Here is a 70,113-nt window from a genome sequence, read left to right as displayed (position 1 = left end):
ACATGCCATGCAGCAGGGCCAAATTTTTTTTTTTTTAATCTATTAGTAGGTTTTCTAATATTGATCTGTCTTTACGTTCCTAGGAAGAAGAACACCTGGATTATATTTCTTTTATTATATTTTTATTTCAATAAGTTGTGTATGTGTTGTGGGGAGCAGGGAGGGTGCTGGGCTTTTGCCCTCAACACTTGGCGGATCTTTCCCTGCCCTTCAGATCTCCCCTGCTGCTTATTTCTCACCACCCTCACCCAGCAGCCCAGCATGACAGAGCGTCCACCACCTAGAACATCGGGTGGCCAGACAGGAAGGGGCCGTGACAAACCCGGCACCAGCGCCTAAGGATCTCCAGCAGGAAGCCATGTGCCACCTGCACTCGCGTCTCATTGGCCAAAGCAAGCCACATGACTCTGCCCAATACGGGAGCTGGAAGGTAGATACTCCTCTCTTGTACCCAGAAGGAAGAGAATCAAATAGTGATGGAAATCAATGAATAGCCACTGACAAGTCCCCCCAAAGAGACAGTTTCGTTCTGGCGGGCAGGAGGTTTGGCAAGCTTGTTCTAATAAATAATTTTCTTTCTTTTTTTTTTTTTTGGTGTTGCGGGCCATAGAGTCTGTCCAGACCTCAATTTGGCTGTTATAGCTGAACAAATGGAAATAAATAGCTGCATTCCAATAAAATCTTGTTTACAGAAAGAAACCAGTGGGCTGGATTCAGCTTACAAAGGGCTGTGGTTTACCAACACCTGGTGTCAGGCATTACTCTGACTTCCCATCTTACCTCTTAGAGCAGTTAGGGACCTGGAGTTCCCCACCCCCTTTCTCCTCTCTCTGCTCTCTGCTTCTTCCCTCCCCACCCCAGTCTCTGCTGACAGCTGTCTGGCCCAGCTTCTACAGAGCATGCACTAAAAATACCCCAGCAGCAGCCTGAGCACCGGGGGCCCTGGAGCCCTGGCAGGAGCCAGATGTGTGACCCATGTGTGACCTTGTCCTGGGCACCCACTCTGGGTGCCACCTGCTCATCGGCAGCCCCTCCCCGATACTTGCCCAGAGCCTGAGCAACAACCACCCCCTGATTTCTTGGTGTTGCTCCAACGTCTGGATCACGCCTCCAGGCCTTTGCACCCAAGGTGTCCCCTCCCTGGAATGCCACCGTCCAGCCTTGCATCAGTCAACACATACTGGCTGCTGCCCTGTCGGGGAGCAGTGTCAAGTAGGGGAGCCAGACATATAGGAGGGGCCAACACCCCACGAGGCCGGGCATGTTGGGTGGCACTGGGTGCCAGAGGAGTCCACCACACCTGGGGGTGGGGAAAAACGAAGGATGCAAAGGATTAAGCCAGAATTAGGGGACGACCGAGAGCAAGGGTGGCAGCGGGACCCGCAGAAGCAGAGGCTTGGTCTTTTTGAGGAACCGAGAGGAGACATAAAATTGAAGCCTCAAGAACACTGGGAGGCTGGAGGTGGAGCCATCCCTACAGCTTCATGGACACCCCACTGAGCAGATGGAACTTGCCCTTCAAAGGCCCGGGTGTTGGAAGAGACCAGCTAAGCTGGGGAGCTGTGAGCACACCAGGATTGGCATGTAGAGTTGGCAGTCTTTCCAGAGGGGCTTGGGGCGGGGCCAAGGGGACCTGGTCCCTGGTGGGGCGTGGCCAGGGCACTTATCTGGAAAGATGTGGACTCTTGGAAGGCCAACATGGAGGGGGGAGGGGTAGCCTTTCTCCGAGAGAGCGACATAAAACCTCTCATCTTCCAAACCCACCACCTAGGGATCCTTCTCCAGGAAGCCCTCCCTGCTCTCTTTCTGGTCCCCACCCCCAGCCCAGGGCCTCCTCTGGCTGTTCCTGACCCACTCCCTTTTAAACGCCACCCTGGATTTCCCCGGCGCTCCAGTAGTTAAGAGTCTGTCTGCCAATGCAAGAGACATGGGTTCGATCCCTGGTCTGGGAAGATCCCACACGGCAAGGGGCAGCTAAGCCCAGGCCACAACTACTGGAGCCCTCTCTCTGCCCCAAGAGAAGCCACAGCAGTGAGAAACCCTCGCACCTCAACCAGAGAGAGCCCCCCCCTCGCCCGCTCACCTCAACCACAGAGAGCCCCCGCTCAGCTGCATCAGAGTGAGACCCCGCTCAGCTACATCAGAGAGAGCCCCCGCCCACCTCAACCAGAGAGAGAGCCCCCGCCCACCTCAACCAGAGAGAGAGCCCCCGCCCAGCTCAACGAGAGAGAGCCCGTGCACAGCAATGCAGAGCCAGCACGATCAAAACCAGATCACTTTAAAACACCACCCTGTCCACCAGCAAGTCACTCTTGTGCTGCCTTCTGGGCTGCAACCAGCGTTGCTGCTGGGACAGGACATGGCTGGCACCCTACCTGTATAGCATGTGCCTTTTCCCTTCCTGACTTACAGTAGGTGCTCGGGCAACGTTGGTTGTGTTCCAGCTTGGCGGCACTGGGGCTGTGGCCTGGGGAATATTACTTAAGCTCTCTGGACCCCACACCTTCATCCCACACCCAGTCACAGAAGATTGGCATGAACCTCCGGGTACCCTCGAACTGTATTGGTGGTGACCAGACACCTGAGATCCCTTCCCCATCCCCAGACAGGCCTGTTCTGCATCCTGTCCTCCCCATGCTCACAACATCTTCTGCGATCCAAGGTCAGGACCGGTGAGAGCTTAGGCCTCAGTGCACCTGGGCCAAGCCCTGCCTCTGACATGTCTTCGTGTGTGACTTCAGAGAGCGGCCTCTTGTCTCAGCCTTAGTCCCTGCACCTGTAATACAAGAATCAAAGCCCTCTCCCCACCTTGCCCCTGGCCCAGGCTTGAGGAAGCCACGTATGGGGGTATGAATGAAGTTCAGACACCACCTAGCTAGCGTGGGTGGTGCCAGAGCCCCCACGGACCTCCCAGCTTCTGATGGGGAGGGCGCCAAGCCTAACTGCCCCAGCCCTGAGGGGTTATCTCTGAGCTGAAAGAAAGCCAGACCAGAGCTACCATGCAGGAACTGAGAGCCAAGTTACCAGTCAGATGGGGAACTGAGAGAACTCCCGGAGGAGGGGACAGCAGAAGCAAAGGCTCTGAGGTGAGACCAACTTTGCGGAACTGCCATGAGAGGAGCAAGGCCAGACTGTGCGGGCCTGGAGGGCTTAGGAATGGGGAGGCCTGGGGTGTAGGGTCTTTACTGAGGGTCCTGGGCACTGGGGCAGGGTTTGGAGCTGGAGAGGCAGGTGATCACTTTCTATTTGAAACCTGCTCCCTGTGGGTACAAGTTAACATCCTGAGCCTCTATATCTGTAGCCCTGAATGGAATAATTCAGCAAATGGAGAGGGGATGGTAGGAGCCAGGTTTCTCCCTATTGGAGCGGGAGATTATAGACAGGCAAAGTAGAAGTTTAGGAGGATCAGTTTAGTAAAGGTAAAGGTATCTGTATGAATTCATGTTTAATTCCTATAGATACAGTTACGTATGGGAATATATATAGATCTGGGTATATATACAAGTTAATATACACACATATATGTCCTTGCTCTGTCCACTGAGAGGGCCTAGAAGCAACTATACTCCAGTAGTGATGAGCACACTTACTGCCCAAATGCTGGTTTTCTAAAAGTGTTTTCCAATGAAGGATACCAGGGCTGCTCCTTGGAGAAAGGCTGATTTTAGGACTAGGGGAGGAAGTATATCAGATGAGCTTGAAGCATGTTGTAGTGACAAAGAAAGGGAAGTGCTAAAAGAGAAAAAAAGACCAGACAAAAAATGCAAAAGACGGGGGTGTGCCAAAGCAACAAGAGAGTCAATTGAATGAGCTTCCAATGGCCAAAGCTGGAACAATTTGAACAAGAAAATCAATAAAGTAGTATTGGGTTATAACCCAAAGTATAGAATAAATATCCATGATGCCATACCGATATGGAAGAAGAAACTTATTTCCCATCAGAGGAATTCCAAGCAATTTTTTGCCCTTGAGGTAGGAGAGAGTGATTCCTTATCCCTTGGATGTGGACTGTAAATAGTGACTTCCTTCCTAAGGGTAGAGCTTGGAAAGGCGGCAGAGACTAACCTGATAATGGAAACCCCTGCCAGACTCTACCTTAGCTAGGCAATCTGAACATCACTGAAATTTCATGTTGAAGGCGTGTGCCCCGGACACAGTGTGATGAGGGGAGGTTTCACCTCTGTGATCTTCTAATCCATCACCCCAGTCAAACCCAGAGAAAAACATCAGGCAAATTTCAATTGTGGCAATCATATAACAGTATATAAACATATCAAATCAACATGTACGACACAGGAAATTCACACAATATTATATGTCAAACACAAATTAAAAAAAATTTTTTTAATCCCCATTGAGGGACATCCTACAAAATACCTAACCAGTTCTCAAAACTGTCAAGGTCATTCATATCAAAAATGTCTGAGAAACTGCTTAATTCAGAAAAGCCTAAGACATATGATGACTTTATTTCCCGGGGTCCTGGGACAGAAAAAGAAAATTAGGGAAAACTGAGGAAATCTGAATAATGTATGCATTTTAGTTAATAATAACAACTCATGTGATAAATGTACCATATTATGTCAAGTGTTAATATGGAGTGTTAACAGGAGAAATTGGGTGTGGGATATACAGGAACTCTCTGTAATATCTTCATAGGAATTCTGTAAATTGAAAACTGCTCTAAAATTTAAAATGTATTTTTAAAAACCTCTATAGGGTTTCTCCAGTGGTCCAGTGGTTAAGAATCTGCCTTGCAATGCAGGGGACACAGGTTCAATCCCTGGTCTGGGAAGAGCCTACATGCCACATGGCAACTAGACCTGTGTGCCACGACGACTGAGGCTACACACTGCAACCAGTGAAGCCTGTGCTCCAGAACAAGAGAAGCCACCGCAATGAGAAGCCCATGTGCCATCACTAGAGAGTAATCCCTGCTCGCTGCAACTAGAGAAAGGCTTTGTACAGCAACAAAGACCCAGAGCAGCCAAAAACAAGTTAAGTAAATCTTTGCTGGGGGGGAGCCCTATAGTTGCCATGTGGAACAGCGATTGTCAGGAGGAAGGCGTAAAGGCAAGAAGAGGCACACGTACCAATAGGGAGCCGAGGCAGCATCCAGGCTGCACCCTGGGCCCAGGCCACTGCAGGGTACAGGAAACGAGCAAACTGTGACCAGTGTGGATGATGAAGGGAAGAGAAGGATCTCAGAGACTCCCAGGCCTCTGGCCGGGTTCCTGGGCGGCCTTTCTAAGCTGGGGAGCCCGGTGGAGGAGTAGGCCTGGAGGCAAGCAGATCAGCCAGGAACAGAGATTTGAATCTCTGTGGGAGGACCCACAGGCGCTGTATGAATCTCATTTTAAGAGCACTCTCTTGAGGGCGACCGGAGCCTCTCAGGTTTATGACATGACAACATTCTGAAGGATGGCTCTCCCCAACCCCTGGGACCCGATCCTGAGGTTGCCTGCATCAGGCTGTAGACCTGCTGTGTAGCCTGCAGGGGCCTTCTCTGAGCCTCAGTTTTCCCATCTGTAAAATGAGAATCAATATGTGCCGCTCACAGGCTTGTAGGGGAGGAATCAGAAGAGTCCTTCTCAGTGCTTGTCACACATTTGGAGACTCTTCCCACCGAGTCTCAGGTAGAAGGAACCGGATCTATTGCTTTAAATTATGCAAATAAATGCGGGTAGCGGGGCGGGGAGATTAAAAAAAGGAGCCGCACCCCCAGACAATCAGCGCGCAGGGCTGGTGGAGCTGGCCGCCTAAATTGCCCAATGGCTGGCCGCGCGCACTCGCAGCCCGCCCCTGCCTCCCAGGCCGCCGCGGAGGTGGGGACTCTCCCGGCCACGCCCCGGAGGCGGGGCCATCCGGCGGCAGCGCCGCAGCCGCGGAGGGAGGGGAGGGGAGGGGAGGGGAGGGGAGGGGAGGGGCGGGGCGGAGCGGGGCGGGCTCGGGTATCAGCTACCGAGCCGCAGGTGGCGGCGGGCGCGGGGCTCGGCCCGAGCTCGGGAGGTGAGTGCTGTTCCCTGAAACACCCCGAACCCCCCTGGCCCGCGCAGCACCCCGTGCGCACCGCGCGTGGCAGCCCGGAGGCTCCAGGGTCGAAGGCGCGGCGGGATGTGAGGGACAGAGAACAGGGTGGGGGGCTGCGCGGTGGGTACCCGGTCCTTCCTCCTCCTCCCGCGTGATAACCGGGGATCCGCGGAGGGAGATAGAGACCCCTCCTAAATCCTCCATCTCCTGGCCTAGAACTGGAGCGTGCAGCGGGGCTGCTATGAATCGAGACCCCTCCCCAAAATCCCTTTATTCTAAGCCTGGATCTGGGTCTAGGTTCCAGAGCTGCAAAGATGAGCTTGTCGCTCTCCCTCGAGCCTGGGACCCAAGACAGATGAAATGGAGACCACCCCCAATTTCCCTCTTCCCAGCTCTGGCCTGTAGATCGCCCCACCCCACCCCACCCCCGGCCCTGAGACCAACATGAGGAACCCCTTCCTCTGTGAACCCCTCCTCTGTGAACCCCTATCTAGGCCTGGCTAAGGAGCTGGGGGTCCCCTGGTCCCTCCTCTAGAGTGTCTTTTTCTAGCTCCCTACCACAAGGATGGGATAATGGAGGGACATTTCACTGGCATCCTCTGCAGGGACCCCAAGATTGGAATTCTGGGGAGGGTCAGATGGAGTCCCTTGCCTGGCAGGGCCAGGCCAGGCCAGGCTTGGAAAGACCTGGAGCGTGGACTCAGTGGTGGTCCCTGCTTCAGTGGGAGATGGGCAGTGAGCATCTGTTCCCAGGGATTAAAATAAATCGAGGTAAATTAGGATCTTGCTGGAGGCTGACTGAAAGTGGGGTGCGGAGGAGGGTTGGGGGGTGGGCGGCCCCTCCATCTGCTTCAGATCCCGGAATTCGCCTGCCTCATCTGCAGTAGGTACCAGGAGGTAGCTTCGGATGGACCTGCCTCACTGGTGACCTTGGACAGATGACAGACCTCCCTGAGCCTGTATTATTATTATTATTTTTAATTTGAAAGTGGGATTGAGGCTTCAAAGCTTGTACTCTACTGATTCTGAAATCCACCCACTCCATCTTTTGCTAAATTGTGACTCCACCCTTTTGCTAAAGATGATGGTCAGAGGAGAGAGAGAGATAGGTTTGGAGATCCGTCCATATGCCTTGCTGGCCTCAGAGCCTCAGTTTACTGCACTGTAAAATGGGCTGATGGTCACACTCTGGCATTGCCAGAAGAGTTGCTTTGCCAGACAATAAAACGTATTACCAAGCTGCTATCATCAGAATAGGGGCTCCTCCACCCTTGTCACGCTGGCGGGACTGCCCGAGGCATATCCTGACCCACATACCTTCACCCACGCCAGGGGTAAGCCAGTACCTAGATAGGATCCTGGGCAGGACGAGGTGGGAGGTGCTGGGGCAGTCTATCCCCTGTCCCTTGGGGCTCTGTCCCTGTGGTGGGGGTGCAAGTCCAGAGTTCCCAGGTTCAAATCCAGCTTTCCTGTGAGTGGCTTTGCCCCTTTGCACCTTGGTGTGTCCCTCTATGAAATGGGTTGAATTCCCCTTGGAAGATCAGAGCAGACTGGCAGAACGGGAGTGCTGTAAATGCAGACATTGTAATACTATAGTCATTATTGTATTATAATCATTACCATATTGTAATTATAATACTGATTGCAATATTAGTGAGTATAAACAGGGTCAACAGCTGATTCAGGTCAGGGCAGGATAGGAAAGGAGGAAATCTGCAAGGGTATTGCCTGCTGTGTCTCCAGAGCTCAGTAGTCAGTTGGTGCTCAATAGGTGTTGGCCAAGGAAAGTGATGGAGAGAGAGGAGACAGCAGGGAAGACTGAAAAACTCCTGAGCAGAAGCTCAGAGGCTGTTCACCACCCAGTGACTGTATGACATGGGGCCACTGCCTCAGTTGCCTCACTGGGGGTGATGGCTGAGTCGAGACCCCGCCTCTAAGTGCCGCTGTGAGAATCAAGCCAGACTGTGTAAATCGGCACAACCCTGGTGGCCAGCCCTAGAGGGGAGCAAGTACATGACAGAGTTGGTCCTTGAAGCAGCATAGCCAAGAGGCCGGTCATAGGAAAAGAAGAAAAGGACCCCAAACTGGAGTCTGAGGGAGAGCAAAATGATAGATCCTGTTTTGCAGAAGCCTAGAGGCCCAGAGAGGTCAGGGGCAGCCCAAGGCCACCTACTGAGAGGTCAGGAGTTCCAGACAACCCGACAGGAACAGGAGCCCTGCCTTCTTTGCTGACTTGGTTCCTGTCTTGTTTTATCTGCTCCCGGACCTGCTCAAATGCTGAACTGGCGAGAAACCCCAGGGTTTTGGGAATTGATGCTGGGGAGGCTGGATCTCCAGGCAGCACCCAGAGCTTGTGTCAGCCATCTCTGGGAAGGACTCTGTTCCCCACTTCCAGCAGCCAGAGGATGGGGGCATCCAGGTCAGCTGACAGCCTGCTTTGTGACCTTGGGCAAGGACCTGTCCATCTCTGGGCTTTGCCCTGGCACTGAGGAGGCTGGGAGACCTGGGTTCACACAGGGCTGACTTCTCCATCAGACACAGTGACCACCATGTCTCAGGCACAACCTTGGAGTCCGTAAAGATGTTTTTAACTTCTTTTAAAATCAGAAGGGGGAAAAACCCCAGGCTTTGGGGTCAAAGAAAACATTTAATATATGGTATTAATATATTTGTCTCTATGTCAAATGTAGTTGTAAAAATAGGTTAAACTCTTTTTTTAGTGGAGGAAGGGACTCTGAAAGCAAAAGTGCCTCAGGCCCGTGGAAGGCCTCATGCCGCCCTGGGTTTGAGTCTTGGCGCTCCCATTCACAGGCTGTGCAACCTTGGGCACATCGACTCCCCTCTCTGAGTCTTGGGTTTCCCACCCCCACCCACTGAAGCAGGCATCACTGGCCCACCTAAGAATGGTGAGATGTGGAATGTTTCATCTACATGGTTGGTGCTCAAATTTGTGGGTACTATTATTTGACAGTTGTTATCAAGATTGTATTTGCTTGCTAATGATAGCCCCAAGGTGGGGGCCTCAGCTTTCCCACCCAGCACCTGCTCAGTTCTAGGGAGGTCCCAGGGGTGCTGGTCTGGCGGGGGAGGTGAGCTGGCGGTTGGGCCATGGGCGGGGCGGGGTGAGCTTCCTGTCCCCCAGGCACAGGGGCCTCAGCTAACGGAAGCGGCAGGGGCCACGTGGTTATCTCCTGGTACCCGCCTTGTCTCAGGGGCTCTGTTCCCACTCGCTGTCCGGTGAGTTTGAGCTCAGGCCAGGAGGCCCACATTGCTCTTCCTTTCCCGTCTCAGGGACAGAAGGGAGACCCTCCTACCTGGCCCGGGTTTTGAGAGAAACAGTAGGTGTCACTTCCTGGGCCTACGCAGGGTCACCCTTTGCTCTGCCACTGTGCTCCCCGACTTTACAACCCTGAGCGGCAGGATGGATGGCAGGGCGGTCGCGGAAATATGGCAAACCAGAGCCGCGTGTGGTAGTTTCGAACAGGGGTTCTTCAGCAGACAGGTCAGGGACAAAGCCATAGTGACCTGGGGACAGTCGGTGACCTCTCTGTGGTTCAGTTTCCTCATCTGTAAAGTTGATATTGAGCCCCATGTTGTGCTTGTGAAGGCTGAATGAGTGTGCCTTGCCTGAAAGGAGCTGGACGCAGTGTCGCACTCACACTCGTGTTCAGTGTATGTGTAACGGGGAGGGGCAATCTAATGGGAGCTGTAAAAACAGTAGCAAAGATTCTTGGTTTGGGGGGGAACTTAGGCCCTCTGGCTTCTAGGATCTTCTAGACCTGCTGTCTAGCAGGACTTCATCTGTGCTGTCTAGTACAGTGGCCACCAGCCTTGTGTGGCTACTGAGCCCTGGAAATGAGGCTGGCACAACTGAAGAAGTAGGAGGTTAATTGTATTTAATTTTATTTAGTTTAAAATTAAGTTGCCACATGGGGGCTAGTGGTTCCCATTATCAGTTAGCATAGCTCCAAGGGATTTGGAAATGCTCAGGGTCTAGGTCATGGCCAAAATCTAAGAAATGAGATGGGAATTTAGGGCTTTTCCCTCTTTGGATGTCAGCTTTCTATGTCCCCAGTTAGACTAGGTTTCCTTATGGGCTACACTGGGGGCTGGAGTTTCTCAGGGGTCCCAGCGCCACCCAACACAGGGTGGTGGTTGGGAATATTTGTTGAATAAAATAATTGTTTGCTTGGTGAACTCCTATTCATGCTTTAAAACCCCAACTCCCATGCCCTCTCCTTTAGTTCAAGTCCCCCAGCCGAATCATCTCATGGACCCTGGTATTGTCCTGGCCAGGTAGGCACATGGTGAGTGCTAGATGACTTATGGAAGTCATGTAACCGGAGGATAGCTGATAATGGGTCAAATTAAACTCAAGATTAGAAAACTGTGGCTTAGAGAAGAGCAGCCTTGCCCAAGGTCCTTGCTCAGTCCTTTCTAGTGAGGCCCAGGTAGCTTTCCCATCCCTGCGGTCATCAGCCCCGTCTCTGCTGCTACTGTGCCTCTTGGGCTCCCAGCTGCTGCTGAACTGCCCTCGGGGTCATGAATTATGGATGAGGCTTGTGGGCTCCAGTGACAAGCCCAACCTCGACAACATGCCAAGGACACCAAGTGTCCCTTCCTCGCCTGGTGGCTTGGCTCATCCCCTTCTCCTGGGAGGCCTGGGGTCCTCCAGTAAGATCCCTTCTAGGCATTTCCTCATGTTTTGCAGATGGGGAAACTGAGGCACGGAGCTGGACAGTGACTCAGATACCTACCAGGTGAACACACTGGCTTCCAGGGGGCAGGAGCAGGACTCATGGATGCACCAGTGTCAGCTGGGTCACCGTGGCGAGGGTTGAACTTTCCATCCCAGGAGTGTGCATGGCATGGGGACTGTTGTAAAGGGATTCAGGAGACCCTGAGGGAACCTTAGGGCCACTTGAAGGACCCCAACTCCCATGTGGCCAATCACAGTCCCAGTGTCCACCTCTTACCAGACAGGAGCTGGTAAGAGCTTACCTCTTCCGACAGGAGCTGCCCAGTGCGGAGCTGAGTGCTCTCAGGACTCAGCTGACCCAAGTACAAATCTGCTGTCATTTCCTGGCTTTGTTACCTTGGCAAGTAGCTTGAGGGGACTCAGTTTTTCTGTCTCTGAAATGGCCCAGAGCTTTTCTACCCATCCCCCGCCCTGAACTCCTCTTCATGCTTAAAAACCCCACCCCCATGCCCCTTCCTCTAGTCTAGGCTCCCCCAGCCCCTATCCCTTCATTTAGTTTAGCTCTGACCCCACAGGGCTGGGGGTATCTGTATCCAACTCTGTCCCCCTAGGCTGGGAGCTATTTGGGGACCATGCCCCAAGCTGAATCACTCCAGGGGCCCTGGCATACTCCCAACTTTGGGGCTTTTGGTTCCTCCTCCATCCTCTTTCTCCTTCCTCCACAAGGAGAGAAGTTGGAATTTCCCCTCCTTAGGCCCAAGCCGGCTGTGACTACAACTCAAATTTGCCTCTCTCTTTGTACAGGCACAAGATAGGAACCTTCAGGGGTCTCCACAGAGGCCATCAAAATGTCGTATTTTGGGGAGTATTTTTGGGTAAGTAAGATTCACTCTTATTTTGGTGGGGTGTCCTGGAAGGGCTGTGGGGGCTTTTATGGAGATGGAGAAACCTGGTGGCTTGTGGGCAGAGTCTTGGGCAGATGGACGGTTTGCAGGGGGTAGAAGTTAAAGTGGGAGGAGTCAGGCTGGGTTTGAATCTATAGCCACAGATGTCATAGGCCTTGTGGTCTTGGGCACATCACAGCTTGAACAGGGTGACTGAGGCCCAAAGTAGGAATCTCTTACCTGAAGTTGCCCAGTGAGAAAGTACAGAGTCAGATCTCAAACCCAGGGCCAGACCGAGCTTCCAGGATCATTCCAGCCAGGGAATTTCCACGTCTTCCCCATGCTGGAGAGTTGGGGGGTTTTCTTGACTTGACCCCCAGGGCCCTGCTCACCTGTCTGCTCTCCAGACGGGGGACCACATAGTGTGACTCAGGGAGCCAAGTGAGACAGATTTGTTTTTACTCGTTCACTCTCTTCCTCCCTGTCACCACCACCACCCACCCAGCCCACTCTGGGAGATGTTGGAGCCCCCAGGAGACTGCCTCCCAAACCTGACCCTGAGGAACCCTCAGTCTGGGGGACACAGAGCTAGTAAGACACCTCTAGTCCTACTGAGTCAGGACAGAGCCCAACCTTGGGTGTGCCAGAGAAGGAGCAGGATGCAGAGCTGTGTTTGCCATGGGCTTTGAAGGATGTCAGAAAGGCATTCTGGGCAGGGGGAGCCACCTGGGCAAAAATAAAGAGGTGTGACACGGGGTGGCCAGTGGAGGGCACAAGGACTCCTCTTGCAGAGCCAGGCTAATGGGGAGACACAGAGGAGATGTGAACAGGAGAATAGGGTAGGACCCAGGGCAGAAAGCCCCTTCCTTGGTTGCAGGCCCAGAGCTTGCAGAGAGGAAGCCCGTTGCTAGGCAACTAGTTACCCCTGGCAACAGGCCTTTCTCCCTCCCCAGCTGGGGCTCCTCTTACTAGCATTTGCTTTCTTAAAGGGGCAGCACCCCCTTGCCACCTGCGGGCGGTGGGTAGAGGGGTGGGAGGGATGGGAGGAGGGCTGGACCTCCGCCTTCTTTCCAAGGGTCACAATCCCTGGATTTGCCTTTGAATGGCTGTGTGACCTCATCCAAGGGCTGCCCCTCTCTGAGACCCCGGTGGCACTTTGTGTAAGGGGGTTTGACCTTTTGAGGATCAGTTGTTTCCCACATTTTGCAGTCCTGACAGGGGCATCTACATGTATTTTAAATTCTTTCTAATTGTGTGAGGCAGGCAAGTTCACAGCAGAAAATTCAGACTAGCAAAGAGAAAATAGTAGCCACCCCTAACCCCTCCCTCCAAAGATACCCTGGTACAGAGTGGATAAGAGCTTTGAGTTTGGGATTTGAATTGGGCTCTTCTGGGAGCGCTTGGGCAAGTGACTTTGCATCCTGAAGACTAAGTTTCTCCATCTGGGAAAGGGGAATGAAGCTCCTACTTCCCCAGGGCTCGGGGAGCACCCCAGAATGTCCGTTTCTCTTTTATTTGTTTATTTATTTATCTATTTATTGGCTGTGTCTGATCTTAGTTGCAGCATGTGGGATCTTTCACTGTGGCGCACGGCCTGTCTAGTTGTCGGCTCAGTAATTGCACTGCACAGGCTCCAGGGCGTGCAGGCTTTAGTAGTTGTGGCAGGCAGGCTTATTTGCTCAGACGCATGTGGGATCTTAGTTCCCTGCCCAGGAATCGAATCTGCGTCCCCCGCATTGCAAGGCAGATTCTTAACCACTGTGAGGGAAGTCCCCTGTCTATTTCTTTTACTTAATGTTTCTTTTAATCTATTGTTAGTATTGCTGGCTCTTTGCTGGATGATGCTGGGGCCCTGACTGATCTGAAGGAGGCTCCACTTGGGAGAGATCAAGCCAGACAAGGATGCCCCAGTCTTGTTGGGCCAAGGCAGGGCTGGAGGCATGGAGGGCACTCGGGGGAAGTTCTCCTGAAGGACATGATCAAGCTGTATTAGAAAGATCTCTTGGGTTTCCTTGGTGGCTCAGTGGTAAAGAATCCGCCTGCCAATACGGGAGACACACGTTTGATCCCTGATCCAGGAAAGGCCCACATACTGCAGAGCAACTAAGCCCGTGCACCACATCTATTGGGCCTGTGCTCCAGAGCCCGGGAGCTGCAACTACTGGGCCTGTGCTCCAGAGCCCGGGAGCCGCAACTGTTGAGACCATATGCTGCAACAGTCGGAGCCCTCACGCCCTAAAGCCCGTTCTTCCCGACAAGAGAAGCCGCTGCAGTGAGCAGCCTACACACTGCAACTAGCGAGGAGCTTGCACACCAACGATGCAGCACAGCCCGAAACAAACAAGTAAATCTAAAAAGAGAGAGAGAGAAACATCTCTCTGGGCCTGGCTGGAGAGCAAGACTGGTGTCCAGAGGTTCTGATAGGAGACATAGGCTCAAGACAGCCCCTCCCAGGACCCTCGGCTGCCAGCCCAGCCCGAGGGGGTCAGACACTGCTGGGGGTTTGCCAGGTCTGGGAAACAGGCCAGCAGTTGGCTCTGAGTCAGCTCCAGATGCTGGCCTGGGCAGCAGTGCCTGGTGCAGCCTCACCCGAGGATCCCCTGGGTGGGGTGGGCAGGGGGCTGCTGGGGTTGTTTGCTGAGGCCTCCCCACTGTACTTCCCAGGTGGCGCTAGGCGCAAGAGATGTGGGTTCGATCCCTGGGTCGGGAAGATCCCCTGGAGGAGGGCATGGCAACCCACTCCAGTATTCTTGCCTGGAGAATCCCATGGACAGAGGAGCCTGGTGGACTACAGTCCATGGGGTTGCAAAGAGTGGGACATGATAGTGACTAACCTAGTGACTTATTCGATGAGGAGCGCTGCCTTTGGAACTTTAGAGGACCATGATGTGGATCATTGCATATGAGAGGTAGATGACTCCCTGCCCCCATCTTAATGAGGAGCCACTGTAGGCTCGGCGAGAGACATGACTGGTCTGGATCACACAGTGTAGCCCTAGCCCCGCCTCAAACCGTGGTGACCCCAGAACTGGGAGAAAAGGGGTTCTGTGCAAGACATCAGCAGACACCAGGGTAGAGGCTCTGTCCCCACCAGCACCAGGCAACAGCAAAATAGCTTGTCCCTCTATTCAACAAACTCAAATGCCCTTTCTGCGCCCTGCCCTGCACTGCACATTGCCGGGTCCTGAGAGAGTATCAGGCCCACATCTTGCTTTGCGGAGTCCTCAGAGGGAATTTTCATGTTGAAGAGAACAGAAAATAAGGCTACGGCGACTTAAGCAACAGGGGTTGTATTAATTCATAAACTTGAAGAGTTGTGCAATAGTGTGGCTTTCAGGGTTGGTTTGGTCCAGCACCTCTCTGCTCAAGATGCTTTTTTTTTTAAAGACTTCATAACCAAGACCTTTGTTGCAGCACACAGGCTCCAGAGTGCCTGGGCTCTGTAGCTGTGGCTCGTGGGCTTCGTTTCGCCACAACATGTGGGATCTTAGGTCCCTGACCAGGGATCGAACCCTCATCCATTGCATTGGAAGGTGGATTCTTAACCATTGGACCCCCAGGAAAGTCTCTCAACACGCTTTTAATTCAGACCCTCAAGTTCAGCATCTTTCCAAAATTCATGGTTTCCATTTGGTTTCCAGGATCTCCTGTGACCACATAATCTCTCATTTATGGAAAGATACAAAGAGAAAAACAGAGGGGAGGAGACCAAAGAGAAAGGAGCAAACAGAGGTGGAGAGATACGTACACATTCGCACAGAAAGACAGAAAGATTGCGAGAGAGGAAGATAAGAGTGAATGAGACTGCCTCTCTCTCAGCTATGGGACAAGAATCCCGGCGTCTTTTCTAATTAGACCAAATTAAGGTCCATAAGCCAATCCTTAGGACCAGGGGAAATGCAACAGGTGACTGGCTCAGGCCAGAACCGACGCCTATGCCAAGAGTGTGGACTTCTGCCAGTTAGCTCTTCAGCCCAGGCCCCTGTTGCTAGGCATCCTTGACGTCCTCTCCATCCCCTTTCTCAATCTCCATCCTCACCCCCTGCAGGGAGAGAAAAACCATGGCTTTGAGGTCCTGTACCACAGCGTGAAGCAGGGGCCCATCTCCACCAAGGAGCTGGCAGACTTCATCCGGGAGAGGTGAGGTTCCCCAAGCCCTATCCATCCCCGTGGCCAGGACCTGAAGTCCGCACTGCCATGCCCATCTTGTACTTCCACCCAGGCTCTGCCCCCTTTTTCCCGTGCCCATCCCACCCTGACAGGGCACCACATTCTGCCAGAAAGGGTCCTGATCCCTGGGGTCTCCAGGAACCAAATGAGCTTGAAGATCCTCCTGACCGACAGTTCTCAACACTGTCAGCCCTATGCCCCATTTTAAACAATAATCACCAGACTTCTAAGGCCTCCTCTTGTAGAGATGATAATATGACCTACTTACAAGGAGAAATTTGAAAACTCAATCTCGGGCCCTGAGTACGATAAAAGAAAATACGTGTTCGATGAAATAATCTACATTTCAGCTTGTAAATGCTCCAACGTCCCAGAAAACACAATAAACTCAAATTGCAAGGCAATCTCTGCTCCCCAGCCCCTCAGCAGCTGAATGCCCGTTAAATCCGGGCAGAGAGTCCAGAGGATTATTAACCAGGTTTTTCCTCTCTGAGGCTGTCACACAGGAACTGTCACAGCCATGCTCCGTTTCATGAGGCTTCAGACCCTGGATCCATCCACTATTGTCTGTGGCACCCCATGGGTGCCTCTGTCAAAAAATACCCCAGTGGGTAACTAGTTTAAACTGGGCACATGGCTACCCCAAACAAAACTGAAATTCTATTAGGATGAAAATGTGAGTGGATATTAGGTAAGCATTTAGCAGTGTCTGTCTAGAGGGAATAAAGAAATCTGAGTTTATCTTCTGCAATTAAATGAGACAAAGCACATGAAACATACTATGTCCTCAAAATTTTGTTTACTTGCTCTTGCTGCTGCTGCTGCTGCTACTGCTGTTAGTAAAATTTTATTTAAGGAGGAAAACCTCTCCCGTGAATTTCCCAAACATCTTCCCCTGCCAGGGGGCTGTATCATTCTCCTGGAGGCCTCTGCTCAGATGTTTGAGATGGAGAAACTGAGGCCCAGGGGTATGGGGCCTGTCCCAAGGTGCCCAGGACCTTCCCCATCCTTTCCCTGTCCTCCTACCCAGGGCCACCATCGAGGAGACCTACTCGAAGGCGATGGCAAAACTTTCCAAGCTGGCCAGCAACGGGACCCCCATGGGGTGAGTGGGCTGTTGGTGAGGCAGGAGTCGCCAAGGGTGTGGGGGTCCCTGGGGGCCACAGGAGGCTGCCCTTGGCTGTACATCCCTTCACACTTTTGATATGTGGGGTGTGGAGTCATCCCCCTGCTTATGGGCTAATTGGACAGAGGAATATGAATGTATATATAGGTGGCTCAGTGATAAAGAGGCTTGCAGCTGCCACTAGTGGTAAAGAATCTGCCTGCAGTGCAGGAAACTTGGGTTCAGTCCCTGGGTGGGGAAGATCCCCTGAAGAAGGAAATGGCAACCCATTCCAGTATGCTTGCCTGGGAAATCCCATGGACAGAGGAGCCTGGTGGACTATAGTCTATGGGATCACAAGAGCTGGACACAACTGAGCCCACACGTACAGTGGTAAAGAACCTGCCTGCCGATGCAGGAGACACAGGTTTGATCCCTAGGTCAGGAAGATCCCCCGGAGAAGGGAATGGCTACCCACTGCAGTATTCTTGCCTGGGAAATCCCACGGACAGAGGAGCCTGGCGGGCTATAATTCATTCATTCATTCAGTGGATATTTACTGAGCCCATACAGTGTGCCAGACATTGTTCGAGGCACCAGGGAGCCCAGGGGCAATCAAAACAGATCAAGCCTCCAGCCACCTACATGCCCTGTTCGTAGGGTGTGCGTCTGGGATATGTGGCAGATATTAACCACAAACACGAACAAAGTCCTTTCCCAGAGAGAACAGTGCTAGGAAGGGGATGAAATAGGAGCATTAGAAAGTAGGCACTATATCTGGAGCTGAGATCTCAGTAATGAGAAAGAATCAGGCGTGGGGGTGTCCGAGGGACAGAGACCCAGGGAGGTGGCTCAGCTAGTGCAAAGGCCCTGAGGCAGCCGCACACTTGTGCATTTCAGGGAAGAGCAAAGAGGCAGGCGTGGCTGCAGGGCCTGGGCACAGTGGAGATGACGTGAGGGAAAGAGGTGGGAAGGGGAGTATCGGGCTGGGCCTGGAGTCCAGACAGAGGACGGCGGGCGTCAGCCTAGGTGGAAACTCCTGCTCCGACGTTCATTTGCTGAGGGGCCTTCGGTGAGGGACGGGGCCTCCCATGCCTCAGTTTCCCTGTCTGCTGCGGGCCTACCTTATGTGATTGCAATGGGGATTAAATGAGTTCATGTATGTTCATGTTTAGCAGGGCCCAGAACACATGAGGTGTCTGAGCCAAAGCTGGCCGTGCTGGGTGAGGGGTCCCTTGCTGAGGGGTTGGGGTTGGGCCTGCTGGGCCCTGGGTGTGACCCCCACGTCTCTGTTTCCAGGACCTTTGCCCCACTCTGGGAGGTCTTCCGAGTCTCCTCAGACAAGCTGGCGCTCTGCCACCTGGAGCTGACGCGGAAGCTTCAGGATCTCATCAAGGATGTGCTCCGCCACGGGGAGGAACAGCTCAAGGCACACAAGAAGGTCTCTGCCTTGGTTGCCGCTGGGCCGGTGGGTGGGGAACGGCTGTGGCTCCTAGGATCCCAGGACTTCTGGGGCCTTGGAACCCCAGCTCCTGGTGTGTGCCCCTGAGGGTTCTGTTAATTCCATGACATCAAACTCAGAATCTCACAGACCTGAGCATTGTTGAATTTCAGACTCTCAAAATTCTAAGAGCATGGGGTATGCAAACTACAGCCAGCAGGCGATGGCTAGACCATCACCTAGAGCTATGAGTAATTTTTCTACTTTTAAGGGATTGGGGAAAAAATTTTTTTAAAAAAAGGATATATTATGGTGTGTGACTATTACGGGACATTTACATTTTAATGCCAGTAAATAAAGTTGTGCTGGCCACAGCCATGCCCATTCACGTTCAGATCTCCTGCGGCTGGCTTATGAACTGCAGTGGCTGAGTTCAGTGTCAGATTTACCACCTAATTCTTCACAGCAAGTCTGCTGACCCCTGAGCTAGAGTGTTAGAAACTACATATCTTGTTATTTGACATTTCTAGACTCTTTTTTTTTTTTTGGCATAAACTTTATTCTTTAAATGAAGTTGTTTCAGATTTAAATTGGAGGGTAATTGCTTTGCAATGCCGTGTTGGTTTCTCCCATACAATAACATGGGGCTTCCCAGGTAGCTCAGATGGTAAAAAATCCACCTACAATGCAGGAGACTGGGTTCCATCCCTGGGTCAGGAAGATCCCCTGGAGAAGAGAATGGCTACCCACTCCAATATTCTCATCTGGAGAATTCCATGGACAGAGGACCCTAACTCCATGGGATCACAAAGAGTCAGACACAACTGAATGACTAACACACACATATATATTCCCTCCTTCTTGGACCTCCCTCCCTCACCCATCCCATCCCGCTCCTCTATGTCATCACAGAGTGCCAGGCTTCTAGACTCTTGACAAAACTAAAATCCTGGAAGAGCCAGACCTTAGACTCACAAGATTCCAAAATATTTGAAGCTTATCTAGAGTCATAGAGGGTTTGCATTTACAGAGCCCTAGAATCTGCAGTTTTTAACCCCCATTAAGGAAGAGAGTTGTAGTACTTCATACACTTAAAAATGGTTAAGGTGGCAAATTTTACGTTATGTGTATTTTACCACAACTTTCTTTAAAAAATTAAAGAACAAGGAAGTTTTCTCTGGACTGATATGGAACAATCTTGACAATGAATTATTAAGTGGAAAAAGCAGTCAGTTAAACAGTATGGCCTGTCACCATTTGTCATAAAAAATGGGCATATTCACTGATCTTCATGCCAGTTATTTCAGGGAATGTATCATGGTAATAATAGGAGGTTTGGGATTTCCTTGGTGGTCCAGTGGTTAAGACTGTTTCTAATGCAGGGGGTGTGGGTTCGATCCCTGGTCAGGGAACTAAGATCCCACATATCTGCCTTGCAGCGGGGCAAAAGGAAAAAAAAAAAAAAAAAAGACTTCATAGTAAAAAAAAAAGGTGGGGGGGGGGAGGTTTACCTGAGCTCACTCCTTAAAACTTTCTGAAATGTGAATTATGTGTAAATATTACCTACTTAAAGAGTTAAAATTTTTGAAATTCATAGAATTCTCAGGAAAAAAGTATTCTGTAGGACTTGGAACCCCACAGATTTGGGAGGCTGGGAATTTCATGGTGTGTACCAGGGTCTGCTCAGGTCCTGCACCCCAGCAGGGCCTTCAGGGGGTCCTCATGCTCTTCCCCACCCCCACAGTGCAAAGAGGAAGCGATGGGCACCCTAGATGCCATACAGGTCCTCACGGGGGTCAGCCAGCTCCTGCCCAAGTCTCGCGAGAACTACCTGAACCGTTGCATGGACCAGGAGCGGCTGCGGAGGGAGAGCACCAGCCAGAAGGAGATGGACAAGGTGGGCGCACAGCTGCAGGTCCCCAGCCACCACTGGCCCACACAGACCCGAGGGGTTTGCCGAGAGGTGGCGGGGCTGCCTGATGAGAGCGTGAAAGCATAGCACAGAGCCATGGTCGTTGAACCTGCATGACCACACCCTGGGCACCCCGGGAGTCTACGTGCTGGGGATGGGGCCAGGGAGAGTGCCCCGAGTGTCCCTTTCCCAACCCCGTCCCCTCCCTGTGTCTCCTAGGCGGAGACCAAGACCAGGAAGGCAGCAGAGAGCCTGCGGCGTTTGGTGGAGAAATACAACTCAGCCCGTTCTGACTTTGAGCAGAAAATGCTGGACTCAGCTCTGGTAGGAACTGGGCCTTGGAGACCTACACATTCCTGGGCCCAGGATGCTATGGGCCTCAGAAGTCCAGAGCCTTCCAAACCCTCGACTCCCAGAAGCCTTAGAATCACAGGCCAAAACTGTAAAATTCTAGAGCCAGTTAGCTCTTGTTGTTGTTGTTGATGTTATTATTATTTCAAAGACCAAATCAGTTCTGTGCCTTAATTTCACCATTTGTAAAATGGGGACAGTAATACTACCTGCCTCATAGACTTGTGAAGATTAAATGAGTCACCATATATGAAATTTTCAGACTACTACCAGGTGCATAGAAACCACTCTATATGATGTATTATTATTATTATTGATGAGGTTTTTCAACAACATGGGGCAGGATTTAGAAGCCAAGAGTCTCCTGACATGTCATGGTGACTGAAAAGCCTGGATTCCTGGTCTAGCCTCTGTCCATCACCAGCTGTGCAACCTTTGGCCAGGCACTGCACCTCTCTGGGTCTCTGTCTACTCAAAGGTTTAAAAAGCAGATTGGGAGCTCAGGATTAAGAATTAGATTTTTTTTTCCTTCGATTTTGCAGTGATAGAACGTTGCAAGCAATAGAAATCTTCGTTCAAACTGACAAGGAGACTTACAGGCTCAGGGAACTGAAAAGTTCAGAGTGGGGCAGAGCTTCAGGCCTGGCTGGATCCAGGTGCCCAAATGGTGTTGGCAGGAAGTTGTGCCTCTTTGCTTCTCAAATCTGTTTTTCTCCCTGAGGGCTTCATTCCCAGGCAGACATACCCTCCTCAGTGTCTCAGTGTGTGTGTGTGTGTGTGTGTGTGTGTGTGTGTGTGTGTGTGTAACAAAGTAGCCACCAGCAGCGGCCCCATTTATCTACCAGCTCATTGAGTCAGGATAAGTGTTTTTTCTATGATTCCAGCAAAAGTCCCAGAGCTCTTACCCAAATCAATCACTGAGGCCAGGGGGTTGGAACATTCTGATTGGTCAGGTGGGGTCACTAGCCACACCTTCCCATTTTGCTCCTCCCCTCCTGTCTCAGCGCTTCCAAGCCATGGAAGAGACCCACCTGCGGCAAATGAAGGCACTGATGGGCTCTTATGCCCACTCAGTGGAGGACACCCATGTGCAGATTGGGCAGGTGAGTGGGGCTGGGAGTGGGGAATGAGGTTGGGGTGCTGGGCAAGAAGGCCCTGCCTGGTTACAGACTCCGTCCTCCTGGCCCAGGTGCATGAGGAGTTTAAGCAGAATGTAGAAAACGTCAGTGTGGAGATGCTGCTGAGGAAGTTTGCAGAGAGCAAAGGCACAGGCCAGGAGAAACCTGGTGAGTCCGGGGCATCCATGGGAGTTGGGCTGTGGAGCCACAGCTATGGGGAAGGAACGGGATTCAAGAGCCTAGAGAATGAACCTCCCTGGGCTTCATTTTCCTCACCAGAAAAATGGGGTTAGAAAAAGGAAAAGCAAAATGGATGGATGAAACTTCCCTGGTGGTCCAGGGGTTGGCTTCTTCCCGTGCAGGGGATGCAGATTGAGTTCCTGGTCAGGGAACTCCCACATGCCTTGCAGCCAAAAAACCAAAACAGAAAACAGAGACAGTATTGTAACAAATTCAATAAAAGACTTTTAAAGTAGTCCACATTTTTAAAAATAATCTTTTTAAAAAACGGACTGAAGACAAATCTAACTCAGCAACCTACAGAGGAAGAGAACTTGATGCCTAATCTTACAGATAAATCTCTTGCCACTAGACACCAGAGAGGTCTTGAATGCCAGGGTCAGCCTTTCAACTGTTTCCCTGAGGGCTCAAGGGAGCCCGTGAGGATTATTGAGCAAAAGGCCCATTTGAAAATGTCCCAGATTACAGGGTCAAGGAAGAATTGAGAGCCCAAGTTTTAGGGTCACGTCTGGGTTTGCATCTTTCCCTTGTTACTCATTGTGTCGCCTTGGGCATCTGTCTCGCCTTCTCTGAGTCTTAGTTTCCTCTTCTGTAAAGTAGGGATGATAGCGCCCAACTAATGGTGTCGTGAAAGTTCACTGTTGCTGTTGTTCAGTCGCTAAGTTATGGCTGACTCTTTGCAACCCAATGAACTGCAGCACGCCAGGCTTCCCTGTCCTTCACTGAGTTTGCTCAAACTCAATGGACATCATTGAGTCAGAGATGCCATCCAACCATCTCATCCTCTGTTGGCTCCTTCGCTTGCCCTCAGTCTTTCCCAGCATCAGGGTCTATTCCAGTGGGTCAGCTCTTTGCATCACGTGGCCAAAGTATTGGAGCTTCAGCATCAGTCCTTCCAATGAATATTCAGCGTTCACTAATTTGATGCAAATAAAGGACAAAATGTGTGCTTGGCACACAGTAGGTACTTTAGTAAATGCTGTTTACATCCTTAGGTCTAGACAACCACTAGGGTCTGTCTTTTCTCCCTCCCGTCTCTATAGCTCAGCACCAGCTCAGGCTACCTCTCATTGTGTGAACCTCCATTCTTGTTTTTCACTGGCTCCAGATTTCTCATGCCCTGCTCCTGCTCACATAACCTCTGTGGTTTCCCATCACCCTTGGGAGAGAGTCCCAGGTCCTCATCCTGGGACTTAAGGCTCAGCCCACTGCACTGACATTTATGATCCATCCTCTGACCCACCCAAGTTCTACCCAGAAATTCTGGAAGTAGAAGTAACTCAGGCAGTCCCTCCAGTCCATCCCAAGGTGGCAGCCATCCAAGGCAAGACCAAGAACCCTTGGCCCATCCCACTCATGACTATCTCCGAGACTGGTTCAGCATCTTGGCTCATGTCTTGGACCCTGACTCACCTTAAGCTCAGACCCAGGTGCCATTGTGTGGCCAAAGGTACATTGCTACCCTTCCCAGGCCCAGTCCCCCTGCCTGGCTGAGTTTCTCAATTTTTTCTGTCCCAGGGCCTTTGGACTTTGAGGCGTACAGAGCGGCTACCCTGCAGGAAGGCAAGTACGTCTGGGCCTGGATGCCCAGGCTGGACCATGGGGATGAGGGAGGCAGATCTGAATGGGAAGGGGACCTCCACCCAGGGCTCATCTGCACCCCTTCATCTATTTTCAGCAATGAAACGTTTGCGTGGAGCCAAGGCCTTTCGCCTCCCAGGACTGAGCCGGCGGGAGCGGGAGCCACCTACAGCTGTGTGAGGAAGCTCCCCAGCCCCAGCCCTGGCCCAGGCTAACCCAGGATCCCTCCTCATTCCTAGGCTCTCCTGGAAGTCCTCTGCTTAGGGTAGCCCAAGAGAATTTCCATTCCAGGCTAGCCCAGGATCCCTTCTACCCAGGCGAGCCCAGAAGCACTTCTGTCCAGGCTAGCTCAGTATTACCAGTGCCCAAACTAGTCCAGGGGGCTACCCAGATGGTACTAGTGGCAAAGAACCCACCTGCCAATGCAGGAGACTTAAAAGATATGGGCTCAACCCCTGGGTGGGGAAGATCCCCTGGAGGAAGGCATGGCAACCCACTCTAGTATTCTTGCCTGGAGAATCCCATGGATAGAGGAGCCTGGCAGGCTATAGTCCATAGGGCCACACAGAGTTGGACACGAGCAGAGTGACTTAGCACACACACGAGGTCATCCAGAATTCTCCTTTTGCCAAGACTAGACCAGGGGCGGCCTGTTCCAGACCCATCCAGGATTACCCCTGCCCTGGCTGGCCTGGGATTTCTCCCTGGCTGGGCTAGACTTGCTGTTTCCCTTATCTCATCTAGCCTGGTAATTCTACCATTGTCAAGATAAGCCCAAGAGTCTCTCTGCCCAAACTAGTACCAAATTCTTCCCTATACCCGTGGTCTCCCTGGCTAGACCAGGGTTAGCCTTGCCCAGGCTAGCCCAGAATTCTTCTCTTTGCCCAGGCTGGCCCTGTTATTTCCCTGCCAAGGTGAGCCCTACATTCAGGCTGATTTCCAAGTCTCTCCCCTTCCAAGCTGTTTGAGAATGCCTCATACTCAGCTAACTCAGACTCACTGGCCCCAGCCCCAAGCTAGCCCCAAGGTTGCCCCACCTGCAGGGCTGGCCCAGGACCACAGAGCCACCCAGGGGACTGCCTGCAGGTTCTGCATCTGGTGTTGGGGGTGGAGGGGAGGGCCAGCGGAGGTGGCGGAGCAGACACTGACATCTGCTTCTCCATCCGCAGAGATTCCCTGGAACCTGATTTAGGGGTAAGTGCCACGGGAGGGGCCCAGTCCTGCCTTGCTCCGCACTCCCATGTCTGGAAACCACGCCTGGAGCACAAGGGGCTAGAGGTCACATGGCTTAGGGACCAGGTTCCAGTCCCGCATTGGCTGCAAACCCCCATGGATGATGTGGGAGGGACCAATATCCTCCTTTCGCTTCAATTTGCCCCTCAGGACAGGTAGTGGCATGTTCTCTTCCTTTAAGAACCTGCCCACACACCGCGGGAAGATAGTTATTGCCACTGGGGTTCTTTTTTGATCTGAGTCAGGGCCCAGAGGTGGGAGGCGGGCATGGCAGGGTGAGATGGGAGGTTTGGTACTGGAGAGCCTAACGCACTGCTTGCTTGTCCCTCCCCAGACTTGTCCAGAGGTGGATGAGGAAGGTTTCACCGTCAGGCCTGATGTCACCCAGAACAATATCCTCCTGGCGCCCTCTGGGGGCAGTTGTTGGCACAACAAGGACAAAGCTCCATCCACAGGGATCCACCCACCGTTAGCAACCCTCTCTGCCTGCATTCTTGGTGGAGCCTCCAGTTGTGAAGCAAGCCGATTCAAATACAGACACTCACCCTGAGGGGTCAGAGCTGAGCAACAGAGAGAGAGGAGGGCTTGGTTATCACAGGGCGGGGAGCAAAAGGGAAGAGGTGGTCATGTGTTGGGGTTTAGCAGCTGAATAGTTTACTGATTAGGTCAGGGAATGCTTATATAAGGGGCTTCCCAGGTGGCACTAGTGGTAAAGAAATGCGTGCCAATGGAGAAGACACGGGTTTGATCCCTGGATCAGGAAGGTCCCCTGGAGGAGAAATGGCTACCCACTCCAGTATTTTTACCTGGGAAATCCCATGGGCAGAGGAGCCTGTGGGCTACAGTCCATGGGGCTGTGAAGAGTCAGACACGACTGAGTGAGCATGCGCACATTCTGTATGAAGGCTTGTGGGGAGAGGAGCATGGTGGCAGATGCGTGGTGTCAAGGCGAGGGGGGCAAGTGATGAGAGCGGAGATGGGGCCGCACCCCAAAGGGGTATGAGCAGGAAGGGATGGGTGTGAGGGCTGGCTGGGGGGAGCCAGTGTTGGTGCCTTGACTGCAGTGCACGCACAGCAGAGTCCACCCACTTCTCATCCAGCGACTCCGATTTTGATGATGAGGAACCCCGCAAAATCTACGTGCACATCAAGCCTGCTTCAGCCCGGGCCCCACCCTGCAGTCCCAAGGCAGCTGCGGCCCAGCTCAAGGCCACAGCGGGCAGCCTCATTCTTCCTCCCGGCCCCGGGGTGAGGCGCCTGGCCCCGGGGTGAGGCATGGGGAGATGCCCTGCGTGGGGCGGGGGCTCCAGCCGAACGCCCCCCCAACCTGATGCCACCCTTTTGTCCGCAGGGCACCATGAAACGCCATTCTTCACGTGAGTAGTCTGTTGAGGGCTCTTCAGTTGACAAGAGGCCCGTGAAAGGGAGACTGGGCCTGGAATGTGGGTGTGGGTTTGAATGTCAGCTCTGCTGTGTGACTTGGGGCAAGCTGCTTGCCCACTCTGATCTCACTCTCCTTTAATGACGTGGGGTCATTCCTTATGAGAATTAAATGAGAGCCAAAAGGGATCACTGAGGCCGGGAGAGAAGCCAAAAGCTGGAGACAAGTTGGCTCAGGTTCAGATCGCTCTCGGCCTGATTTGCTGGTCACTTTCGGTGGCTGACTGGACAGCCCCAAGCCTCGGTCTCCTGGTCTGCGGAGTGGGAAGCCGTGCAGGCCTGGCGACGGGAAGGCTCAGGAGGTCCATCTCTCACAGGGGACGCTGTCGGGAGACCACAGAGGCCTCAATCTGCCCCAAGGGCCAGCAGGTGGGTTCCATGGGGGTGGGGCATTGGGCCCACATGAGTGGGCAGGTGGGCGGCCGGTCCCCGACACCACCTCTTCCTCCTCCTCCCCTGCTGCCTCCCCAAGTCTCTGACTCCCCTTCTTTCACCCTGGCAGGGAGTTAAGGACGTGCCATTTTTGAGGGACCACTTAGTCATTCATTTGATGAACATTTATTGAGTGCTTTGTGTGTACTCCTGCTGTTCTGGGTTCCAAAGATAAATGATCTAGATAGATCCTCCTTCTCAGAGTCACATTCTAGTGGCTTGGATTTGTTAGATAGTAAGTACATTAGAGCATATTTGATGCTTCTAAGTGCTGTGAAGAGATGAAAGCAGGGACCATGATGGAAAATAGGAGTGAGTGACTTTAGGTGGGGCCGTGGTGGAGGGGTCGCAGATGTGGGGAGGGCCTGGAGCTGACTCCAGAAGAGGAGCAGGACGTGGCCGTAGGGAGATTTGGGGGGAACAGAGCTCAAGACCAAAAACAGGGTATGCCAGGGTCCTGAAGTGGAAGGGAGGAAGAGTGGAAGTAATAGCACGCACCCCGCCTGTCCAATCCGTGTCCCCAGCTGTGCAGAGAAGCTGCAACCGGATGAGCAGGTTTCCAAGAACCTCTTTGGACCTACCCTAGAGTCCGCCTTGGACCACGAAGATTTTACAGGTGATGGGGGTGGGGCTTCGGGGTGTGGGCGTGGCTACAGGGGGTGGGTGGGGCCACTACCAGAGTAGGAGGCTCGGATAGGCTTTGTGGGTCAAAGTGAGGGTGGGCGAGGCCACAGCAGGAATGGGCGGAGCTGGAGAGAAGGTACGGCGTTTGTGGGAGTGGGATGACAATAGCGGGTGGGCGGGGCATCAGTAGAGATGGACAAGGCCTGCTGAGGAGGGCAAAACATTGAATGGGGGCGGGCCATCCTCAGCATGGGCGTGGCCTGTGAGAGGATTGACAGGACTCCGTATGAGTGGAGTCTGGAGCTGGCTGTCCCCCTTCCCTCCCCCAGGCTCTAGCAGCCTCGGCTTCACCTCTAGCCCCTCGCCTTTCTCCTCCTCGTCTCCCGAGAACGTGGAGGACTCCGGACTGGACTCACCATCCCACGCGGCACCGGGTCCCTCCCCGGATTCCTGGGTCCCACGCCCCGGCACCCCACAGAGCCCACCTACTTGTAGGGTGTCACCCCCGGAGTCAAGGGGCACACAGTCCCTGCTGCCATCAGACTCGCCACAGCCCATTGCAGCATCCCCGAGCCCCTGGGGGCCGGAGGCTGGGGCTGGAGGAGGTGAGTCCCTCTACCCCGGTCTGAGAATTTTCTGAGCCCTGGGCGATGAGAGAGTTCGTAATGTGGCCAGGGCCTGAACAGGGACACAGCTGGGACCCAGGCAGGCAGAAACCCTAATCCTTGCAGGGACATTAATAAGATGAATGTTTAACAAGGCAGGAGGTGACAGGTGCCTGGTGACGGCTCGGAAGCGTCCAAACTGAGATTTGATGGAGGTGAGGATGAAGCCATGTGGACTCCAGGAATGGAATTCTCAGCAGAGGAATGTGCAAAGGCCCTGGGGTAGAAGGGGGCTAGGCCCTTGAAGAACAACGAGCAAGGAGGCCAGCGTGACTGAAACAGAATAATGACAGGGAGAAGGAGGGAGTGGAGGGGGAGATGTCGACAGGGAGATGGGACCAGATGGGGCCCAGGGATCCCAGGGAGAAACGTGAGTTTTACCCCTAACAAGGTCAGCCACAGGAGGGAGGGGCTGTGAGCAGAGAGGGGTGAAACCTGCTAGGGTTACAGGCTCTCTGACCACTTGGTCGGTGAGGATGGGAGCTGGAGACCAGGGAAGTGAGTCCAGGTAAGTGGTGATGGGGTGACAGTGGGGAGAAGCCGCTGGTAGACATGGGGCCCAGAGAAAAGAGGAGTCAGAGCGGAGGGTCTGAGAGCAACTGAGAGGAGAGGGAGGGGCAGAAAGAGCAGGAAGGATGGGGCGGAAGAAGCTGGGGTGGGGGCGTGCAAGGCCGGGAGGGAGGAGGGGATTGGGTGTGGGCTGGCTTCTGGGGCCTGAGTTAGAGGGGCTGCAGGCTGTGGCCATGTGAGATCCCCAGCACTGGGGGCAGAGGGTACCATCCTTGGTGTAAAGAAAGAGCCTGGTTGGAACTGGTTCAAGGGAGGGCTCAGGGCTCAGAGGAGTGAGTGCAGAACACAAGTGTAGACAGATGAAGTTACCAGAGGTTTATCGTAGAATTAAGGTTCTCAACTGGGCCGGTTCTGCCCCTTTATTCTCCGGCACACTTGGCAACAGGATCACTGGTACTTGACTGTCACCACTTGGGGGCAGGGTACACCTGACGTTTGCAGAATGGAGGCCAGGGAGGAAGACGGCCCCACCACAGCAAGGGATCTGACCCGGTTGAGAACCTTGGGACAGACAGCATAGTGTGAGGTGTAGGTGGGCAAGTAAGCGTTTGTAGATGGAGCAAAGCAGGAATACTAGGGAAGCAGGAGAGCAAGGGGAACTGAGGTGTTAACACTGAGATTAGTTAAATTAGAAGGATGTGACTCGGACACTGGCCAGGGTGGGAGACCCTCTCAGAGAGGATGAAGGTCATAGAATTGCCAAATGTTGGATAAAAGGTCTCTGCCAAATCCGCCCCCCGCAACAGTGTGCCTGCCTTCTGAACATCCAGCCCTTGTTTGCGTACCTCCAGCGATCGGGAGCTCACCCCTTACTGAGCCGCCAGTCTAGTGTCTGGGAGACTCAAGGTTGCATGTGGTGTCTCCAGTCCTGTCCAGCACCTTCTCTGCAGCCCGAGGACTTCTGACCATCAGGGGGTTTCCCCCTGTGAGCCCGATTCTCGGATTGGGGCTGAATTCTTCCCCGAGAGGCCCAGACAGCAGCTGAGCCATGTCTGTGCTTACGCTTGTTCCCTAGACTTGATGCCTGTACCTGCTGACCTTGCAGTCAGGGAGGGTCTGGCAGCCCCATCCCGGAGACCGCGCTCCAGGAAGGCATCCTGTCCCCTCATGCGCAGCAATGGAGACCTGGTAGGGTCGGGGGCAGCAGGAGCTGGGCTGGGGGGGTCGCCTCCAGGATCAGCCTCGGGGCACTTCTGCCAGGGTGTTCACAGGCCGGCTTCTCCTCTTCTCTTCCAGTCTCGTTCCCTGAGCCCCTCCCCACTGGGCTCTTCAGCTCCCAGCTCTATCCCTGAACGGCCCAGCTTCGCATCCCAGACCGGACATGGTATGTGGATCCTCTCTGGGCTTCAGGGTCACCTTCTCCAGTCCGGGTGGGTGGCCAAGTGATACAACAGAGGCTTTGTCGCAGAGGGCGGGGGTTCGGGAGCCTGGGACCTGTGCTCACTCTGTCTGTCCCCCATTCCCTCCCTGCCACCCCCAGGAGTCTCTCGGGGTCCCAGCCCTGTGGTCCTGGGCTCCCAGGATGCCCTGCCCGTGGCCACTGCCTTCACTGAGTACATCCACGCCTACTTCCGTGGCCACAGCCCCAGGTACACAGTGGTGGGGCAGATGGTGACAAGCAAACAGGGCTTCCTGGGAGCTGTGCATCTGGGTTCCAGCAGGGCCAGCATTCAGGGGGGTTTCCTGATCTGCTTTACCATGGAATGGCCTCGGACATGGAGCTGAATGACTAGGCCCATCCTGAGAGCAATAGGAGCCATAGGGGGCATTTGAACAGGCTAAGGCAGTGATGTGGGCTTCCCAGGGGGCTAAGTGGCAGAGAATCTGCCTGCCACGCAGGAGATTCAGGTTCCCCGTGTCGGGAAGATCCCCTGGAGAAGGAAATGGCAGCTTGCTCCAGTATTCTTGCCTGGAAAATCCCATGAACAGAGGTGCCTGGCAGGCTACAGTCCATGGGGATGCAAAGAGTCAGACATGACTTAGTGACTGAGCGGGTGTGCACACATACACAGGCAGGCAGACAGGGCACTGATGTTTCCATGGTGGAGCGGAGCTCCTCCGAGGCTGCTGTGGGCATCACACTGCAGGAGCAAGACCAGAGGCCAGCCCACAGAGCGGGAAAGGGAAAGGTGACTCGAGGGACCAGGAATAATCTGGGGGCAGTGCCCAGCCGAAAGACACCGTAAGATAAAGCCACAAAGAGTATCAGACCCAAAACCCAAGCTGAGGACTGAATGGTTTGCTTTGAGCTTCCTGGTGGCCTAGGGGAAAAGAGAACTGGGGAAGGGAGTGTCCCTGTCTCCTTCAGCTCACTGTGGATTCTTCCTGGTGTCTAGATTGCTGTCCAGGCAGGGACACAAGGGGAGGTAGCTGGGGCTGGGATGCTGCCTGGGTCAGGGCCTTGCTGATTCTGATGGACCTGGTGAGCCACAGGCTACAGTGGAGCTAGTAGCGAGGGGAGGAAGAGGGGCTTGGTAGAGCCCTAAGCCAATGCCCAGTTTCTTCAACTCCCCCCACCAGCTGCCTGGCTCGAGTAACTGGGGAGCTGACCATGACCTTCCCTGCCGGCATCGTACGCGTGTTCAGCGGGACCCCACCCCCTCCCGTCCTCAGCTTCCGCCTCGTGCATACGGCCCCCATTGAGCACTTCCAGCCCAATGCTGACCTGCTCTTCAGGTACCATTAGAAGAAGGGGTGCACAGTTAGGTGGTACCAGGGGCTGGTGGAGGCCAGGCGCTCCCCGGCCCTGAATTTCTGTTCTGCCTCCTGGGATTTGCTGTGTGACCTTGGGCAAGTCACTCTCCTTCTCCGAAACTCACTTTCCTTCCCTCTTTTGCTTCCCACCACTCCCCTTTCCTGGGAGTTACACTTTCCTGGTCCCAGGGTTAGCCTGGGAATCTGCATCTTCAGGAGGCCTTTGGTGTAGGCATCTCCCAAGGGTTGGGGTGATTCTTCTTGGTCTCTGCAGTGACCCTTCCCAGAGTGACCCAGAGACCAAAGACTTCTGGCTCAACATGACGACTCTGACTGAGACTCTGCAGCGCCAGGCAGAGCAGAATCCAGCTGCCTCCTACTACAACGTAGTACTCCTGCGGTACCAGGTGGGCCGGGTGGATGGCGTGGGGCAGAGCGGGCATGGAGGATGGTGGGCAGGGGCAGGGTGAGCAGGCAGCTCTCACTGGGAAGAGCAATGGGAGTGGGGGGAGCTGTGGAAGGTAGGCAGGGTGGGCAGTGTAAGGCAGGACTCTGCTGGGGCAGACGGCTGCATTATGCAAATTAGAGAGGGCCTTTTCCCAGGGCCTGTCCCCAAGACTATGTTAGAATGAGGCACTCTACTGCCCTCTGCTGGACATGTCATGTAGTACAACCTCTCATCAACAAAGAGCTCCCTTGGGGTATCAGGAGCCCCTCGGTTGTCACAGGCAGTGCAGAATCAGGCCATTTGAATGCTGGGTGGCATGGCAGGGGCAGCATGGCTGGACAGTGTGTGGTGTGGCAGGACAGGGCAGCTCAAGGCACATCCTCTCTCCTGTTCTTGCTCCCCCTAGTTCTCCCGCCCCGGTCCCCAGTCCATGCCTCTGCAGCTGAGCGCCCACTGGCAGTGTGGGCCGACACTCACTCAGGTCTCGGTGGAGTACAGCTACCAACCCGGTGCCACAATCGTGCCCACGCCGCTCACCAATGTCCAGATCCTGCTGCCCGTGGGGGAACCTGTGACCAATGTCCGCCTGCAGCCGGCTGCCACCTGGTGAGGGCGAGCGGGAGGCCGGGAGAGGCTCAGAACCTAGTAGGCCGCCCTCCGATGCAGCAACTGATGGGTCCACTGTAGGCCTGACCATTCACTGTGGGCTCACCTTGCTCAGAGGCTTCCCAAAGAAGCTTGGTGTTAAAGAACCCATCCACCAGTGCAAGGAGACGCAGGAGACGTGCATTCAGTCCCTGGGTCAGGAAGGTCCCTGGGAGGAGGAGATGGCAGCCCACTCCAATATTCTTGCCTGGAGAATCCCCACGGACAGAGCAGCCTGAGGGCTACAGTCCAGGGGGTCGCAGAGAGTCAGAGAGGACTGGAGTGACTGAGCGCGCTTGCACGTGCCTTGCTTGGAGCTAAGGGCAATATCATTAACAAAAGTAACGTCTGACTCCAAAAGCTTCCTATCTGTTAGGCGTGTCCTACATCTCTGCATACACTGACTGGTCGGGGCTTTTAGCAATCCCTTGAGGGGTGGATCACCATCATCCCCACTTACCGAGGGGGAGCTGAGGTATACAGAGGCAAAGTCATTTACTGGAGGTCACACCAGGATGTGAACCAGCCACCCACTCGTGGCCCCGGGCTTTTAGTCACTGTACAACTTTGTTTTGTACAAAAGGTAGAACCAACAACCAAGAAACCGAATTTATAGGACCAAATGCATCACCTACATGTGCTATGAGGCCGAGGAGCCTTCAGGAAACAGCTGCTCCACACCCCTGCCCCCATTTTCACACATGGGGAAACTGAGGCCAGGGAGGGGACATGGCTTTCTTGGGTCATGTAGCCAAGAGGCAACTGAGCTGGGACCCTGGGCTCCGAATATCTTTTCTGGGAAAGACCTGACCTGATCTCTTGATGCCAGGAACCTGGAGGAGAAGCGGCTCCTATGGAAGCTTCCAGATGTGTCTGAGTCAGGGGGTGAGTTATGGTTGTATATAAGGGCTTGGAGGTCTCAAACGGGATGGGCTTATTTAAACTAGGGAAGAGGGGATTCCCTGGCAGGCTAGTGGCTAGACTCCACGCTTTCACTGCCGAGGGCGGGGGTTCGATTCCTGGGCAGGGAACTAAGATCCCTGGGACGTGGCTAAAAATGTTTTGTAAATAAACTAGGGGAGAACTAGGGATGTGCTGGAAGCAGGGAAATGTAGGCATCAAGGAAAGCTTAAAAGGGCTTTGACAATGCGGAAAGAGAGGGCATCCCAGGGGGCGGGCACAGGAGGTGCACACAGGAGGTGCAAAGGCCCTGAGACAGAATTCCTTTGGAAACCACACACAACCCCAGCAAGACCAAAGGAAAAGGGCGCAGGACAAAAGAAGTCGTCAAAGGGAACAGAGCCACAGGTCAAAGGGCTTGGGTGCAGGGCTGAGGAGGAGCCCAGGTCACTGGAGGGCTGGGGTGAGGAAAAGGGCACAGCTGACCTCAGACCTCCCCAGGCTCTGGCCGCCTGTCTGCCAGCTGGGAGCCATGCTCTGGGCCCAGCACGCCCAGCCCTGTGGCTGCTCAGTTCACCAGCGAGGGGGCCACTCTGTCCGGCGTGGACGTGGAGCTGGTGGGGAGTGGCTACCGCATGTCGCTGGTAAAGAGGAGGTTCGCCACAGGTACGCCCTTGCCCTGCCACTGCGCATCCCCGGAGCCAAGACCAGGCCGGGCTCTGAGTCCCACTCATTGCTTCTGCTAGGATGCAGGGGGAGGGGAGACATTTAGGGTGTTTGGAAAAGATAGGTGGGTGTTGGGGCCTGGAGACCCAAGGTGGCGGGTATGGGTGGAGAGATGGGTGGTCACAGCCCCAGTGAAAGGGATCAAGACGTATCCTCTATGGGACTTCCCTGACCAGCCAGTGGTTAAGATGCCATGCTTCCACTACAAGGGGCATGGATTCAAGCCCTAGTCGGAGAACACATGCGCAGTGCAGCCAAAAAAGAAAAAAAGAAGTGTCCCCTGGCTGGCTGGCGTCCTTGCGAGAATCCAAGGCAGGGAGCCGGAGGCCCCACTGGTACATCCACCCCCACCCCCATCCCATGCTTCTGTCCCCACGAGCGGCTGCTGGGGTCCATGGGACCCTGGAACAGTGAGTTACAGGGGTGTTTGGGAGAGCTTAGGGGATCCCTTCTCCCCTCACCACTCTGTCTCCACAGGGAAGTACCTGGTGAGCTGTTAAGCCCGCAGAAGCTGACCAGCATTGCTGGCCCCAGCTCCGCCCTGCATCGTGGTGCTCGCTGACTGCTTCCTGCCCTCCTGCTGGACCCGGGGGCTCCCCACCTGGCCTCCCCTGAGGCCCTGACTCCATGGAGAGGATCCCCGTACTCAATTTGGCTGAGCCTGAGATCCACTCCTGCTCACGCCAACTCCCGTGCAGGTCCTCGACCTTTTGACGTTCTTTACATAAACACTCTATTTTCTAATAAAATAAATAATAAGACTTTTCCTGCACCAGGAAGTTTCCTTCACGTTTCCAGAGAGGAGAGGAAGAAAAGATGGATGGGTAGGAGAGAGCTAAAATTCCTAATGATCTTACCTCCACCCCTCCACCCTTACCTAGCCAGTGCAGGGTGATATTGAGGCAAAAAAAGCCAAATATGAACACCCCCAATCCCATGAATACCTCCAGTCCCGTGGGCTGGTGAAAGAGAACACGGACTAGAGGAACCTAGAGGGGGATGCCAGAAAGACTTCCTAAGCAGAGGGCATTATAAATGGGGCTTTGAGGTTTGAGTAGAAGTTTTCAGGCTGGCGTGGACGTGCCAAGCAGAATAATATGAGTTGGCATCCCAGGCAGTGGGCACAGGAGGTGCAAAGACCTCGAGGCAGGATTCCTTTGCAAACCACACACAACCCTGTGGGACCAAAGGAAATGGTGCAAAAAGCAACTAGTATAAGAAAGCGAATAGCTCACAAAAACTGACTGAGGACTTGCAGCCACCTACAGCTGTGAGCAAGACAAAGCTCTTGGAAGCCGTGAGGCTGTGAAGCTGAAAAGACAGGGTTTAGAGCTAGCGGCTGTGTGACTGAGCCAGTAACTTGAGCTCCCCAGGCCTCATCTGTAACCCAGCTCACTAGGTGCTTGTGAGGAGGTCATATACTTTAAAGAATGCCTGGTACAGAGTAAGCACTCCAGAAGTCCTGGTATTCTCTTATTTCCTGGGGGTCCCCGGGTGGAAGGTGGGGACCTCAGTGCAGGTGGGTAAGGGGTGGCCTGAGGGAGGGCCAGGACAAGTGAGGTAGCCAGCATACTGCGGTGGGGAGCAGGTCTGAGCTTGATGGAAAGTCCTGGGTCCTGGTGGACATGTGGGGATCCTGGGTGCCTGACCCTGAAGGCCATGGAGATCCCAGGGACGGCACCAGCGCACATACTTTGCTGCCTCCAACAGGACTTTAGAGCCAGCGCAGGTGGGTGCTTCCCCTCACAGGCCCTCGGCTCCTCAGCTGCAGGTTCATAGCCCACACTCACCCTAGGTTCCCTGAGTTCATGAGCCCTATAAAGATGCTAGAATCAAATGTCAGAGCCTACGGGACTGTCCCCACCCTCCAAGTCTTTGCACACGTGCATACATGCGTACGCGTATTCTCAGTGGCTTTGACCCCTCCAAAGCCGTCCCTTTGCTAGTCCTGTATGGCTGAAAGGCTGGAGTGCCACGTCCACGCTGTGGACCAGAGCATGAGGAGACACTGATGTTTATCACAGCTCTGAGCATTATCTGGGTTTGGGTTCTGGCCCATCTGATAAGAACCAGGAAAATGCTACCTCCTGGTGGCTTTCATTTGCTTTCCTTGGGTTACAAGTGAGGCTGGGCAACCTTTAAATCACATCAGGCATTTCTGGGTGCAGCCTCTTAAGTGCTCGGACATCCAGAACTGGTGTGACAGGTGTCTATGTGGGAGGGTGAGTCCCAGGGGGAAGGTGGGATCCCCGTTGAACTGGCCAACCCCAGGCAGGCAGCCCTGTCTGGTGGTTTACAATGCCCTGGTCTCCTACACCTTGGAGGCCTCCAAACACAAAGCTATTAGGTGACCAGCCAGAGGCCACCCCTGGTAGGTGAATGGCCTGAGAAATTTTTTTTTTAATTGAGGTGACATTCGCATAATAGAAAATTAATGATTTAAACAATTCAGGGACTTTCCTGGTGGTCCAATGGCTAAAACACAGCGCTCCCAATGCAGGGGCCTGGGTCAGAGAACTAGATCCCACACGCCACAGTGAAAAGATCCCTCCTGCAGCCAAATAAATAAAACACTTTTTTAAATACAAAAGAATTTAGTGCCCTATAGCACAACCACAATGTTGTCCCCTCTAGTTCTAGAACATTCTGATCACCCCAAAAGGAAATCCATTCCCATTAGCTGCCACTCCCCATTCCCTCCAGGCCCTGGTACCTACTAATCTGCTTTCTGACTCTAGAGATGTGCCTGTTCTGGACGTTTCACACACGAGGTGGTGTTTCTAGCCTGGCTTCTTTCACTCAGCATAGCATTCATTGCAGCGTGCGTCACTGCTTCCTTCTCTGTCGTGGCTGAATAATATTCCAGGTTGTTTTCATCCACTCATCCTTTGATGGACACGGGTTGTCTCCACCTTTTGGTGATTGCCTTGTTCTACTATAAACACGGTGCACACCTGTTTGAACACCTGTTTTTTATTTGTAGCGGGGTGGATACCTAGGAGTGGAATTAAATTCCTGGGTCATATGATAATTCCAGTCTGTATTTGAACCCAAGCCCTCCAGCCCCCCGGTTCTACCCTGAAAGCTTTTGAAGCTACCCTGGCTGTAATAGGAGACTCCAGCTTCCTACCCGGCGGGCCAGCCGGGCTGGGCGAGCCTGGTCAGCTCCCAGGCCCACACATTCGAGGAGGGTGGGCTGGGGGGAGGGATGACACAGGAAGGGGGCCCTTGCCTGATGCCGAGAGGGATGGGCAGAGGCACACCCCCCAGATCTGTTGTCTGATTAAGCTCTCCTAACCAGGCTCTTGTGCAGAAGGAAATGGCAACCCACTCCAGTACTCTTGCCTGGAGAGTCTCATGGACGGAGGGGCATGGGGGACTACTGTCCAGGGGGTCGCAGAGTCGGACAGAACTAAAGCTAAAGCGACAGAGCACGCGCGTGCACACACACATGGGGCTTGTGAACGCAGGAAACCCGAGGGGGCCCCATTCTTTAGAGGAACTTTAAACCAGGAAACCTCAGTGGGTTCCATAGTTTGAAGGTTTGTCATCGCGAGAAAGTGCAAGAGCCAGGGTCTCTGTGCCCGAAAGTGATAGTCACTCAGTCGTGTCCTACTCTCTGCGACCCCATGGACCGAAGCCCTTCAGGCTTCTCTGTCCAAGGACTTCTCCAGGCAAGAATACCGGAGTAGGTAGCCTTTCCCTTCTGCAGGAGATCTTCCCGACCCGGGGATCTGAGGCCTGAAATGCCCCCATTTGAGGCAGACACTTAATGTCATCACTCTTCAACACCCGCAGAGTAGCTCATGCGGTTGCTCTGTGCTGACCTTGCTCCCCAGACCTGTCCCAGCTGGACGAGCCCGGGTGTAGCTCCTCCACTTTACAGATGAGGAAACTGAAGTGCAGCCAGGACCTGTTCCTCTTCCTCCTAGGGAGGAAATCGCGATGGGGCAGGAAGTAGAGGATGGCTTGAATCACCACCTGGCTTACACCTGTGGACTGGAGCTCTCCTCCGCAACCCAACCCATCTAATGTGCCAACACCAGAAAGTTCTAGACACTCAAACAGCAGCACAGGTAGGGTTCGCATCTTGGCTAGCCCCAACCTCAAGAATCTTCCAATCTGACTTGCAGCTTTGCGAATGCCAGCCCCGCGGCACCCGGACGTCTGGGAGCTCCGGATAGACTATGGGGTTCTGAAATATTGTAACCCCTTGAAGAGCCACTGGGATCAACTCGCCTCCTTGCTCCCCCCCACCCCCTGGACACACACACACCCTCTTAATAATTTCTTATCGAACACACGCTGGACCAATCCTGGGGCCCTTTGCCAGAGGTAGGAAGGCGCCTCTCGCACATCTCCGGCCTCGGAGAGCTCACTCTCTGGCTCCAGACTCCCCCAAACGGGGTCTGGAGCCGGGGTAGGGTCGGAGGAGGCGAGAAGCCGCGGGCTTGGGCCATCCGGCCAGTGGAGGGGCAGGGGCGCGGCCGGGGAGGGAAGGAGGGGCGGGGCCGGCCGGAAAACTTAGACCCGGCCCCCCAGGAAAGCGGCTCAGCTAGGGTGTGGGGTCCGGCGGGAGGCTGGCAGGAAGGCTTGAAGCCTGGAAGGGCGGGGCCTCGCGCGTAAATGAAACTCCTCCTCCTGCTCCGGAGCAGAGGGGTCGGAGGCTGGACGGTTGTCTGGGGGTAAGTACTGGGGCCCCTGAGGATCTGGTGGAACTCTGGTGGAGGGGCGGAGTCGGGGCTCTAGGGAACCTGGACTGGTCCCTGGGGTCGCGGTATCCTGCTGCGTGTACCCTGAAGTTTGGTGGTGGTTTAGTCGCTAAGTCGTGACCAACTCTTGCGATCCCGTGGGGGCGGATCCCATGGGGGGAGATCTGGAGCCCCGGGTCTCGAGAACCCTGTTGCCCTCACCCATCGGTAATAGTAGTCGCCTGCCTCCCACGGCAGACTCAGTCCTGACCCCTAAGGAAGCCTCACTCACGCCTGTGGAATAGGGGGACACCGAGGCCCCTGATCCTGTAACTGTCCCGTTGCAGCCGTGGTGCACACCCCCGCCTCCCGCCTTCCTCCTAGGATAGAGTGGGAACCGAAAGAAGAGTGGAGTGCGCTTTGTACCCGCTGACCATTACTATTACTGTTAGCGTTATTGTTGAGATTGTTAGCACGCTGATTGGGAGGGTCTGGGCAGGAACAGCAACAGCCTTGCCAGGCGCTGCACCAGGTTCCCGCACTGGACCCCAGCTCACAGTTGCCTTTGGGATTCATTCAGGCCTGATTCATTCAGGTCAGCCAGTGCCTGGCTATATAGCTTGCTTCTGATTGCTCCTGCTCTCTGAATGCACCTCAGTATCCCCTCTATGGGGGCAGCAAAATGACCCAGCTTCCACGAGGATGCCTGAGCAGTTAGCCTGCAAAAACTTTTATGGTGGGGGCGCTTCTGGCCACTGAAAGACCTCAAGCAAGTGACTGTATGTCTCTGAGCCTTGGCTTCCCTTTATGTCAAGTGGGGCTCATGATGTGGAACTGTGGCGAAGGTGAAATAAATGCAACAGCCAAACTGTGGGGCCACAGAAAGCCAGCCATCCCCATGAGCATATTAGTAATTATAGTTATTATATTGCACCATTAGCCATCTTTATGGCTTCTCCACCAACTTTCCCTCTGGGCCAGATTTTTTTTTTATGGCCAGTTTGCAGATACAGGAACTGAGGACCTGTTCCCCTTCCCCCCCTAGCCCTCTGCCCCGACCTCTCCTGCCCCCTCTCCCTACCCCTATCCTTATCCCCTATCCCTTGGGCCAGGGCCTCCTTGTCCAAATCTGGAATTCAGGACCCAGGGGAAGGTTGCTGGATTTGGGACTGGCCCTGGGGCCACAAGGGCTTCCCCTGGTGGCTTGGATGGTCAAGGATCCATCTGCAGTGTAGGAGACTTGTTTTGATCCCTGGGTCGGGAAGATCCCCTGGAGAAGGGAATGGCTACCCACTCCAGGATTCTTGCCTGGAGAATCCCATGGACAGAGGAGCCTGGTGGGCTACAGTCCATGGGGTCGCAAAGAGTTGGACACTGAGCGATTAGCCACACACTTCCAACTGGGGCCGCAGCTTTCCCCCACAGCCCCGTCTCTTCCCAAGGTGGCCACCAGCACTGGTGGTATAATGGTGAGTATAGCTGTCTTCCCAGGTGGCCGCCATGCCAGACAGGCCTGCAGAGTCCAGAGGAAGAGGTGTGGCCCCTGCCTCAGGCTACTGGGCCCCCACCTCTTAGCTGCCTGTGTGAGCAGCTCATGTTTGCACAGCCCAGCCCAGACACCCTTCCTTCCCCTCTCCCTCTCCCCAGAGTATGAAGATTGATCCCTAACAACAGAGAGTGAAGATTGATCCTCTGGGTGTGGGGGAGGGGCCGCACACCTCTGAGGAGGGGCCTTGGAGCTTCTCTCCTCCAAGCCAGACCTTGGGGAATCCAGACAAGCCGGCTTGGCCCAGGGACCCTTGGGCTGGGCTGGGTTAGCCCAAGGGGAGGAGATAAGGTGTCCTGAGTCTTCTTTTCCTGCCAATGGCCTCTGAGGCTCAGAGTGGGACAATAGCTTGCCCTCCAACCCCCATGACCCCAGGAGGGTGCACACTGTGGTCCCTCCACCTGATGGGAATCTGGTTCAGCTTGATTGACCCCCATGATAGGGAAACTCACTATCAACATCGCAAACTAAAGGAGATCCCACCAGGTGGCGGTTAAAGGCAGGAAATGGGCTACCACTTAACCTCCCTTGAATGAGTTCCTTGACCACTCTGTGTTTCAGTTCGCCTAGGAAACAAAAGGAGGCTAACATAGCCCTACCCCAGTGCAAGTGCGCAATGTAGGTGGAAAGGCTGCCTACAAGGCCTGCAGGTTAACTCTATCTTTGATTATGTTCTCACTCATGACATTTATTGATCGTTGCATGTGAGAAATTAACAAGGCCTGGAAAAGGGCCCTGACCTAGTTTGGGGGTCATTCAGAAGGTTCCCAGGGGTTCAATTTCCACATTCCTCTTCCCTGGATCATGGGAAGAGTTGAAGCCTTGATCTGCGATGCATGGCCTGCCTCCCCCAGCCTCAGTTTCCCCATTGAAGAAATGAGCCCAGAGATGCCCTCTGTGGCTCATCCGGGGGCAGGGCTGGCATTTAATCAGGGGCCTATGTCCAGCCACAGAATCCTTCCTGGACTGATCCCAGATACCCCGGGCAATTCCTGCAGTAGGTGAGGGCTGGCTCATTCAATGAGTCATCCATTAGGAGCCCTGGGACCTGGAAACAGGACTCAAGGGTCTAAAGGGCGAGTGTTGCCCAGCCCCCTCCCACCCTTTCGTCCACACCCAGGGGTTCACCAGAGTGAATGTTGGGCGTATATTTGCATAAAACCCACTCATACACCTGGTAAGCAATGTCAGCTCATAATGAGCCATTCTTAAAAATTATCTTTACTGGGCTTTCGCTCCTTTTTATTCCTGTTTACAAAAGCAACCCATGGTTCTTGTAAAAAGAAACCAGCCTATCATTGCTGGAAGGGCAAACTGGTATGAACCAGTGAGGGGTCACCCACAGTCCAGGTGGTCAGTGTTCAAATTCCAGCAGCCTGGCCTCTGGTAGGTGGGTGCCCTCTCTGTGCCCACCTGACCCCCCACCCCCAGGAATTGGGACCTGGGACCTCCTTGGGAGGCTCATTGAGAGCTACAGAGGCCCATCCACAGGCCAGTGAGTCACACCCTTTCCTGCAAGCACCCCCGACTCCCATCCTTGGGCTTTCCTAGAAAACTGTCTCATTCGCTACTTCTGTCCCCTATTAGCCCATCGCCTCCCTGATAACAGTAATGGTGGTTTGTCTCCCAGAACCTAGAGCAGGGCGTGGTATACACTGGGTGTTCAGCTCAGAGCACTGACCAGTGTGCAAGTCATATCAATAGCTGGTGCTGTTACTAACGTTGTTCCTGTTGGCATTATGCTGACACTTCATAAATGTGTGTGTGACTTGGAGGAAAACTCATCGCTTGGTCCTCTAGCCTCTCCCAGGGCTTGGGGGGTTATATATACAAATGAGGTTCTCCTGTCACCCCAGAATGTTTCAGGTCCCCATCCCCATCCAGATGCCAGCTGAGGGTCGGTGGGGAGAAGAGAAGCAAGGAAAGCCCCAGTGGCTGATATTTAGCACATGCTGAGGGTAACCTGTGAGCGGTCAGCTGACACCAGGCAGCTTTGGCGAGGGGATGCTGAGGCCTGGAGTGGGAAGGGGCAGCTACTTGCCCCGAGCCTGCAGATGGCCAGTAGCAGCTGGGGCAGGCTTTCCTACCCCCAGGGGCCACCATGGCAGCTTCAGAAGCATCAGCTTTCTTGGTCCTCACAGCTGCTGGGTGAGAGGGGAACAAGCCCTCATGTTCCTGACTTAAAAACCAAGCTGAGGGACTGGTCTGTTTGAGAGCACCCTGGACTGGAGGGTAGGAAGTGGGGCAGGTGGCTGTGTGTCTGACAGGTCTGGAGAAGGACCCAGGGTTCACCCTCTGGAAGCTAGGAGTCTCGTGTGGGAAATCCCCTTGACATGACCTCCAAGCTGGCATCAGGCATGTCCTCACCATGTGTGAAATAGTGCCGGGTGGGGATGCGGGGCTGGCCCAGATCCCCAAGGGTGCTAACTAACTGTGTGGTATTCTCACTTCGCCACGTGTCTCTGGGCTTCGCTGGTGGCTCAGACGGTTAAGGATCTGCCTGCAGTGTGGGATACCTGGTTTCAGTCCCTGGGTGGGGAAGATCCCCTGGAGCAGGGCATGGCTACCCACTCCAGTATTCTTACCTGGAGAATCTTCATGGACAGGGGAGCCTGGCAGGCCACAGTCCATGGGGTGGCAAAGAGTCAGACCCGACTGAGCGACCAAGCACACATGTCTCAGCCTCTCTGTCTTCCTGGCCTCCCAAGGGACAGGGACAAGAACAGGCGAGGAGAATAGAGGTGCCTGGACCCACACAGGCCCGGACCTTGCCAGACCTTGGCTGTCGCTTGGGGGTGTAGACAGAGGATGGGGGACTTCAGCACTGCTCCCAGTGAGAGGGTAACAGGCAGGAAGGCCAGGGGTCTCCAAACGGAGGAAATAGGCTGCACATGTCAGACATTTTTCTCTCTCTTAAGTGGCAGGAGAAAACAAAGTAGCAATATTTTTTTCCTTCTCTATACAAATTTAATGGCACCCCACTCCAGTACTCTTGTCTGGAAAATCCCATGGATGGAGGAGCCTGGTAGGCTGCAGTCCATGGGGTCGCTAAGTCGGACGTGACTGAGCAACTTCACTTTCACTTTTCACTTTCATGCATTGGAGACGGAAATGGCAACCCACTCCAGTGTTCTTGCCTGGAGAATCCCAGGGACGGGGGAGCCTGGTGGGCTGCCGTCTCTGGGGTCGCACAGAGTCGGACACGACTGAAGTGACTTAGCAGTCTCTTAAAATACTGTGTTGCCATAATGACACCTGGTTTCACCTGAAGTTAACTATTTTCAAACCTTGAGATAACCAATGCATTTTTCTGATGAAAATGTTTGTCTTAAGCTATGTTAATGTACTATGCATTTACCCCAGACTCTCAAGCCGGTTCCGCCTAATGGCTCAGAACCTACTTGACAAACCAGTACGTTAGACATTGTTCCCCTAATCTATGTAAAGGAAACTATTTGTATGGTAATCTACCCTTCTACAAGATTCAAGTCAATCGTTTTATGGCCCGATGACTTGTCTGATGCCAAGATTATCCCAAAATACATCTTGTGGATGAGGGGCCTGGTGCCATTCTGAGTTTTAAGACTTTCTTTTATTAACAGACTGCTAGTGACTATATAACATCCAGCTGAAGACTAGCAGGGGGGTACTCTTTCTGCCTCCTTCTGATGCCTATGTCAGAAGCCTTCTCTATCTCCTTTATACTTTAATAAAACTTTATTACACAAAAGCTCTGAGCAATCAAGCCTCTCTCTGGCCCCGGATTAAATTCTCCTCCGGAGGCCAAAAATCCCGGCGTCTTTTCATGGTTCAACAACAAACCTTTCACCAGTGGGGGTTCCTAATTAATTCTGCTGAGCGATTAGCTTCTTCTGCACATCTAGTGTCTCATGAATATTCAGTGAGTTATTAACAAGAAGTACTGTGTGTATATATGCAATGAATCAAAACTGTTCAGTGACCATGTCTCTTGGTGCCTCGGGGCTGTTTAGTGGCTGGTCCATATCATATTCATTTTGATAACATGCATATTCCACAACCTCTGGTGACTCAGTTGGTAAAGAACCCACCGGCAATGCAGGAGACCCAGGTTTGATCCCTGGGTAGGAAAGATCCCCTGGAGAAGGAAATGGCAGCCCACTCCAGTATTCTTGCTTGGAGAATCCCATGGACAGAGGAGCCTGATGGGCTGCAGTCTTAGGATCGCAAACAGTCAAATACGATTGTGATAATATGCATATTCATTAATGCATCACAAATGCACCTTGCAACTCTTAAATGTTGCCTTATAACTATTTCATGTATTACAAGTACTGAGTGTCTGTATAGTTGGCGGGTCATTCATATTTAGCACTTCTTGTTCATTAAATACATCGTGAATATATTTCAGTGCCAGGAATATTTGGCCCTTTCACATATTAAGAAGGAGTCAGGGATATTCAGTGCTTCTTGGTCCTGCCTCCTTGGCTCCACGGTTGGGCTTGCTGATTTACCAGGACTGAATCACCTGCATCCTCTAGGGTCCCGAGTAGGGAACGGTGACAGCCGTTGTCTGCCATGGGGTTAGGCTGAAATGACACACAAGGAAATAGCCAATACATGAATTATCATTAGTATTTTTGCCCGTACAACAAACAGCAGCAAGTGTCACCTGGGGACTGAGCTGCGAGTGCCAAGACGCTGGGCCCCATTTCTGGGGCTCCATGTTGGCTGGGGAAATAAACAGGGAAGAAGCGAGTAGATTTGTCCAGTGGTGGAGAGAGGAGCAGAGGAAGGTGGGGCCGAGGTGGGGTGGTTTAGTTGGGAGGCCGGGGCCTCTCTAAGGAGATAATGTTGGACGGAGGCCTGAAGATCAAGGAGAACCAGGGGGAAGAGCAGGAGGGAAGGGCGTCTGCAGTGGAAGGTGCAAAGGCCCTGTGGCAGGGTCCAGCCTGGGTGTTTGAGTGTGTGTGTGCTTAGTCGCTCAGTTGTGTCCCGCTCTTTGTGACCCCATGGACTGTAGCCCACCAGGCTCCTCTGTCCATGGAACCTCTAGGCAAGAATACTGGAGTGGGTTGCCATTTCCTTCTCCAGGGCATCTTCCCGAGCAGGGATCGAACCTCGGTCTCCTGCGCAGCAGGCAGATTCTTTACCCTCTGAGCCACCAGAGGTTGTGTGTAGCTGGAATGGAGGAGAGGGGGCAGAGGTCATGGGGCGGGGGCAGAAGGGGATTGAGAGCACCCAAAGTGGGGAGCGTTATCGATTCAGTGGACGTGAATTTGAGCAAAGTCCGGGAGATGGTGAAGGACAGGGAACCCTGGTGTGCTGCAGTCCATGGGGTCACAAGGATCTAGACACGGCTGAGCGACTGCACAGCAAGAGGCAGAGCCTATGGGTCTCAGTCAGTGGAAACCAGAGGCTTTGCTGTGTGCAGTGGAAGGAGCAGGCTCTGGGTGATGGTGAACTTGCAATGGTGCATGGAAGGCAAACAGCCCCCAGCAGGATTGGCTGGTATTGCAGTGGGGAGTTGGGTGATGGGCCTTGAGAGTCAGCCTGGACATCACTGCAATCACTCTCTACATAGTGGCACTATGAGCTAGCGGGAGGAGGCCCTGCCAAGTGCGGGCAGTAGACTGATGTGTTCATCCATCAGATACCTGATGGGTCTTCCTGGCGTACCTGCCATCGCGTGCCAAAGGCTCTTGCCCAGACACTGCGCCTGGGCCACCTGCTGCCCCATAATATCCCCTTGTGAAAGGCTCAGAGACTTCTCGCATTTTTTCTGCCTAGCCCATCCTTCTCTTGCCCCCACATCCAGGTTTCAATTTGTTTTCTTTTTTTGGCTACACTGCGCTGCATACAGGATCTTAATTCCCTGACCAGGGATTGAACCCAGGCCCCCTGCAGTGGAATTGCAGCCTCTGAACCGCTACATCTCGTGGGAAGACTCAGGTTCCAAATTTTGAGTACTCCCTTCATCCTGTTTGCTGAGCTCACCCACATCCCTGTACCCCACCAGCCAGCTCCTATCCAGGCCCCCAAATTCTTGCTGCCCTGACCTCTAACTCGGGCCCTGATTGCACTTCCCCGCTCAGCAGCCACAGGGAACATCTTCAAAGTAGAACGCAGTCTCGTCCCTCCCCTGCTCACACACCCTCCGTGGCTCCTCACCCGCAAGGTAAGAGTTGTTTTCAGGCCCCATTTCCTGCTCCTCCCCCGGCTGGCCGTCCTCGGCAACCCTGCATTCATCTCCCTCCTCCTCCTCCTTGGCTTCAGCCACACCACTTCCTGCCTCTCCCTTCAACAACCTAAAGTTGTGCCTACCACAGGGCCTTGGCACTTGCTGTGCCCTCTGCCTAGGATGCCCTTCTCCCAGGGCTCTGCCCACGTGATTTCCCTTCATCCTTAAGGGGATCCGCAGGCGGGTCAGGTCCCTTCCCTGCCACGGATCCCTTTGTCTTTGACAGCATTTAACATGGTTGCAACTAAAAGAACCACCTCGTGTGTGGATATCGTAAGAGAGGGGCTGACTTGGGTATGGCTGTGGCCCCAGCACCTTGCGCATAGTAGGTACACAGTAAATACTCTGTGGCCCACAAGTCAGTGCAACAAGTAAAGCAACTGGATTACCGCCTGTTCCTAGGTTCACTCACCAGCCCCCCCCGCCCCCTGCTCCCTTCTCCCTCCCCCCAGCATGGGCCACCTGCTCACCAGGTTCTCAGTCCTACATCAGATGTTTAGCACATGGATTCCTTGTGACAGATTCTGGAGGGACGTCCAGGTGGGAACTGCAGGGTTCCCACCCATCCAGATTCTGTGTTCCAATCCTGCATTGTGCTGGGCCTCATTATCCCCTCTGTAAGTAGGGGTTCTGGGGGCAATAAAGGACCCAGGACCATGAGCCAAGGTCACTGAGCTTGTCACGACATAGTCAGTGTATGCCAAGCCCTCTGCTACTTAATATGGAAAGTGACCCTTGTGTGTTTATAGGGCAATGAGTGTTCTCAGAACTTCCATATGCTAACAAGGAAATAGACATCCCAGAGGAAGTGCCTCACCAAGGTCAACTCTGAGCAAAGAGGGACCCTTCAACAAGGAATCGGGCCTCTCTGCTCACATACCTTTCATGACTCTCCCATACCCCCCAGGAAAGAACCCCACTACTCAGTTTGGCATTCAAGGTCTTTATGGGGTCTGTCCCCACCTCAGCCTCAGAAATCAACCCTTCTCCAAATTCTGCTTTTCAACAAAATAAACCACGTGATTCCTTGAATAGTCTTTGTTTTCTTTCTCTTCTTTGCTTTTGCATTCAGCCTCCTGTCTGAATGCCTTTGGTGAACTCATATGCATCCTTCAAAACCTCAGCCTTAATACTCCAATCCATTCTTCTGGCCCAGACCTGAAGCCACAGGTGCCTGGATTTGTTTCCCCAAGTCTGAGAGCTTCTGGAGTGCCAGGCCCAGGGCTGAGGCTTCTCAGTTCCTCTAGAATCTGTTTGTTGAAGGAATGAATGTTTCATATGTGTGCTTTGGGGTAAGAGACTATGACACCCTTCTTAGGACTGAAGAACTTGGAGACAAAGTGGGTTTCTGTGGCAATGCAAGTCACCCACTGGGCCACCTTAGGATGACTGAGCTTCACTTCCCCAGCTATGGAGTGAGGGTGGGGATTCTCCCAGAGTTATTCAGACCCCACAGACTTCAGAGTGAGCAGCAATTTCAGTTTCCACAAGTCCAGTCCTTGCCAGTCTGGAGGGGGTACACAGCAGAATTTGGGGGTGGGGTGGGGTGGAGGGTCAGAGAATTGAAAGCAGGCCTGAGAGGAACTTCTCACCAACTACCCAGCCTACCAACAAAGGTCCCAGAGTTGCTGCATAGCTGCTTGGAGGAAGTAATACTAAGGGCAACACTGGGCCCCTAAGACCCAGTCTTTCCCATGGTAGGTGTGAGGTCATTACCTCTTTAGAAAGTAAGGCCTATAAGGGGAGACTGGGGACCACCTGGGGTATCGCCCAGTGAGTCACCCAGCAGGGTATTCTGGATCAGTGAATCCCCAACGCTCTCAGCCTGACTGAAAGGGAGCCCCAGGGATTCTTTTTTATGCCAATCTGGATGTGGGATGTTGTGAGTTTGGAAATATTTCCTGCTTGAAGTTTCAAGGGGCCATGAGTTAGCATTGAGGGTGACCTTGGTGGATGAAAAAGGGAAGCGGAACTGAGGTGCATTAATAGAGGTCTAGTGTAGGGAGAAGGGGAATGAAGCTCCATCCCCTCCACTGACCCCAACTTGAACTTTCAGATCCCAGTCAGGAGACTCACAGAGCCTGGGAGGATGGAGTCTCTGTAAGCTCCCTCCATTTTAAGAAGAGATCTGGCAAGAAAAAGTTGGGAATGCAGGTAGCCAACAAAGAGTGAATGTTTCATATGCAGAGAAAGAAAGTGCAAGGAAAAGAACACACATTAATGGAATTAATTCGAAGCAAATGACCACCTTCAAGAGGTTCTCTTTTGCCCAGACACTGATCCCTGTAATATGAGCCATTTAGTCATTTTATCCCTTCTCACTCCTTCCCCCTTCCCAATGCCCAGGTTTGGCCGAATTGTTTAGTGGCTACGTTGTGTCCGACTCTTTTCTGACCCCGTAGACAGTAGCCTGTCAGGCTCTTCTGTCCATGCAATTTCCCAGGCAAGAATACTGGACTGGGTTGCCATTTTCTTCTCCAGGGGATCTTCCTGACCCAAGGATTGAACCCCTTTCTCCTGCATTGGCAGGTGGATTCTTTATCACTGAGCCACCAGGGAAGCCTGCTGAGTTGTAGGTATTCCTATTTCGCTGAATTATTTTTTTTTGTTATGGGAACTAAACACATTCCCAGCTAAGGGATCCTTGGCCATTTAGGTTTGATTTTCTATTTAAATAGAAATAAACACTGCTGCTGCTGCTGCTAAGTCGCTTCAGTTGTGTCCGACTCTGTGTGACCCCATAGACGGGGGCCCACTGTCTCTGGGATTCTCCAGGCAAGAACACTGGAGTGGGTTGCCATTTCCTTCTCCAATGCATGAAAGTGAAAAGCGAAAGTGAAGTCACTCAGTCGTGCCCGACTCTTAGCGACCCCATGGACTGCAGCCTACCAGGCTCCTCCATCCATGAGATTCTCCAGGCAAGAGTAACTGGAGTGGGGTGCCATTGCCTTCTCCAGAAATAAACACTAATAAATCTCAAATACTCCATCCAGGGAATTTATCTAAACCTATTTCAAGGTTCTGTGTCCAGCCCTCATTCCCCTCTTTGAATCCTTCCTCCTTTTCAATTCTCTATTCCGTTTCTATGTTTATTTAAATAAGACCAGGATTTCTCAGTCCTGACAATGTTGACATTTGGGACTGGACCATTCTCTGTCATGGGGGCTGTCCTGTGACCTGTAGGATGTTCATTTAAGCAGCATTTCTGGCCTCCACCCACTCCATGCTATTAGCAGCCCCGTATCTCTACCCTCCCCCAATCATGACAACCAGAAATGTCCCCAGACGTTGCCCAGTAAGTATCCCCTGGGAGCAGAATAATCCCTGGTTGAAAACTGATTTAGACTGTAAGTGAATCCACCCTCTGAATGAGGGTGTCTGAGTTAGAAGTTGGGGTCCCATGTCTTCCAGCATCTGTGGGTCTCTGCCCACCAGTGTCGCCAAAGAGAACACTGTGACATCTCTCCTCTGACTTTTGGTAACTTGGGCTTTCTACTGCAGCTCCTGAGGTTTTTTCCCCATCCTTGGAGCTCAGGCATCTGCCGGGTTTGCCTGAAACACTGCTTCCTTGTGGTCCACTCCGAACTCAGGCTCCTCTTCAGCTCAGGAAAATGTCCTTGGATTTGTTCATTCTTGTATCACATTTGTCGGTTCACAAGATTGTGATATGTCCTTTTAGGACTCACAGACCTGCCCTCCAGATGATGAAACCACCCCTTCTCAGGCTGGCAGCCAAGCCGGGGACACACAGCAATAAGACAGGCTCTGTGCCACGAGCAGACAGGGTCCCTAGCTACTCAGACTCCACTGACTCATCCCCTCCTCCGGGCCTTTGCACTTGCTGTTGCCTTCCCTGGTATCCTCCCCCTCTTCCCCCCTCTCCACACACAGCAACATCAGCCATGCTGGCTCCTCTGTGCCATTCACATCCCGCTTAAATGTCATCTAGACCTCAAAAGCCACACTCCCACACACACTAGACCCCTTTTCCTCCCATGTCATTTCACTGACGTTTTTAGTTAGTGTTTATTCCCCCTGGAGAGTGTGGGTCCCAGAGTGGCAAAGATGTTGAGGCATCCCATGCCTGTTCATCACTGGGTCCTCAGCTCCCAGGGGGTGCCTGGCACATAGGAGAAGCATAGTAAATATTGGCTTGAATGAATGTATAAAGTCATTCTGAGAGTCTATATATACGTTTGTATGTTTGGCCACACTGTGGGACTTCCAGGATCTTAGTTCTCCAGCTGGGCTTGTGCGCTTTGCAGTGGAAGCGAGTAGTCCCAACCACTGGACCACCAGGGAAGTCCCAAGAGTCAATGTTTTTTCAGAATCTCCGGCATTTGAGCATTCATTCATTCATTCATCCAATACTCATTTATGGAACACCCACTGTGCACGAAGCACAGTTCTGGGGGCTGGGGATAAAGTGGTGAATAAGACATTTCATGGAGCTCGTGTTCTGGTGAAGAAGATGGATGAAAAGCAGTACCTTTTTAAAGTTTTATCACGTATTTTAGGAGATGAAAGGGGCTTCCCTGGTGGCTCACCTGGTAAAGAATCAGCCTCCAATGCAGGAGACCCTGGTTCAATTCCTGAGTCAGGAAGAAGTGCTGGAGAAGGGATAGGCTACCCACTCCAGTATTCTTGGGCTTCCCTGGTGACTCAGCTGGTAAAGAATCTGCCTGCAATACGGGAAACCTGGGTTTGATCCCTGGGTTGAGAAGATCCCCTGGACAAGGGAATGGCTACCCACTCCAGTATTCTGGCCTGGAGAATTCCACAGACTATATAATCCACGGGGTCGCAAAGAATGGGACACGACTGAGCAACTTTCACTTCACTTCAGAAGATGAAAAGTGCTATGAAAGACAGAAAAAGTGGGCTAAGGTGGAGGATCAGGGCTGCCAGTGAGATGATGTCTCCTGAGGAGGTGTTCCTGAGACGGGGACATTTGAGCAAAGACAGGAAGGGGGTGAAGGAGGGAATGTGTGGAAATCTGGGGAATCAGGCAGAGGAGACAGCCTGCGCAGAGGTCCTGAGGCAGGACCATTTTTGAGGTCCTCAGCATGTTTGAGGTTAAAATCCCAATCACATTCCTACATAGGGTTAATTCCCATTTAACGCTGAAGCTCAGAGAGGTCAAGCTTCTTTCCCAGAATCACACAGTAGAACCTGTAGAGTGGAGTCTGAGCCCTTTCTTGGGGACATACCTGGTCAGACAGTCCTTGGCTAGGCAGTGTGCAGAGATGATGACGGGCACACTGGGGAACGACCTCATGGACAGGGAAGGAAGCCCTGTGCCCAGCACCAGCACCCTTTTGTAGCTCTAGATAAAATGGGAGACTCCTGCTCTTAGGGAAGAGCTGGTTGAGGTTGCTTAGAGCTGGAGGGGCGTAGGAGAATCCACTGACTGCCCTACGATGTTTCAGGTGCCGAAGGGGAGAAGGAGGAGACCCCAGACCAGCACGGACTTCCTGAAGCAATCTGAGGTAAACGTTGAGGTTCACTTATTCATTCAACAAACACTGGTCGAATGGCCACTAGGTACCAGGTGCCAGGAACTCCCTTCACACCTGCACAACCCAGTGACTTGGGGGTTGCTCACATGTCCCCTTATCGCTGAGGATACTAAGGCCCTAGGTATGAAGGGCACGTAGCCAGGGAGTGATGGAATTGGGGTTGAAACCCAGGAATGTGGCTCCAGGGGGCACCTTTCTGAGATAAGCCAGTAAGCGTTTAATGGATCGGTAGGTCCTGCCTTGGGTCTAATTTAGCATTTTCATGCTGTTTATCTTCACACTGAGGGCTGGGACACAGCACAGATACCACCTTTTCAGACAAAAGGACACCAAGGGAGTCCAGGGAAGCCTGGGAAAAGGATCTGAACAGGAAACCAAGGGCTCTGCATAGATATGGGAAAGGAAATCCTCTAGGAGGAGGGGTTTTGACGGATGAACAAGAGTTTGCCAGAGAGAAACTAAGTGAACTTACTTTTATTCATAAATTATTCATTCAGACGCTCCTTGCTTCCCCTGTGCGTCTGCCTCATGCTGGGCAATGCCAGGACCCTCAAGAAGCCCTCAGCCTTAAGAAATCAAAGTCAGATACAGACACCCTCATGGGACCATTACTGAGCCAGAGAGCACAACGGGACTAGAGGTGGTGAATAGGGAACCAGGACTCTTCCTGAGGGGTCAAAGGGGGCTTCCTGGAGAATGGATCATTTGAGATGGGCTTTAGAGCAGAAACAGGAGTTTGCCAAAGAAGAGAGCATTGTTGGAGACATGCTGAGCCTGAGCGGTCTGTGAAGAGCCAGGGCCCATGTTCAGCTCAGTGTGTGTTTGTCCCTCAGTCGTGTCTAACTCTTTGTGACCCCATGAACTGCAGCCCACCAGGCTCCGCTGATCATGAGATTCTCCAGGCAAGAATGCTGGAGTGGGTTGCCATTCCCTTCTCCAGGAGATCTCCCTGACCCAAGGATCGAACCTGGGTTTCCTGCTTTGCAGGAGATTCCTTATCAACTGCGCCATCAGGAAAGGCCATGCTCAGCTCACAGGACCATTAAAAATAGTCATGGGACTTCCCTGGTGGGCCAGGAGCTAAGACTCTGTGCTTCCACCACAGTGGGGCACAGGTTCAATCCCTGGTGGGGGAGCTAAGATCCCACATACAGTGCCCTGCCACCAAAATGTAGAATAAGTGATGGTTATATCAGAAGCTCAGCACTTCCTGGAGGGGCAAGTGAAAAGGGAAGCAGGAAGGATCCCAGCAGCTCTCAACTACTAAAAGGGGAGTTCTCTGTCTCTTTCTCTGGGAGGCTCCTGAGCCATCTCTGAGGCTGGAACATAAAGAGGTCCAGGTTGGATGTCGAGGATTCTGGGCACACTGAATCTGGGAGGCTCCCCTTGGCATCTCCATGCCTGTTTTCTCTGTAAATATTGATCCCCAGTAGGCCCTGGGCAAGAGTCAGAGCCCAATGAGGTACTGGAAGGGGTGGGGACAGGGGAATCTCTGGGGGTTTCAGCATTTTACGGAGGTGAGCAACTGTAACGCTGCAACCAGGCGCTGGGGTCCACAGGCAGGGCGGGGAAAGCGCTTGGCCCATCTGGCACCTTCAGCGAGTGTTACTGTCAGCAGGGGCTGCCCAGGGGCCTCCTCCGGCCACTCCGGAACTCCGGTGGACCACAATGAGGTGCTCCCATCCCCTGCGGAAAGAGGCGGGCCTGGCTCTGCTTCTAGCCACCTTCACCCTCCTCCTCTTAAGTCTGCACTGGTCACCGCCCACCTGCCCCCGCCTGAAGGAGCAGCCGCGCGCCCCCAAGGCTCCGGACTGGCCCTCACCGCACTTCCGCCCCCCGCCGGCCCCTTGCGGGCCCAACACCTCCATGATGTCCCTGCCTAACTTCGCAGGGCAGCCGCGGCACATCCGCGACTTCCTGCTGTACAAACACTGCCGCGACTTCGCGTTGCTCCAGGAAGTGCCGCCCGACAAGTGTGCGGACCCTGTCTTCCTGCTGTTGGTGATCAAGTCCTCGCCCAGCAATTACGAGCGCCGGGAGCTGGTGCGGCGCACGTGGGGCCGTGAGCGCCAGATTCTCGGCGTCCAGCTGCGCCGCCTCTTCCTGGTGGGCACCGACTCCAACCCGCTGGAGGCACGCAAGGTCAACCGGCTGTTGGCCATGGAGGCGCAGACGCACGGGGACATCCTGCAGTGGGATTTCTACGACTCATTCTTCAACCTCACGCTCAAGCAGGTTGCCTGGGGCTGGGGCGAGGGAAGGGGCGGCGCGTGGTGGGGGGTGGGCGGGGTGCCACCTACTTGGAACCACCTGTCCTTCCTGCCCAAAGTTGCTACCATCTCCTCTTAGGGGTCCTGGAGACCAGAAGCCCCCTCACCCCACCCCCGCTACTGTCCTCATAGTGATCTGAAGTCTTCTTCATCCAGGAAAGGCAGGGAGAAAGGACAGGGTGGTGTGAGCTTGCAAGCCTGCCTCTCCAAGCCTTGATGACCTGGGTTCAAACGTCTTATTTGCTATTTGCCCTAGATAATCATTCATTTCTCTGTGCCTCAGTTTCTTCATCAAGGAAATGGGATATTAATTGAACTCATTCACCTCTGAGGGCTACAGTGAGGATTATATGAGGTTTTATTTATTTATTTGGTGGTACAGCATGCAGGATCTTAATTTCCTCCATCTGGGATCAAACCTGTGCCCCTCAGAGTCTTAACCACTGGACTGCCAGGGAAGTCCCTGAGATGATATTATATTTATAAAGTACCTGGGCCAGTGACAGGTAGGGTTTCCCAGATGGAGCTAACGGTAAAGAACTCGCCTGCCAATGCAGGAAATACAAGAAACCTGGCTTCGATCCCTGGGTCAGGAAAATCCCTTGGAGGAGGGCATGGCAACCCACTCCAGTATTCTTGCCAGAGAAATCCCATGGACTAAGGAGCCTGGTGGGCTGTAGTCCATGGGATCACAAAGAGTTGGATGCGACTGAAGTGGCTTCGCACGGTGGGAAACACTGGACAGAGCACGTTTTGTTTCTTTGTTCTGGTCTGTCTCCCTCTGAGGCTCAGGTCTGTGCAGTAGATACTCAACAAAAACCTTTCTGATGAAGAGAAACCGTGAGAAGTAGAGGTTATCTTGCCCATGCTCCGAGGAGGAATTGAAGGCTCCAGGGACCCAACCAGCTTGAGGGGTGGGAGGGGTGGAGCAAGCTGAGTAGAGAACCAAGTTGAAAGGGGCCCAGTGCAGATTCCTCCTCATAGTAAGTACAGAAAGGTCTGGGTTCAAGACCTTGAACAATAGACCATCTCTGTTGTGTCACCTTACTCAAGGCACTTTCTCGGGAGAGCCTCTATTTTCTCATCTGTAAATGGGGTTGAAGACCACACCTGCTTCCTAAAATTGTATTAAGGATTCAAGGTAGGGCAGACACTGAGCAAGCACTGGCAGGCAACAATAGTTGTTATGAAGATAACTAAAGCCAAGGTGGGCAGAGGACCCAGAACCTCTTAATATGCCACATTCTTAATGCAAAACATAAAAGCCTGTGATGAACGGCAACTTGACAAACATGAATCCGGTGTCTACGAAGTGTTGACCCCATCCTGGGTGCTGATGGCATATAGGAGAGACACTGCTCCCACCCAGGGGGAGTCCAGAGCCTGGTGGGGGAAGTACTGAAGTGTTAGTTGTTCGGTCATGTCTGACTCTTTGCAACTCCATGGACTGAAGCCTGCCAGGCTCCTCTGTCCATGGAATTCTCCATGCAAGGTTACTGAGGTAGGTAGTCATTAACTTCTCCAGAGGATCTTCCAGACCCAGGGATTGAATCTGGGTCTTCTGCATTGCAGGCAGATTCTTTACCGTCTGAGCCATGGTAGGGGAAGTAGGTGTTATATAAGAATCATACGAGTAATTCTGTGATGGCAGTGCTTGGCAAGGCAGAGTCAGAAAGAATAGCAATAAGCGTAAATGAGACGATTTTCGAGCACTTCTTGTACATTACAGAGCATCGTCTCTGAAGATCCCCAACACTCCAGGAGGTAGGTCCTATGACAAGTCCTGTCTGGGAAGTTGGAAACTGAGGCAGCGAGAGGGACTGTTGGTTGCAAAGATCACCCCACAGAGTGAATTATTGAACCCAGGTTAGCCTGACTGGGGGTTACTGGGGTGGCCAATAGGGACCCAAAGCCGATGGCCCAGGCATCAAGCCCGCATGCCCTGTCTACCCACCGGCCCGCCCTTGCAGGTGCTCTTCCTACAGTGGCAGAAGACGCGGTGCACCAATGCCAGCTTTTTGCTCAACGGGGATGATGACGTCTTCGCCCACACAGACAACATGGTCGCCTTCCTGCAGAGCCACAACCCTGACCAGCACCTCTTTGTGGGCCACCTGATCCACAATGTGGGCCCCATCCGGATTCCGTGGAGCAAGTACTACGTGCCGAAGGTGGTCATGGAGGAGGAACACTACCCGCCCTACTGCGGAGGTGGTGGCTTCCTACTGTCCCGATTCACGGCCGCCGCCCTGCGCCACGCCTCCCACACCCTGGACCTCTTCCCCATCGATGATGTCTTCCTGGGCATGTGCCTGAAGCAGGAGGGCCTGGAGCCCGCCTCACACAGTGGTATCCGCACGGCTGGCGTTCAGTCCCCTTCCAGCCGCCTGTCCTCCTTTGACCCCTGCTTCTACCGAGAGCTGCTGCTGGTGCACCGCTTCTTGCCCTATGAGATGCTGCTCATGTGGGATGCACTGAACCAGCCCAACCTCACCTGTGGCAGGCGGAGACAGGTCTACTGAGGTGGTGTCAATGCCCCCAGCCTTGAGGCTACTATCTCCATCCCTATGGAAAAGGCAGCAACTTCCATCCAGGAAGCTGAGACCTCTGTCCTCCTAAGTAGGCAGAGCTAGGAGGGTACCAGGGAGGGCTTGATGAGTGAATCATCTGCCCAGTGAACTCCTGCACATCCTTCAAAACCTACCTGGTACTGCCTAGACCATGTTCCATCTTCCTCCTTAGATTCTCAGCTGGAGGGACCATCTCTCTCCATGGCTGCTAAGGGCAGAAGCACTTCTGCTCAGGTCCCAGCTACTGCTGCTACACCCATTCCTTTTCAATGTCCCGCCTCGTAGCCCTGACTTTCATCATGGGCTGAACCCTCAGCAGTGGCCAGCCGCTTCTCGGTCATGAGCCTGCTGTGGTAGGTGAGTTCTTGCCATGGTTCAAGGCCAACTGAGAACTTCTGGGTCCACACATAGCTGAAGGGAGAAGGATTTTTCAGCTGGGGAGAGAGGGTTACTGTTCTCCATCCGTCTCAGATCTTGGACCCCTCAGATGGTGGGAGGGGCCAGAAACGCTGTGAGTATGTGTGACTGCCTCCTCCCTGCTTGTGGCTTCAATCGCCCTAATGGTGGGAACATTGAGCGGAGGAGGAAGGCAGCTATCTGTCTCAGGCTATGCGAGCTCAGAGTTTCTGGTGTCCTTGGCAGGTCCCAGCACCCACATCTGTGCTCCCCAAGATTTCAGGGAAAAATAATGGGGCCAGAGGGGTTCTCACTGGGTCCAGGTCCTGCATACACACTCTTTTGTGCCCAGAGAAGGGGGATATTCAGGTATTTTGGGTGCCTAAGTTCTCAGACTGGCCCTCACCCCAGTGTGTCTCTCCCACTGGGGAGATCCAAGTGAACTGGTGACCTCCCCCCAACGCCCTGCTACCCTCAAACAGGTGTCTGAAATGGGCTTCGCAGGGATTGGGACGGTGGCAAGGGCGGGGGGGGGGGGGGGTCTCACTACAGAGAGCAGATCCTCAGGGAATAAAATGTTTTGCAAAAGAATTTGAGGTCTTTTTTTTTCCACAGTGATTTACAAGTTTTAAATCAGATCAGTCTACATTCATCCTTAAAATCTTATTTCCAGAAGAGAATATACACAGTAAAAATAGGGCATGGAAAAAGAAGAAGCTACAGAGCTTCTATCAGGTAGATCTCACATCATCCCCCCACCTGCTCACACACCCTCCATGGCTCCCTGTTGGCTTCAGCTCATATTGTTGCAGGAAGAGGGACGCCTCCCAGGGCCTGAGAGTGCGCTCTTGTCTAACATTTGGAAATGAACTGTCCGAGGAGACACACGTGCTGATAAAGCAAAAAGACTTTATTGGGAAAGGGCACCCGGGTGGAGAGCAGCAGGGTAAAGGAATGCTGGAGAACTGCTGTGCCGCGTGGCTCACAGTCTCAAGTTTGATGGTTGGTTCCCCATGAGTTGAGGTTGTCTTTGACCAGTCATTCTGACTCAGAGTCCTTCCTGGTGGTGCACGCATTGCTCAGCCAAGGTGGATGCCAGCGAGGATTCTGGGAGGTGGTTGGACACATGATGTCTTCTTATGACCTTTTCCAAATTCTTCTGGTTGGTGGTGGCTTATTAGTTCTGCATTCCTTACCAGGACCTCCTGTCATAAAATAACTCACGCAAACAGTTACTATGGTGCCTGGCCAGGGTGGGCTGCTTCGGTCAGTGTGCTTTCCCCTAACAGTATTACCTCCCCAGCCTGATTCTCACTGCCAGTTTAGTGGCAGGCTCGGGAAAGAGAGACACAATGGAGAGACTGCTCCTGGCTGCATGGGACACTGGACCCACCCAGGCTCCTTGGGAATCCCACCACCCACCCTCCCTCTCTTCACTGGGTTCACCTCCTCCCGCTGGGACTACAGTCCTGTCCCCTTCCTCTGTTCCCTTCCTTGTGTCTCTTTTTTTTTTTTCCAATTTCATTTATTTTTGGCTGCACTGGGTCTTTGTTACTGCACAAGGGCTTTCTCTAGTGGTGGCGAGCAGGGGCTCCTCTTCATTGTGGAGCCCAGGCTTTAGGCGCTCGGGCTTCAGTCGTTGCCCTGCAAGGGCTCGGTAGTGACGGCATGCATGCTCAGTAGTTGGCGCACACAGGCTCAGTTGCTCCACGGCATGTGAGATCTTCCTGAACCAGGGATCAAACCCATGTCCACTGCACTGGCAGGCAGGTTCATAACCACTGGACCACCCAGGAGGTTCCCCTCCTGTCACACTGTATGCTGCGCACCTTGCCGTGTACTCCTCCTCTGGCCCCCTGGGAAAGGTCAGTGGGCACTGACCCACTTTATAGTGAGAAAACAAACCTCTGAACAATGAAACAGGAACTTACCAGAAGTGGTAAGAACTTTGAGGAGAATTAAAATGAGGTGAAGGATATCAGTCCTGAATATTCATTGGAAGGACTGATGCTGAAGCTGAAACTCCAATACTTTGGCCACCTGATGCAAAGAACTCAGTCATTGGGAAAGACCCTGAAGCTGGGAAAGATTGAGGGCAGAGGAGAAGGGGAAAACAGAATAAGATGGTTGGGTGGCATCACCAACTCAATGGACATGATTTTGAGTGAGCTCTGGGAGTTGGTGATGGACAGGGAAGCCTGGTGTGCTTCAGTCCATGAGGTCGCAGAGTCGGATACGACTGACGGACTGAACTGAACTGAACTCCCAAAAATAGTTGGAATAATACTCCCACTGATTAGCATATGAAATTACCCGGCCTACAAAAACTAAACACGCCAAATTTCGGGGCTGCACTCACCCTTTGCAATAGCCCACTCTCTAGAGTGTGCTTCTCTCTGTATGTGATTAAATCCACTTCTTAAAATCCCTTTGTCTCTCACTGAATTCTTTCTGTGATGACATATCAAGAACCTGAGCTTCATTAGGTTCTGAAACCAGGTACCGTGGGTTTTGGCTGTGTTTAAGTGCCAGTCACATGGGTCCAAGTCCCAAGCAGGGTTTTGGCTGGGTTTGAGTCCCAGCAGACAGAATGATCTCTGTTTGTTTCCAAGGCAAACCATTCAATATCACGGTAATCCAAGTCTATGCCCCAACCAGTAACACTGAAGAAGCTGAAGTTGAATGGTTTTATGAAGACCTACAAGACCTTCTAGAATTAACATCCAAAAAAAATGTCCTTTTCGTTATAGGGGAATGGAATGCAAAAGTAGGAAGTTAAGAAACACCTGGAGTAACAGGCAAATTTGGCCTTGAAATATGGAATGAAGCAGGGCAAACCCTAACAGAGTTCTGCCAAGAGAACACAAGAGAAGACTCTACACATGGACATCACCAGATGGTCAACACCAAAATCAGATTGATTATATTCTTTGCAGCCAAAGATGGAGAAGCTCTATACAGTCAGCAAAAACAAGACCAGGAGCTGACTGTGGCTCAGATCACGAATTCCTTTTTGCCAAATTCAGACTCAAATTGAAGAAAGTAGGGAAAACCACTAGACCATTCAGGTATGACCTAAACCAAATCCCTAATGACTATACAGTGGAAGTGAGAAATAGGTTTAAGGGTCTAGATCTGATAGATAGAGTACCTGATGAACTATGGATGGAGGTTTGTGACATTGTACAGGAGACAGGGAGCAAGACCATCCCCAAGAAAAAAAAATGAAAAATGCAATAAAGCAAAATGGCTGTCTGGGGGGGCCTTACAAATAGCTGTGAAGAGAAGCCAAGTGAAAAGCAGAGGAGAAAAGGAAAGATATAAGCATCTGAGTGCAGAGTTCCAAAGAATAGCAAGAAGAGATAAGAAAGCCTTCCTCAGTGATCAATGCAAAGAAATAGAGGAAAAGAACAGGATGGGAAAGACTAGAGATCTCTTCAAGAAAAGTAGAGATACCAAGGGAGCATTTTATGCAAAGATGGGCTCGATAAAGGACAGAAATGGTATGGACCTAACAGAAGCAGAAGATATGAAGAAGAGGTGGCAAGAATATGCAGAACTGTACAAAAAAGATCTTCACAACCAAGATAATCACAATGGTATGATCACTCACCTAGAGCCAGACATCCTGAAATGTGAAGTCAAGTGGGCCTTAGAAAGCATCACTATGAACAAAGCTAGTGGAGGTGGTGGAATTCCAGTTGAGCTATTTCAAATCCTGAAAGATGATGCTGTGAAAGTGCTGTACTCAATATGCCAGCAAGTTTGGAAAACTCAGCAGTGGCCACAGGACTGGAAAAGGTCAGTTTTCATTCCAATCCCAAAGAAAGGCAATGCCAAAGAATGCTCAAACTACCGCACACTTGCACTCATCTCACATGCTAGTAAAGTGATGCTCAAAATTCTCCAAACCAGGCTTCAGAAATATGTGAACTGTGAACTTCCAGATGTTCAAGCTGGTTTTAGAAAAGGCAGAGGAACCAGAGATCAAATTGCCAACATCTGCTGGATCATGGAGAATGCAAGAGAATTCCAGAAAAGCATCTATTTCTGCTTATTGACTATGCTAAAGCCTTTGACTGTGTGAATCACAAGAAACTGTGGAAAATTCTGAAAGAGATGGGAATATCAGACCACCTGTCCTGCCTCTTGAGAAATCTGTATGCAGGTCAGGAAGCAACAGTTAGAACTGGACATGGAACAACAAACGGGTTCTAAATAGGAAAAGGAGTACATCAAGGCTGTATATTGTCACCCTGCTTATTTAACTTCTATGCAGAGTACATCATGAGAAACTCTGGGCTGGAAGAAGCACAAGCTGGAATCAAGATTGCTGGGAGAAATATCAATAACCTCAGATATGCAGATGACACCACCCTTAAGGCAGAAAGTGAAGAAGAACTAAAGAACCTCTTGATGAAAGTGAAAGAGGAGAGTGAAAAAGTTGGCTTAAAGCTCAACATTCAGAAAACGAAGATCATGACATCTGGTCCCATCACTTCATGGCACATAGATGGGGAAACAGTGTCAGACTTTATTTTTGGGGGCTCCAAAATCACTGCAGATGGTGATTGCAGCCATGAAATTAAAAGACGTTTACTCCTTGGAAAGAAAGTTATGACCAACCTAGACAGCATATTAAAAAGCAGAGACATTGCTTTGTCAGCAAAGGTCTGTCTAGTCAAGGCTATGGTTTTTCCAGTGGTCATGTATGGATGTGAGAGTTGGACTATAAAGAAAGCTGAGCACAGAAGAATTAATGCTTTTGGACTGTGGTGTTGGAGAAGATTCTTGGGAGTCCCTTGGACTGCAAGGAGATCCAACCAGTCCATTGTAAAGGAGATCAGTCCAGGGTGTTCTTTGGTAGGACTTATGTTGAAGCTGAAACTCCAATACTTTGGCCACCTGATGCGAAGAGCTGACTCATTTGAAAAGACTCTAATGCTGGGAAAGATTGAAGGCAGAGAAGAAGGGGTCGACAGAGGATGAGATGTTTGGATGGCTTCACCAACTCAGTGGACTTGAGTTTGGATGAGCTCCAGGAGTTGGTGATGGACAGGGAGTCCTGGCATGCTGCAGTCCCTGGGGTTACAAAGAGTCAGACATGACCGAGCGACCAAACTGACTGAGTCTCAACCATGTGGGTCCAAGTCCCAAACAGGGTTATGTTGGGTTCGAGTCCCAGCCATGTGGGTTTGAGTCCAAACCTGGGTTTCGGCTGGGTTTGAGTGCCAGCACCTGGGTTCAAGGCCCAATCTGTGGTTACGGTTTCAGCTAGCACCCTAGATAGGACGGTGATAAGGTAAGAAAAGGTTTAGAGTCAGGTCTTGGTCCTAAAGAGGTCCCAAGATACCAAGCCTGGCCAGGTATACTGAGGAAAGCGCTCTGCAGTTGTCTGCTTATTTGCGACTGGCAGGTCAGTCCTGTATGCTTATGCATATCCAGCAGCAGATCCAAAACAGAATCACACTGTTTTCTCTGAGGTTTTTCTCCTACATTTTTTTGTTCCTGCTCATTTCTGCTCTGTTTCTTCTGTTAACCCCAGATTGCATTTATTCCCCTCCCTCTAACCCTTACAAGTGTTGACCCTTCATTCCCACTTATAGCTAAAGCACATCCAGCTCATTGCCAACACCACTGGGGAGGTCTTCATGCCATTTCTTTGCGACAATTTTTGGGCACTAACAACCAGTTGGGAGACTCCTTTGGAAGGGATAGCATCTGAAATTGTAAATGCAAATCTTGACCAAATTGTGTGGTGGATTTTGACTTAAGGGTAAAATTTTGGATAGAATGGGAGTTAGAGACATCATCTCTGGTTTGGGTGTGAAAATGGGTCAGGCAGCATCTATCCCAACCAATAACCCTCTGGGTCTTATCTTCCAGGATTGGGAAAGATTCAGGCTACTGAGATTAAAAACAAAGAAACTCATTAGGCTATGTAATCATGTTTGGCCAGGGTATGAGCTAGGAAGCCAAGAAAAATGGCCATTAAATGGGTCCTTGAGTTATGATACTACATTGCAGTTAGATTTCTGTTGTAGAAGGAAATTTAAATGGAGTGAGCTTCCATATGTTCAAAAAATTTTTTTTCCATATATTCAAATTTTCATGGCCTTGTATTTAGACAATGAGACCCAAAAGGAATTTAAGATGTGTCTAGCTCCGAGGGATAATTCTAGTAAGGAGACAAAAGACATTTTAACTGACCTACCCTATGGAGCCATCCAAAGGTTAAATCATTTGCAAGAGAGTGCCAGAGCTACTCCCCACCTACAGAGAGGAACCACTGTCTCAGGGGAAGACACAGCTAGGGAAGAAAAGAGGCCCCACCCATATTCTGAAACCTCTTCTTGGAACCCTGAGTTACCCAAGGGGCCCATCCTTAGCTCAGCTAGCCTGGCAGTGATATAAGTTACCAACCAGCTGTCCCTACAGTTTTGCCTCTGAAAGAAGTTCCTGGTGGAAATTGAGAAACAATAAGAGTCTACATACCTTTCTCAACGTCTGGTCTAAGTATGGCAGAGGACAAGTTGGGAAGCTTTTCTGAGGATCCTAAACATTTGACAAGAGAGTATACTCGACTAGTGAGATCTTTTGATCTCACCTGGGAGGACTTACAGATTTTACTATCCCATTGCTGCACCCCTGAGGAAATCAGTTCAGTTCAGTCGCTCAGTCATGTCCGACTCTTTGCGACCCCTTGGACTGCAGCACGCCAGGCCTCCCTGTCCATCACCAACTCCCGGAGCTCACTCACACTCATGTCCATCGAGTTGGTGATGCCATCCAGCCATCTCATCCTCTGTTGTCCCCTTCTCCTCTGCCTTCAATCTTTCCCAGCATCAGGGTCTTTTCAACTTGAAGGAGGAAACAGACAGAGCTGGACTCCATGTTAGGCCAGGCTGCGAACATTAGGCTACACATACGGTCACCCTCCCAGTGAACTCTGAGCTTTGTGCCCAGTGTCTATAGAGATGGCATACCAATGGGAAACCAGACCCCCTGGATAAAAGAGCCTCAGGATTTGTACTTGGGCTCTCTGTTGCCTAAAAGAATGTGCCAATTATCTCTGTAATGGAACAAAGTCGTAAATTCCATTATGTTTATCGGGATATGACCACAATCCTATTGATAAATGTCCACTGTTTATCTAGTCTTGAGACACATGAATCATGGGTTAACTTTGATCATATCTCTCTTTTACCTGGTCCAGACTAGTTTCAAGGAATTTGGGGAGGTGGGTTTGAGCAAGTATACTTAGGGTATATAAGGTTTCACAAAAACTGGCTGAGGTCCTTGGCTAAGAGGAGACTCTGCCTTGGGCCACCGGTGTAATAAACTGCACTCCACCATCTGCATTGTCCTTCTGAGTGAGTTTGTTTTCCAGAACGCGTGGCTACAACAAAATGAGTCAGCTCTTCGCATCAGATGGCCAAAGTACTGGAGTTTCAGCTTCAGCATCAGTCCTTCCAATGAATATTCAGGACTGATTTCCTTTAGGATTGACTGGTTGGATCTCCTTGCAGTCCAAGGGACTCTCAAGAGTCTTCTCCAGTGCCACAGTTGAAAAGCATCAATCCTTTGGCACTCAGCTTTCTTTACAGTCCAACTCTCACATCCATACATGACCACTGGAAAAATCACAGCTTTGAGAAAAAGCAGGGTATAATAGTGGCAGGCAGAGCCCGTGCAGACGAGCTGGCAGCCTGAGCCTGACAGAGCCACGCAGTGCCCAGGTGGGAAATGATGCTGTCCTGGAGGCAAGCTGGAATTACAAGCTGAAGTCTATGGATAGAGATAGACAGGATCACATGATTAACTGTTTAATAGAGGGTCACTTCAGTTCAGTTCAGTAGCTCAGTCATGTCTGAGTCTTTGCAACCCCGTAAATTGCAGCACGCCAGGCCTCCCTGTCCATCACCAACTCCCGGAGTTCACCCAAACTCTTGTCCATCGAGTCGGTGATGCGATCCAGCCATCTCATCCTCTGTTATCCCCTTCTCCTCCTGCCCCCAATTTCTCCCAGCATCAGACTTTTTTCCAATGAGTCAACTCTTCACATGAGGTGGCCAGAGTATTGGAGTTTCAGCTTTACCATCATTCCTTCCAAGAACACCCAGGACTGATCTCCTTTATGATGGACTGGTTGGATCTCCTTGCAGTCCAAGTGACTCTCAAGAGTCTTCTCCAACACCACAGTGCAAAAGCATCAATTCTTCAGTGCTCAGCTTTCTTTATAGTCCAACTCTCACATCCATACATGACCACAGGAAAAACCATAGCCTTGACTAGACGGACCTTAGTCGGCAAAGTAATGTCTCTGCTTTTGAATATACTATCTAGGTTGGTCATAACTTTCCTTCCAAGGCATAAGTGTCTTTTAATTTCATGGCTGCAGTCACCATCTGCAGTGATTTTGGAGCCCCCCAAAATAAAGTCTGACACTGTTTCCACTGTTCCCCCATCTATTTCCCATGAAGTAATGGGACCAGATGCCATGATCTTCGTTTTCTGAATGTTGAGCTTTAAGCCAACTCTTTCACTCGCCTCTTTCACTTTCATCAAGAGGCTTTTTAGTTCCTCTTCACTTTCTGCCATAAGGGTGGTGTCATCTGCATATCTGAGGTTATTGATATTTCTCCCGGCGATCTTGATTCCAGCTTGTGCTTCTTCCAGCCCAGAGTTTCTCATGATGTACTCTGCATAGAAGTTAATGGTGATGCAGGGTGACAATATACAGCCTTGATGTACTCTTTTTCCTATTTGGAACCAATCTGTTGTTCTATGTCCAGTTCTAAGTGTTGCTTCCTGAACTGCATACAGATTTCTCAAGAGGCAGGTCAGGTGGTCTGGGATTACCATCTCTTTCAGAATTTTCCACAGTTTATTGTAATCCACGCAGACAGAGGCTTTGGCATAGTCAATAAAGCAAAAATAGATGATTTTCTGGAACTCTCTTGCTTTTTCGATGATCCAGCAGATGTTGGCAATTTGATCTCTGGTTCCTCTGCCTTTTCGAAAACCAGCTTGAACATCTGGAAGTTCATGGTTCACGTATTGCTGAAGCCTGGTTTGGAGAATTTTGAGCATTACTTTACTAGCATGTGAGACGAGTGCAAGTGTGCGGTAGTTTGAGCATGCTTTGGTATTGCCTTTCTTTGGGATTGGAATGAAAACTGACCTTTTCCAGTCCTGTGGCCACTGCTGAGTTTTCCAAATTGGCTGGCATATTGAGTGCAGCACTTTCACAGCATCATCTTTCAGGATTTGAAACAGCTCAACTGGTATTCCATCACCTCCACTAGCTTTGTTCATAGTGATGCTTTCTAAGGCCCACTTGACTTCACATTCCAAGATGTCTGGGTCTAGATTAGTGATCACATCATCATGATTATCTGGGTCGTGAAGATCTTTTTTGTACAGTTCTTCTGTGTATTCTTGCCACCTCTTCTTAATATCTTCTGCTTCTGTTAGGTCCATACCATGTCTGTCCTTTATCGAGCCCATCTTTGCATGAAATGTTCCCTTGGTATCTCTAATTTTCTTGAAGAGATCTCTAGTCTTTCCCATTCTGTTGTTTTCCTCTATTTCTTTGCATTGATCGCTGAGGAAGGCTTTCTTATCTTTTGTTGCTATTCTCTGGAACTCTGCATTCAGATGCTTATATCTTTCCTTTTCTCCTTTGCTTTTCGCCTCTTTTCTCTTCACAGCTATTTGTAAGGCCTCCCCAGACAGCCATTTTGCTTTTTTGCATTTCTTTTCCATGGGGACGGTCTTGATCCCTGTCTCCTGCACAATGTCACGAACCTCCATCCATAGTTCATCAGGCACTCTATCTATCAGATCTAGGCCCTTAAATCTATTTCTCACTTCCACTGTATAATCATTAGGGATTTGATTTAGGTCATACCTGAATGGTCTTCCCTACTTTCTTCAATTTAAGTCTGAATTTGCCAATAAGGAGTTCATGATCTGAGCCACAAGGCAGTCTTGTTTTTGCTGACTGTATAGAGCTTCTCCATCTTTGGCTGCAAAGAATATAATCAATCTGATTTCAGTGTTGACCATCTGATGATGTCCATGTGTAGAGTCTTCTCTTGTGTTGTTGGAAGAGGGTGTTTGCTATGACCAGTGCATTTTCTTGGCAAAACTCTATTAGTCTTTGCCCTGCTTCATTCCGCATTCCAAGGCCAAATTTGCCTGTTACTCCAGGTGTTTCTTGACTTCCTACTTTTGCACTCCAGTCCCCTATAATGAAAAGGACATCTTTTTTGAGTGCTAGTTCTAAAAGGTCTCGTAGGTCTTCATAAAACCGTTCAACTTCAGCTTCTTCAGCATTACTGCTTGGGGCATAGACTTGGATAACTGTGATATTGAATGGTTTTCCTTGGAAACGAACAGAGATCATTCTGTCATTTTTGAGATTGTATCCAAGTACTGCATTTCAGACTCTTTTGTTGACCATGATGGCTACTCCATTTCTTCTAAAAGATTCCTGCCCACAGTAGTAGATGTAATGGTCATCTGAATTAAATTCACCCATTCCAGTCCATCTTAGTTCACTGATTCCTAGAATGTCGACGTTCACTCTTGCCATCTCTTGTTTGACCACTTCCAATTTGCCTTGATTCATGGACCTGACATTCCATATTCCTGTGCAATATTGCTCTTTGCAGCATCGGACCTTGCTTCTATCACCAGTCACATCCAGAGCTGGGTATCATTTTTGCTTTGGCTTCATCCCTTCATTCTTTCTGGAGTTATTTCTCCACTGATCTCCAGTAGCATATTGGGCACCTACTGACCTGGGGAGTTCCTCTTTCAGTATCCTATCATTTTGCCTTTCATACTGTTCCAAGGCACTGTTAAAAGACCAAGGAGTGGGAGGTGGCTGAAATCCTGGAAATCTCCACCCTTTCCCCAAAATAGTTGGAATAATCCTCCCACTGATTAGCATATGAAATTACCCAGCCTATAAAAACCACCCACATCAAATTTCAGGGCTGTGTGCTTACCCTCTGCAATGGCCCACACTCCGGAGTGTGCTTCCCTCTATCTGAATAAATCCACTTCTTACGTATCACTTTGTCTCTCATTGAATTCTTTCTGTGATGAGACATCAAGAACCTGAAATTCATTAGGTTCTGAAACCAGGTACCATGGGTTTTGGCTGGGTTGAACCATGTGGGTTCAAGTATCAAGCAGGATTTTGGCTATGTTTGAGTCCCAGCCACAGGAGTTCAATCCCAATCTGTGGTTAACGGTTTCAACTGGACACACAGTAATGGGTCAGGAGGTCAGAGGGCTGGATCTGCAAAGATGGGGCCTGGAGGGGGAAGCTATGGGGAGAATTGGGAGGATGGATGTTCCAGGCAGAAGGCACAGCATATACCAAGGCCCAAAAGTGAGATGATCTTGGAGTGAAGGAGGAAACAGAGCAGGCTCTATCTTGAAAGCAGGACTCCATCTTGGGCCGGACTGTGGACTTTGAGCTATATGCCCAGTATCTACAGAAATGACATACCAACTGGAAAACCAGGCCCAACTGGAAAATCAGGTTCCCAGAAGGAAGAGTCCCAGGGCTCTCCATCACCTAAAAGAATGCCTTAATTATCTGTGTAACCAAACAGAATTATACATTCTATTACGCTTATTGGGGTATGACCACAGGCCTATTAATAATTGTCCACTGTTAACTACGTAGGCTTAACACATATGAATCACGGGTTAACTTTGATTGTATCTTTCTTTTTCCTTTGTTCAGACTAGTTTCAGGGAACCTTATACACTTAGGGTATATAAGTTCAGTTCAGTCGCTCAGTTGTGTCCAACTCTTTGCGACCCCATGAATCACAGCACGCCAGGCCTCCCTGTCCATCACCAACTCCCAGAGTTCACTCAGACTCACGTCCATCGACTCTGTGATGCCATCCAGCCATCTCATCCTTGGTCGTCCCCTTCTCCTCCTGCCCCGAATCCCTCCCAGAATCAGAGTCTTTTCCAAGGAGTCAACTCTTCGCATGAGGTGGCCAAAGTACTGCAGGTTCAGCTTTAGCATCATTCCTTCCAAAGAAATCCCAGGGCTGATCTCCTTCAGAATGGACTGGTTGGATCTCCTTGCAGTTCAAGGGACTCTCAAGAGTCTTCTCTAACACCACAGTTCAAAAGCATCAGTTCTTCAGCACTCAGCTTTCTTCACAGTCCAACTCTCACATCCATACATGACCACAGGAAAAACCATAGCCTTGACTAGATAGATCTTAGTTGGCAAAGTAATGTCTCTGCTTTTGAATATACTATCTAGGTTGGTCATCACTTTTCTTCCAAGGAGTAAGCGTCTTTTAATTTCATGGCTGCAGTCACCATCTGCAGTGATTTTGGAGCCCCCCAAAATAAAGTCTGACACTGTTTCCACTGTTTCCCCATCTATTTCCCATGAAGCGATGGGACCGGATGCCATGATCTTCGTTTTCTGAATGTTGAGCTTTAGGCCAACTTTTTCACTCTCCTCTTTCACTTTCATCAAGAGACTTTTTAGCTCCTCTTCACTTTCTGCCATAAGGGTGGTGTCATCTGCATATCTGAGGTTATCGATATTTCTCCCAGCAATCTTGATTCCAGCTTGTGTTTCTTCCAGTCCAGCGTTTCTCATGATGTATTCTGCATAGAAGTTAAATAAGCAGGGTGACAATATACAGCCTTGACATACTCCTTTTCCTATTTGGAACCAGTCTGTTGTTCCATGTCCAGTTCTAACTGTTGCTTCCTGACCTGCATACAGATTTCTCAAGAGGCAGGTTAGGTGGTCTGGTATTCCCATCTCTTTCAGAATTTTCCACAGTTTATTGTGATCCACACAGTCAAAGGCTTTGGCATAGTCAATAAAGCAGAAATAGATGCTTTTCTGGAACTCTCTTGCTTTTTCTATTATCCAGCGAATGTTGGCAATTTGATCTCTGGTTCCTCTGCCTTTTCAAAAACCAGCTTGAA

General features: G+C 51.8%; 2 protein-coding genes across 2 annotated transcripts; both read left to right on the top strand.

The window, feature by feature from the left end:
- Positions 1-11,549: 11,549 nt before the first annotated feature.
- Positions 11,550-34,408, top strand: FCHO1 (FCH and mu domain containing endocytic adaptor 1). Its single transcript, XM_052643110.1, has 26 exons — positions 11,550-11,604; positions 15,662-15,753; positions 16,814-16,888; positions 18,188-18,329; positions 20,074-20,226; positions 20,461-20,565; positions 21,597-21,695; positions 21,782-21,878; positions 23,469-23,513; positions 23,629-23,707; positions 24,701-24,725; positions 25,099-25,156; positions 25,834-26,012; positions 26,116-26,140; positions 26,522-26,573; positions 27,161-27,252; positions 27,590-27,865; positions 29,511-29,623; positions 29,732-29,819; positions 29,976-30,084; positions 31,016-31,171; positions 31,464-31,596; positions 32,044-32,243; positions 33,112-33,167; positions 33,684-33,848; positions 34,386-34,408. Exons 1-26 carry the CDS (start codon positions 11,578-11,580, stop codon positions 34,406-34,408), a joined length of 2,664 nt encoding a protein of 887 aa, XP_052499070.1. The 5' UTR covers positions 11,550-11,577.
- A 19,144-nt stretch (positions 34,409-53,552) lies between these two features.
- Positions 53,553-56,676, top strand: B3GNT3 (UDP-GlcNAc:betaGal beta-1,3-N-acetylglucosaminyltransferase 3). The gene is made up of 2 exons (XM_052644218.1): positions 53,553-54,119; positions 56,125-56,676. The coding sequence occupies exons 1-2, from the start codon at positions 53,553-53,555 to the stop codon at positions 56,674-56,676; spliced, it is 1,119 nt and encodes a 372-aa protein (XP_052500178.1).
- The last annotated feature ends 13,437 nt before the right edge of the window (positions 56,677-70,113 follow it).

Source organism: Budorcas taxicolor, chromosome 7, assembly GCF_023091745.1.
Source record: "Budorcas taxicolor isolate Tak-1 chromosome 7, Takin1.1, whole genome shotgun sequence".
Classification (NCBI taxonomy): Eukaryota; Metazoa; Chordata; class Mammalia; order Artiodactyla; family Bovidae; genus Budorcas; species Budorcas taxicolor.
This window is presented reverse-complemented; position numbering and strand designations above follow the sequence as displayed.

Excerpts from the sequence above, each read along its gene's own strand:
- FCHO1 (XM_052643110.1), top strand. The coding sequence starts at position 11,578 with ATGTCGTATTTTGGGGAGTATTTTTGG. Across the intron at positions 16,889-18,187 it reads AGCAACGGGACCCCCATGGG|GACCTTTGCCCCACTCTGGG; the intron begins GTGAGTGGGCTG and ends CTCTGTTTCCAG. Across the intron at positions 33,849-34,385 it reads AAAGAGGAGGTTCGCCACAG|GGAAGTACCTGGTGAGCTGT; the intron begins GTACGCCCTTGC and ends CTGTCTCCACAG.
- B3GNT3 (XM_052644218.1), top strand. The coding sequence starts at position 53,553 with ATGAGGTGCTCCCATCCCCTGCGGAAAGAGGCGGGCCTGGCTCTGCTT. Across the intron at positions 54,120-56,124 it reads TCAACCTCACGCTCAAGCAG|GTGCTCTTCCTACAGTGGCA; the intron begins GTTGCCTGGGGC and ends CCGCCCTTGCAG.